The sequence below is a fragment of the Nerophis lumbriciformis genome, linkage group LG31 (genome assembly GCF_033978685.3).
Source record: "Nerophis lumbriciformis linkage group LG31, RoL_Nlum_v2.1, whole genome shotgun sequence".
NCBI lineage: Eukaryota > Metazoa > Chordata > Actinopteri > Syngnathiformes > Syngnathidae > Nerophis > Nerophis lumbriciformis.
Window position 1 is genome coordinate 21,255,975 of NC_084578.2, and position 72,089 is coordinate 21,328,063.

Genomic DNA, 72,089 nt, shown 5'->3' on the forward strand with positions numbered 1-72,089 from the left:
AACCCTCAAACAACAATGAGCACATGTTACGACACACAGAAAACTAGAGACTTGCAACGGGGGCTGGGGGGGAGTCCCTCATGTATCTGGCAGCAAACGTCCCATCAGGACAGGCAGGTTGCCCCGAATCTGTACTTTATGTTGAAAATATTTTGTCAATTAAATTGAGAGATCAGATGATCAATTTCATGTTTAAATTTTCGAAAAGAGTGCAAAAGTGAGGCACTTAGAAAGTTATGGCAAGACATAACGAGAGAAGTAGAGCAGCAGAGATGACAGAGAGGGAGGGAAATGAGACCGTTTTCGTTGAGAGCCAAGGAGGAAAGGTGTCTTCTTTTGTAGTAAGATAGTAAGATTTACAGCACTATATACCAAACAACTTCAGTTTCATTAGTGGCCGTAGATGGAAAGATAGATGGATACATTGAAGAAATATGCCATTTTATGTCATTTTTAACCAATGAATTTTCTAATGACCCACATCATTTTTCCAGGATTCTCATGACTCCTTTGGATCCGATATTCCTTGTCTACTATCCTTGGGCTCAGAAGTATTTTGTGATGAAGTTATAATATGTGAAAAACCCCAAGAATTTCACAGTCTTCCCTCAGTTGTTCTCACCTCAAGCCAGGAACCAAATAGCAGGTGAAGTCACAATTCTTTCTCAATGATCATTTTAAAGAGGACAAATTATTTTGTGAAAAACTAACTTTGGTACTGCACCCTGCATCTTATCTGCAACGACCCAACCTTACATAGATTGCGTGCATTCAGATGCCCTTTAAACATAACACCTTAGCAATCGCACACATAATTGTATCTACAGTATGTGTGCATATTTTAGTGCGTGTGCGAGTACGTGGGTGACCACAGCCTCCTAAGAACCGAGGAAAAAAAGTATTTCCATTAAATCCTCGTAAATGAGACGGCAACTCACAATTCATAATTTTAGAAAAATATTTTTATTTTAGATTTTACAGCAGTGCTGCATAATATTGTATAAAGATGACATTGGGATTTGTACGTGTGTAGGGAAAGTGGGAAGCAGAACAGGTTGTGGGCATGGCTTACTGTACTGACAGGTCTGCTTATCACAATGTCGCTAAAATAATGTTTGCTGATACATTTTTAAACCACAAATTTCTAGTTTATACACTGTAGAATCTACAGCCTGTTAATGTTTTTTAAAGTAAGTGTGACATCATTATTTTTGCTAATCAGACTACAGTAGAAATAGAGAAAAGAGGTGCTATAGGCCAGGGGTCTTCAACTATTTCCTCATGCGAAGATTAGTTATTGTTATTAGTTGTTGTTGATAGAATACAAATCTGCGTTATAAAAGACTGTCCTGCGGTAAAAAAAAAATTCTGAACATTATATTGTGACACAAAACATAAGTAAATTATTGGAATGAAAATTTGTGTTACTTATTCTGAGAAAAAAACACTGTGATGCCACCTTCATAGTTAACCCACTTACAGCAAGTGTATTGATAAGTTATAACAACATGTGTTTTCCTGTACTGTTTTGCAGTGGTCAGGATAGTCATCAGGACGTAAGAAAAAGCCAAGACTCTGGAGTTTACTCTACAGAAGGCAGCTACAGCCAACAGCAGAGTAACCACAGTTATTCCTCCTCAGGGGCCAAATTGTCTTATCTTGTTGACCAAGATCAGGAGAAAATGCAAAATATGAATAGAATAATACCACATGTTCCTTAAATTACTGCTGTGCAGTAGCAGCCTTATCAACTCCGCCCCATACGATATATTCCACTGTCAGAACAATAGTTGGTGTGCTTATTGCTGTTGGGTAAAAACTGAATCTATCAGCCTTTGTTTTTACTGACATATAGTGCTGGGTTGCTCGTGATGTCAGGGCTGGAGTCCATGTGCTCAAGCACATAGAGGGCATACAAAACATATTCCTAGCAAGAAGTCAATTGAAAGCAGAGTGAAAATGCAGAATGCAGGCACTATTGCCTGAGGAAATGGTTCCAATAGCGATTTTGGTAAAACGTGTTTTAGAATTCCTAAGATAATTCATTATAAACGGAAAAAAACTGTTAAAGGGGCCTTAAATGCAAAACCAACTTTTCTAACATGATGGTATTTAGGGTCTCCATAAATTCCGAAAATTTGAACTCAAATCGTGGAGGCATTGCAGAGATATTTACAAAATATCAATCAATCAAAGTCTTGTTTATATAGCCCTTAATCACAGGTGCCTTGAAGGGCTGCACAAACCACATTGACATTACTGGTCTGAACCCACATCCGGGCTAGGAAAACCCAACACTGGAACACATAGAAACCTCGGGAAGGGGCCGCAGATGTGGGGACCCATCCACATGGGTGACTGGCTGCAATGGATTCCAAGTGGGTACAGTTATTGAAAATGATTCATGATAATGTGAGAGTCCAGTCCATCGGGGGGAAGCAGAGGGTCATAGGAGGTCTCCATGCAGGTCATAGAGGAGTGGTCCACCCTGGGTCGTGACTTGGAACAGCTAGCATCTCCTCCAGACTGGTATTTCTCTAGGGATTATCCGTGGCCACCTGGTAACCTCTCCATGCAGGGGGGGGGGGAGTGGCAGGTCAACTGGTCTCCAACAGTCTATTTAAAAACTACAGTATATGGATGAGTTTTAAAGGGGAACATTATCACAATTTCAGAATTGTTAAAACCATTAAAAATCAGTTCCCAGTGGCTTATTATATTTTTCGAAGTTTTTTTCAAAATTTTACCCATCACGCAATATCCCTAAAAAAAGCTTCAAAGTGCCTGATTTTAACCATCGTTATAAACACCCGTCCATTTTCCTGTGACGTCACATAGTGAAGCCAACACAAACAAACATGGCGGAAAGAACAGCAAGCTATAGCGACATTAGCTCGGATTCAGACTCTGATTTCAGCGGCTTAAGCGATTCAACAGATTACGAATGTATTGAAACGGATGGTTGTAGTGTGGAGGCAGGTAGCGAAAACGAAATTGAAGAAGAAACTGAAGCTATTGAGCCATATCGGTTTGAACCATATGCAAGCAAAACCGACGAAAACGACACGACAGCCAGCGACACGGGAGAAAGCGAGGACGAATTCGGCGATCGCCTTCTAACCAACGATTGGTATGTGTTTGTTTGGCATTAAAGGAAACTAACAACTATGAACTAGGTTTACAGCATATGAAATACATTTGGCAACAACATGCACTTTGAGAGTGCAGACAGCCCAATTTTCATCAATTAATATATTCTGTAGACATACCCTCATGTCAGCAGGCCAGGGAAGCTAGGGTCGATATTCTTCTCTTGACGGTGTGAGCCAAGACATCCAGGGGGTTTAGCTCGCTCGTCTGCGGGAACAAACTGCCGCCATTGCTTGCCGTGCTACCAAGGTCCTTTGTCCCTGAATTGCTCATACACTCCGGCAGATTCAATGGGGGTCTGGCGGCAGATTTCTTTGACTTTATCGTTGCAAATACATCTGCTTTGAGTGTCGCAGGATATCCACGCATTCTTGCCATCTCTGTCGTAGCATAGCTTTCGTCAGTAAAGTGTGCGGAACAAACGTCCAATTTCTTGCCACTTTCGCATCTTTGGGCCACTGGTGCAACTTGAATCCGTCCCTGTTCGTGTTGTTACACCCTCCGACAACACACCGACGAGGCATGATGTCTCCAAGGTACGGAAAACAGTCGAAAAAACTGAAAATAACAGAGCTGATTTGACTCGGTGTTTGAGAGCAAATATTAGAAAGGCTTATAATTCGCCAAAATTCACCCATTTAGAGTTCGGAAATCGGTTAAAAAAATATATGGTCTTTTTTTCTGCAACATCAAGGTACCGGTATATATTGACCCTTACATAGGTCTGGTGATAATGTTCCCCTTTAAGGTGGGACTTAAATGCCTTTACCTAAATAAACAAATAGCTTGCCGTCCTTCATATTTCCTCCAAACGAGCTGTTTGGAATTTACTCTGTCCTGTGATGTTTTCTGCCCTATCTCGTCAGCGGATAGCTCCATATATGGTAAAGTTTTACCCAGAAAGCTTAGCGCGAGTCTGCACTGTAGTCAATAAGCTCCTTCTTTTTCGCTATCATCTTGTTGTGGTGCAGACTGGCTCATACATCTACATGCCTCACCCACTGTTGCCATTTCTAATACAAATGAGCCTACAGTTTAAATTTATATCCGTTAGTAGACTCACTATAGAAGCACTAAAAACTACAACAAAGATGGCGGGGAGAAGACGCTGTCGAAGTGGAGGCACATAAATAAAAATGCCCACAAAACAGCACATTGTGAAGAGACGGTCAGAAAGTATCTTAAAGATGGACTGCAAAACATAATCTATGCAACATTTTGACCAAGGAACCAACATTACATGTAGACCACAAGGAAGTGTTTTAAATGGAGAAAAAAATTCATAACATGACTCTTTAAAACAACCAAAAAGACGCAGAGAGAAGTTGCTTTTTTTAAGACGAGTCAACAACATGATGGATTTTGGACTGACCTCTGATGCAACCAGCCACTTCTACACACAGCCACAAAAGTAAAAAACAAAACAAAAAAAACCCTAAAACATATACACTGTGGTGGCCTCTGCGGTGTTCCACGCCATCGTCTGCTGGGGTGGGGGGGAGCATGGCCAGAGACAGGAGCAGACCCAACAAAGCAACTAAGAGCCACCAACGGCCGCCCACTAACTCTCGGCCAGTGTCCAGTCTGCATGGATGAGCGAGGATACGTCCAAAGTACCCGAGGTGTCCGATACCTGTTCATTCAGCCAAGACACTGTGAAGCTTGTCCATCCCGGTGCTCAGTGGTAGCTCCGCAGCCCTGTCTCTTCATCCGCATCTCCTCCAGTCTCTCCAAACGGACTCTGGTGTGGCTGAGACCCAGCAGCTGGTCTCCATGGTCAGGAGGCCGATCCAGAAGTTCACAAAAAGCACCGCAGAAGTCACGAAAGTGCCACTCCTTGTCACACAGTCCCAAAGTATCCCGAACCAAAACTGATGGGCTTGCTTCTCCAAGTTAGGAGTCCTTCCTTTTTTTTGACCTAGGTTCCTCCGGGTACTGCAGACCTGTATAATGATGCTCGCTTGTAATAAAGCAATTTTTGGTTCAGTAAAGCGTCTCCTACGTCTCTTTTGATCCAGCCACACTGTCGTGACATCCTTCTGTCCGGACGAGGATGAAAAGACCAGAAATTCACTTATTTCATGTTAAAAGGGCTCTAATAATGTGAAAAAATATATTTGGAAATGTATAAACTGTTTATGCTTTAACTATGAAAAAACATAATAATAAAAGTACTTTGCAAGAATTTATTTACTGCCCTCATGTCCGGTACCAACTAACCATGATGAATGCGGGAAGACTATATCAAAAAACAAATTTTAGAAAAATTCTATATAAATAATAATAATATATAAATAGTGGTTAGAATGTCCGCCCGGAGATCGATAGGTTGTGAGTTCAAACCCCGGCCGAGTCAAACCAAAGACTATAAAAATGGGACCCATTACCTCCCTGCTTGGCACTCAGCATCAAGGGTTGGAATTGGGGGTTAAATCACCAAAAATGATTCCCGGGCGCGGCACCGCTGCTGCTTACTGTTCCCCTCACCTCCCAGGGGTTGAACAAGGGTGATGGGTCAAATGCAGAGGACAAATTTCACCACACCTGTGTGTGTGACAATCATTGGTACTTTAACTTTAACTTAATAATTACATACAATAGGCTTATACTGTAACTGATTGAGAAAAAAAAAGTGGATGGTTCAAAATAACTAAACAAAAGCACAAATTGCTGCTATTGCTTTCATTCAAATTGTGTAAACATTCGCCAACAGTCAACTACTCAAAGTACCAATTACAGTATTTGAGTAACTTAAATTGTAAAACGAAGATGGGCTAGGAACTTGTACAAGTTAAAAAGTGAATAACCCTCAAAACGCAACACTAAAAACCCATTATATCCACTATATACTGTTTTTTTAAATTAATTCAAAAGATTATTTTATAAAATCGAAATAAAAAGAAACCAATCATTCGGGTTAAGTCAGCTTTCTGACACCTCGACCACTTGACTACTACCATATGTGCAAACAGTTATGAAATATTACTTTTAATCTTTTGACAAATCGGTGACAATTGTGATGTTCGCAAATGAATTCGGGTTTTTGAATGGCTCTTTTAAATGAACGATGAGAACTGAGTCCAAGTTGTGAGCCGTTCGTTTGGGAGCCATTTATTATGCACATCAAATTTAGCGTCGGCATGCGTGCCACTGGACTATAAAAATGAGTTAAAAGAAACTTAGCAGCATTTAGATTATTTTTTTTAAATTAAGAAATATATATAAATACTGGTATATATTTTTTGTAAATATATAATTTTTTGTATCATTATTTTTTACTTTGTATTTTTTTTTTTTGTATTTATTTATTTTTATTTGGATTTACTTTTTGGGATCATTATTCTAAAGAGTAGATTAGGGGTGTCAAACTCATTTTAGCTCAGGGTTCGCATGTAGGAAAATCTGGGTCAGACTATTAAAAATGATGGCATTATAACTAAAAAATAAAGACAACTTCAGATTGTTTTCTTTGTCTTACTTTGGCCAAAAATAGAAATACATTCTAAAAATATTACGATAAAATATTTTTTAAAATACCGGCAGCGGTAAAGTTTAGATCCATGAAGGAAAGAAGAACGTCAACGAATGTTTATAACTAAATACATTTACATATGCATAAAAATGTGTTTTCTTTTTTTTTTTTTTTTTTCTGACAACCTTTTTCTAAAACATAATATAGAATGTGAGATATAACAGGACAATGCATACATTTGTTTTCAAAACGGTTAAAAAAAATTGAGACCCCAAACATTTACTGTGGGACCCCATTTTTATGACTTGATGGGGTCCCGGGGACCCCATCAATTACTAGCGCCAACACTGATTGGTGCATGCAAAATAGCAGCAGGCTAATACCAATCAAATATTATCCCGGGGGCCATAGATAATTAATTTGCGTGCCAGATCCGGCCCGCAGGCCTTGGCTTTGAAACATGGGGGTAGATTAAGCATACACACATCATGTATAGTAGCATAATTTTGCACTTTTTTTTGGTAGTTTTATCTGGACTGTTTGTATCCAATAATGCATTTTATTCTTATTTATAATTTGGGTATTTATTTTCTATATTGTTAAAATGCTACACGTTTTTTGTAGGCGAGGGATTATTTTGAAATTATAGGATAATTCCCACCAATAGAGTAATATTTGTGTAAATAAAATTATTCTAACATATATCATATCGTATAACTGACACTTGATGATAAAACGAAATACTATAATAGTGTTTTGAACGGCTCTTTGAAGAGAATGACCAAAGGCTCTTCAAGATCAGGCCCTCTTCAAAGAGCCATAAATCCCATCTGTAGTGATACTGAGGTAAGGGTTGGCAAAACGTTATCATTACTGCAAATATACGCTTATACTGTATTTGAAGGTGAGAAGATGCATACTATTGGTTTGAAAACCAAATAAATAAATTAGCTTTTGAAGTTGCTTGGCTGTGCTTAGGCATATGTACACACATCATACTTCTTAAAAACAGTTATAGTTGCACCCCTGGATACAGTCTTTCATCTTCACCACATGTTTCAAACGCGAGGCCCAGAGGGCCAGATCTGGCCTGGCAGATCGTTCTATGGCGGCCCACGAAAGGCTGGAAATAATGTACATCAATAAAACACTTTAATTTCTTACTAATCGTGTTTGTTCTTTCAATTTTGACAGAAAAATTGCATGTACTGCATACATCTATCTGACCATGCAAAAAACATTATATTAACACAAGGGTGTCCAAAGTGTGGCCCGCAGCTCCAGTTTTATTGGCCCTCAGGATATTGTTGGATAAAGAAATAACAGTAAAAATGTAAAGGTGCAAAACATTTTGATGTAATGCTAAACAAAAGCTAAAATGTATTACTAATAATTTCCCAGCAGGCACAAGACATTGATACAACGTTGATTATACACATACATGTCTTTTAAAACTGACTTTGAAACAACGTTGCAAAATTGTTGTATTTGTAAACTGAGACAATGTTGATGTCCAACGTTGGACCCACGTTGTTGGTTGGGAAATGACCTCCAAATTAGCGTCACAACCTGACATTGAACAAACGTCAAAAAGCATGTTGTTTCAACGTTGTATTTGTGTTGTGAAATATCAGAAACACTAAAAATGTCAATGGTCAAATCAACGTCAGAACCCAACATTGATTAAACTTAGTCAAAAAGCATGTTGTTTCCAACGTTGTGTTTGAGTTGCTCAACGTCAGGACCTAATTCTCAACGCTGTTTTAATGTCTTGTGCCTGTTGCTTTAGGAGTGTCCTAATTTCTTCCACCAAGGGTCATATGCTAATATATCATTTGTAAAAAAAAAAAATTGAAAACAGACATTACACAGTTTATACAGTATTTAGAGACAAATCTTAGGGCCAGATTTGTGTTACAAGCAACAGTGTAATATTGTAAGTTAGAATCATAACCCAACTATTGGGTTAAAAGCTGAGTTGTGCTCACTACAATGTTGGGGGGTTTCCTAACCCAACTATTGGGTTCTGCAATTATTTAGCGCTCCTTGACCCAATAGTTGGTTAAAAATGATACATTTTACTGCTAGTTTGTCCTACTCCTTCCCAACTACTAATCAAAATTATTTTTATCCTATAAAAATATACTCAAAAGCAAGATATGAGTGCCATTTTTTTTATTTATTTACAAGAATTGCCGTCTATGGTCATAGTAGTTCTATACAGCGTGCTCAAATATTTTGTAATTATTACATAAAATGTGTGATTGTAAATATTGTTAATGAGATTAATCCTTAATAGAATTCCCTTCAAGAAAAAAAGTACATTTTTAAATAAAATTTTTAAAAAGCCTTTTACCCAAAAATGCGTTACTCATTGAAAAACAACCCAAAAAATGGTTCATAGTTTTGAAAACCCAGAAATTCAGTTAAAATAATACCCTTGTAACCCAAAAATTGGATTGCTCTTCATAAAAATAACCCCCAAATGTAACTCCTAACTCATAAATTGGGTTAGCAAAATAACCCAGAATTTTTTTAAATTGTGTACCAGTTCATTTTATCATCTATTATAACACCCAAAATGTGCTTTATTTTACTCTTTCAATGTCCGTCTATTCATGTTTCTCTCCTGCTGCTACCAACTTGCATTATTTGAGTTTTGACTGAGATTCAAAGATACCTCAGTTTTTGTCCAACCATTGCTTTAATGTGTTCGTTTCTTCTATTATTCGTTTTAGCTTCCGTGTTGACGACGAGCCTTCACCGCCCACAGTCGAGGGGAGAGTGACGTCATCAGAGTGGTGAGACAGCACCTCCTGGTGGCAAACACACTAACCAGCAACTGGTCGTCACGTGACCACTGCACTAGTGGTGAAATGTGTCAATAAACACTAGGAAGAAGAACATCTATTTATTACAGAAGTGTCAAACTCAAATACAGAGTGGGCCAAAATTTAAAACTGAACAAAGACGCGGGCCAAGGTTGAACAAATGAACCTTTTAATAGGGACCCAAACAAGTTTTGCATTGAATATTGAACAAGCAAGGCTTATATAACTTATATAGTGACATGCAAAATCGAGTTTCAAATAATAATAATAATAATAATAATAAAAAAATATCAATGGCATATCAAATACAATTTAAATAAAAATTTAATGCCTCTTTTTTGCTATTTGCAGCCTTCTGAGGTAAATCAACATTAACTTTTTCCACAAGCTAATACATTTGAAAATAAAATAACAATGAATAAACCAACCATTCAGGACTTTAAACTGCTCAGTTTGCGACAATATACACCACCCGCTACCCCCCCCCCCCCCCCCCCACACACACACACATTCCTTGTAGCGTCCCGGAAGAGTTAGTGCTGTAAAGGGTTCTGGGTATTTGTTCTGTTGTGTTTATGTTGTGTTACGGTGCGGATGTTCTCCCAAAATGTGTTTGCAATTCTTGTTTGGTGTGGATTCACAGTGTGGCGTATATTTCTAATAGTGTTAAAGTTGTTTATATCGCCACCCTCGGTGTAACCTGTATTGCTATTGATCAAGTATGCATGGATTCACTTGTGTGTGTGTGTGTGCTGAAGCCGCACATATCATGTGACTGGGCCAGCGCTCGTTGGACTGGATGAAGATTTTTTGGGAGGGGCACTGAAAATTTTGAGTCTCCCGGAAGGGTTGTCAAGTATGAGAGTTGTCAATTATGAGAATTAGCGGTGAATGCGGTGTTACCGCGGCACCGCCGATTACTGCGGCGGGCCAGATCTAGGGTTAATTTGATATCGCCTCAAGGGCCAAGTGAAATTACACGGCAGGCCAAATTTGGGCGGTGGGCCAGAGTTTGACACCCATGATTTATTAGTATCAAAACCTCAGCTTTTGCTCATTACATTACAATACATCTTTTTTTAAGTTTACTGTTGCCTTTTTTGTCCCACTGTAGAATTAAATAATACTGCACATTGTTACAATGTAACCTATTTTAAAAAAAGCTGACAATGCCCCCGACATACTGTTGATGACCTTTTAATATGCGGCTCTTGTTGAAACAGTTACACCCCTGCACCCCATATACTCCAAACATTTTTTGCTTAGAATAAAATGCTTGTTCCCCTAAATTATGCTAGTCACATTTAACAATCAAATACATGAGGAATTGTGTAGTAACATAATGAGGCGATATATTACAATTCTTAGAGCACATGCAATGTGGCTCTCAGTGAAAATGAGTTTGTGTTCATTTTCACGTTATTATTTTTTTTCTGTTCTTTTTATTTCTATTTTTCTTTAAAAAACAAAACAACAACATTCAACTACTACAGCAACTTGCAGTGGCGAAAGCTCCGTGGGTAAATAAAGCTTGCCAGTGAAGGAAATGACATGGTGTTTTTTACGCATGCGCGGACTCATAGAGTCTTCCGGTATCGATAGCATAATAGTGACCAGAGGAAACGAAAGTTAAAAAGTCTCGTTAGCTCTCGCCTCCAACGGTCTCCTCGGTAGCCTTGAATAATCGAACTGAAACCCCCCTGACGACTGCATTATTTGGACTTATATCTATGAAATGACACGGTCACAATGGTTCTACTTCTAATGTGTTTTCACTTCGTCGCCCAAGGTAAGTGAGCAAAAGTGCTGTAGTGTTTTACTTTTTGTTTTGACTCCAATATTTCTTCAGAAATTACATAAAACAACCATAAATCTTACTTATAGCTACACCTCACTTGTCAGTATAACGTAAATGAATCCAAAATATCTGCAATGTGCGGTAGCTGTCTTGCTGAAGAAATTGTAATGAATGCTGTCTAGAATGCTCTCAAATATTAACACTGAATTAGTAATCTTACTCTTGGTTTTATTCGTATTCAATAATCATATCTAATATCAATCTTGTCAAATAAGATAAAACCATGTGCTAATCACAAAAAATGGTATTTATTCAACACAAACCTGAGACTTTGTGAGGCGTATTAGAAGAATTAGTACTAACCGAATATATTAAATAGAAACTGATTACAAATAAATGTACTATTACATAGTGCTAAAATAAATGCATTCATCCATCTTCTTCTGCTTATCCGAGGTTGGGTCGTGGGGGCAGCAGCCTAAGTACAATATACACCCCCGCTACTCCCTGCCGCCCCCCCACCTCAACCTCCTTATATTCTCTCAGGGAGAGCATGTCCCAAATTCCAAGCTGCTGTTTTGAGGCATGTTTAAAAAAAAAAAAAGCACTTTGTGACTTCAATAATAAATATGGCAGTGCCATGTTGGCATTTTTTTTCCATAACTTCAGTTGATTTATTTTGAAAAACCTTGTTACATTGTTTAATGCATCCAGCGGGGCATCGCAACAAAATTAGGCATAATAATGTGTTAATTCCACGACTGTATATATCGGTATCCGTTGGAATCGGTAATTAAGAGTTGGACAATATCGGAATATCGGATATCGGCAAAAAAGCCATTATCGGACATCTCTAACTAACATGTGTTTTTTTAATTTATTTTTTTAACATATGTAGCATCATCTGCATACAGTAGATACAAATAATTGCTATTGCGACATCTAGTGGACACATTTAGAACAGCAGTTTCTTTCATTCCCAAATTTTGGCTCATTTTTATACTTCGCAAACTCATCCGTGGGCCGGATAAAACCTGTTCCCGGGCCTGAACCGGCCCGCGGGCCTTATGTTTGATACCCCTGTCGTAAAACATCTTGCAAGAAGCATAAACAAGAGAAACCTACAGCGTAGGACTCGTTAAGTTAAGTTAAAGTTAAAGTACCAATGATTGTCACACACACACTAGGTGTGGTGAAATTTGTCCTCTGCATTTGACCCATCCCCTTGTTCACCCCTGGGAGGTGAGGGGAGCAGTGGGCCGCAGAGGTGCCGCGCCCGGGAATCATTTTGGTGATTTAACCCCCAATTCCAACCCTTGATGCTGAGTGCCAAGCAGGGAGGTAATGGGTCCCATTTCTATAGTCTTTGGTATGACTCGGCCGGGGTTTGAACTCACAACCTACCGATCTCAGGGCGGACACTCTAACCACTAGGTCGATTGCCATTTAAAGTTCCTTGGAGTAGGATTCGGATTCGGCTGTGTATCTGGCAACCTCAGTCGACTGATCATGATCATGGAGAGTGGGAGTGGACTACAGAATTATGAGATTGCAGTATCATTTCTGGCCACATTACTACATATGGCTCCTTTAAGAAACTTCTCTATGACTTTAACTCCCTACTTCTTCTTCGTTTGATATTGACATTACTGCCACAAGTGGTGAAAAAGTGTATTAAGTACCGCTACAGCCCATACAGACCACATCTGAGAAACTGATTTTTTGGCAGCTCTCTAGGGGGCGCTCACGGCCCAACAAAGGCTCTATGGTTAAGAAACACTGTTCTAAAATATCAACAATTACTGTTTATAAACACAAAGACAAATACAAACACAACACATGGCTGCTGCTATTGTTATGAAACCTTTATATATAGAAATGTATATCGCTGCTACTGCTGGGATGTTACTGACGTCACGTCCGGCTCGCCTCCCGCCCAATGAATACTGGTGGTGGTCAAGCTAGCTCTGTTTTCAATGGGTACTAAGCGCCATTTAGCCTTTCTCGAAGAAAAAATGCCATATACTTGTGTGGTTTTCGGATGTACGAGCCATTCAAATTGCGGAAAGGATAAACATTTCTTCAGAGTTTCTCAAGAGGTTCTCAAAAAGGGCAAAGAAGTGCAAGATTTGTGGAAAAACGACTAAGAGAAAAGCAGCACACACTCCAGTCCAAGGGAGCAGAGTAAAAGAATGCACGCATTTGCAGTAGAGGTGGGGGAAATAATCGATTTTTAGATGCATCACAATTCGGACATGGAAGTTTAAAGAATCGATTAGTAAACGTCAATAATCAATAATCGATTTATTGATTGTAAATAAAGTAATGCAGACAGTTGTAACATTTGGCTGACTGCAGCGAGCCACCTCACCGAGAGATCCGACCAGCTCCTTTTATTATAGGGCACTTATGTTCCAGTTTTGCACACATTTTCATTAATTTAATAAAAACTGCTTCTTATTTCAAATTAATAGTTTTTTTTTAAAGTTGCAAATGATAAATGCTTATTTAGTGAAACAAAAAGAAATGTAAGACTGCATCAATATACATAAATTAAAGATGCATCATTGATTTTTAATTGAATCATAGCCCCTGAATTGTAATCGAATCGTAAGATGCGATCGAATCGTGACCTTTACTAAAGATTCCTACCTCTAGTTTGCAGTGGTCACTTTGTTAAAGGTTTGTTTGACATGCTTTTAACGGTTATTATTTCCCATTTAAGTATTACCTTGATATTGTTTGCACATGTATGCTATGAGTGTTTGAAAAAGCACCAACTCGGCCGTCTCTAAATAAAAGAAAGTAAATGTGAGCAAAACCTAAAAGAGTTAGAGGGGATCTGCACTATTTTTGGAATTTTGCCTATCGTTCACAATCATTATGAAAGACATAACGATGGATGGATTATTTTTAATGCATTCTAAAAATAAACGTAAATAAAAGTCCGCAAAGGAGCAAAGGGCCTGAATACATATAAACATGTGATTTTTGAGGGTTTTAAAAAATTAAATAAAATTAAATAACACATAAATACATTTCTGTTTTTTTTCTGTCAAGTTGTGGTGCTGAGTGTACATTAATGAGGGATAAAATGTACTTTTTAGATTTTAGCAAATGGCTGCAATGAAACAAAGAGTGAAAAGTTTAAAGGGGTCTGAATACTTTCCGTACCCACTGTAAATGTGTACCGGTAAGTTGCTGTCTATCAGTATGTCTTACTTTGCTCATTGATTTGTCCCAGTACTGAGTGAGGCACCTCCAGATCTGCCACAGAGTGTCCTGTTTGACAACTGGCAGTTGACATGGACCCCTGCCACAGAAGAGCCCAATGTCACCTACACTGTTAAGTACCAAAGGTGAGGGTCAGTGAGTGTGTGTGCATGCGTGAGCTGGCAAGAGGGTTTGAAGGGGGAAGACAAACCATTGTAGTGCACGGTGGTACCTCGGTGCAGTAGTATAATCTAGGCTTTACTAGTGTGTCAAACCAAGACAATTTCATAGGTGTCTCCATTTCTTGTGTTTATTTTCCATTTGCGAGTGGGCTTAGAATGTAACCCCCTTGAAGAGCAGGGATCTACAGCTCCCATTTCTGAAAATATTTTTTTGTATCTTTTAATGGGAACACCAGAGAAAAGACACTTGTACAGTTGTTGGTTTACAGCTTGCATAAGAGTAAAAATTAGCAATCTTCTCAAAATAACTTGACATATAGCCAATGTTCCCTCTAATTGTTCATGTGTGTGAGCAAACACAAAAACTCCCTGAGCATTCAGTGGAGCACATGTGAGCAACATCACACGCGGCAATACCAGCAGCACACCTGTCTCAAACCAATCTTTTATAATAACACTCAAATGAGAGGAGTCATTTTCATGAGATTATTTTGTAATATTAGTGATTTGGCCCACTTGTAATGAAAATAAAAGAAATCTTGTTTTTCATAAGCTATGGATTAGTATTGTACAATATGCCTGGGTGGGGGTCCTGCTTTGGAAATCATTTGTACCCCTTTCAGAGATCACATTTAGTTCCCCTTAAACATCCTCATGTTGCACAATGACATGTAAGCATAGGATGAAGTGTGCATTCCTGTAACTTTCTCTAGTAACAGCATTCCATGATAATTATCAATAAATTAACATTAATAATAAATGACAGTAGAATAAGCACACATATGACTGAGGAGTCATAGTGTAACTTTGTGTGGTGTTTGAGTTGTCCGACTTTTTGTGTGGCAATAAACGCACCAGTGGCTTAGTGGTATGCGTGTTGGTGTCAGATGACAAGTTGGTTTTGGCCTGGTTTGTACGGCAGAAAATGACTAGTTTTTCGAGATTGAAGTTTTTTACTCATGTTTTTGGTGTTGTTATGGCCGAATATAAACAGTTTTGCTCAATAAAGTGATCGATATAATTCCTGTCCTCGAAGCATCTCGATAGACGTTACAATAATTGAACGGTGTTCAATTGAACGGTGTTGACGAACACCGTTAGGGCCGCTTGTTGTCACTGTCACTCAGAGTTGCATTGCAAAATTACACAGAATAAATGTGTTTATTTCGTTTAGAATTCAGATGGGATTTGATTTGGTGCGCGGCATATATTTGCTGTGCGCAGAGGACGCTTGAGCAGTGCGCAATTGCGCAGGCGCGCACCTTAGAGGGAACGTTGCATATAGCCATTAATTAACACAGAACTGCTAAGTGTTTTTTTTGTATTTCTTTTTCAGCTTGTGCCACTGGAAAACATATAATTTTAATGCTATATGATGTAAAGGACCACTTTTGATAAAGTGGACCATCAAATTTGAATATCTTGTTTACAGCACCAAATGGACATTTGTGGTATTCCTTTTGATGTTACAATACTTAACAGACACTTGATACAGTGGATCATCAAATTTCAATTTACAGTAGTTTACACGTTATAACAATAAGGGGTGCAACCATTAACAAAATATACAATTAATTTATTACCTGAGGAGTGAGGGTTAGCCTGAACTCACCAGCTAAAAGGGGAGCACAAGTCTGTACTGAAAGATATAAACTTCCCATTAGTCGGCATACCAGTGAGAGCAGACATTGTAGTGACTGTTGTGGTATGTTCATATTTTTTGTTAAGCACTTAGCAAGAATGCTAGATGATATATTTATGTTTCACAGCAGCACAATCTGCTTGGCACCTAAATTCTAAAACTTGTAGCTTATCATCCGTATATTAAAGGCCTACTGAAACCCACTACTACCGACCATGCAGTCTGATAATTTATATATCAATGAGGAAATCTTAACATTGCAACACATGCCAATACGGCCTGGTTAGTTTACTAAAGTGCAATTTTAAATTTCGCGCGAAATATCCTGCTGAAAACGTCTCGGTATGATGACGTCAGCGCGTGACGTCGCGGATTGTAGAGGACATTTTGGGACAGCATGGTGGCCAGCTATTAAGTCGTCTGTTTTCATCGCAAAATTCCACAGTATTCTGGACATCTGTGTTGGTGAATCTTTTGCAATTTGTTCAATGAACAATGGAGACAGCAAAGAAGAAAGCTGTAGGTGGGAAGCGTTGTATTGCGGCCGACTTCAGCAACACAAACACGGCCGGTGTTTCATTGTTTACATTCCCGAAAGATGACAGTCAAGCTTTACCATTGGCCTGTGGAGAACTGGGACAACAGAGACTCTTACCAGGAGGACTTTGAGTTGGATACGCAGACATGGTACCGTGAGTACACATGCAGCTGCGGCTTCCAAACATTTGATCGCTTGTCCGTACGTGCGTTCCGCTATGTGCATGACACGTATGTAACTTTGGGGACTTTGGGGAAATATATGTGCTGTATGAACTTTGGGGAGGTGAACGGTACTTTGGGCTGTGGGATTGAGTGTGTTGTGCAGGTGTTTGAGTTGTATTGGCGGGTTATATGGACGGGAGGGGGGAGGTGTTTGTTATGCAGGATTAATTTGTGGCATATTAAATATAAGCCTGGTTGTGTTGTGGCTAATAGAGTATATACTGTATATGTCTTGTGTTTATTTACTGTTTTAGTCATTCCCATCTGAATATCAGGTCCCACCCGCCTCTCACAGCATCTTCCCTATCTGAATCGCTCCCACTGCCCTCTAGTCCTTCACTCTCACTTTCCTCATCCACAAATCTTTCATCCTCGCTCAAATTAATGGGGAAATCGTCGCTTTCTCGCTCAGAATCGCTCTCGCTGCTGGTGGCCATGATTGTAAACAATGTGCGGATGTGAGGAGCTCCACAACCTGTGACGTCACGCTACTCGTCTGCTACTTCCGGTACAGGCAAAGCTTTTTTATCAGCGACCAAAAGTTGCGAACTTTATCGTCGATGTTCTCTACTAAATCCTTTCAGCAAAAATATGGCAATATCGCGAAATGATCAAGTATGACACAGAATGGACCTGCTATCCCCGTTTAAATAAGAAAATCGCATTTCAGTAGGCCTTTAAGGCTATAAAAGATAAGGTTCTGGATCATCATTTCTCCCAAAGTAGTCGTCATTGGATCTCATGAAGTCTGCCACGATTAGTTTTTGTTATAGTTGAAGGTAATATAAAACGTTGCTATCAGCTCTGTGAAATCAATGTGCCCAAGAAAGAAGTTCCGATAATGCTTGAAACGACATACTGTAAATATTCTCAGGAATGTGCCTGCTCGTACATATATTTACAGCATGTATAAAAACTATGTTGTAGATGTTTTTTAGAAGGCTTAATAGGCAAAATAGGTAAATCACAATTAGCTGCATTGGTAGTAGGAGTGTAACGATGTTATAAATACAGCTCAAAATCATCACAAAAATACTGTGACGTGTGACGGTATGAAATGAAAACTTGGTCAGTGTAGTTTTTTGATGGAACTTTTGAATTGGCCGGTCTGGAAGTAAACTACATCTCCCAAAATTCACTGCGGAACGCCAGTGTGCGAGGTTTGTGTGTGGGAGGTCGCAAAGGTGACAGAACGTATTTTTTTCCTGAAGTTTTCCTTAAAATCTATCCATAAGAGTTATGTTGCTAATAGATAAACAAACCCTGGTGAAAACACAACCTCGTTGGTGTGCTTACTGCAAGGCAAAGTGGCCGCTTTCGTCTGGAGTGTTTCCAAGACGACACATAAAGCTGGTCAGAAGTTGTGATGATTTAACCCACATTTTTTTAATACAATTGAATCAACTCATGGTTTAAATGGATTAGTTATCCATGTTTTTAGGAGGAAATGCGCTAGGCGGCAGGCGTGGACAAAAAAAGTTTGGTGACACTGCACTGCGGGGAACACAAGTATTATGAAAAGCTACTTAAAAAAAAAACGCCAAATATATTTGATGCCAACAAGGCCAAACATTCATTTCTGAGGTGTTTACATTATTAAATGTTAAATTGTCAGTTAACTTTTCTGAGAATCAGCATTTTCCAAAGTGATATAAGATGTCCACCACAGAGCACACTGTTTCTCTGCATGAACATTATTATTTTACATTTGTTACACTGGATGTTTATTTTGTCAGTTTAAAGACACCTAACTGAAATTATATTCAAATAGTATATAATATATATATATATATATATATATATATATATACACACTCCACAATAATATCGTACTGTGGCCTTTAAGGCTGAAACGACGCGTCGACGTAGTCGACGTCATCGGTTACGTAAATACGTCGACGTCGTTTTTATGCGTCGACGCGTCGCATATCTACGTCACACTGACGTCGTGGCGGAGCGCAAAGCAGACGATGCTAGCGGTGCGAGCGAGGGGAAAAAAGCACGCCAAAAGTCGTCAAAAGTGTGGGAGTATTTCAATAAACGGCCTTATAATGTTGTAGCGGCGAACAGCTGTCTCGTCAGCTGACGCGCGAGCTCGCAACCGTGGCTGTTTAGCAACCAGCCAAACCCCACTTAATAAAATTATATTTTATCTTAGAGCACATCCGCATCCCTATTCACATAGGCAACCCCAGGAAATGTATATAATTCGGCATTATTTCGGCCAGTCGGCTTATATGATCAGAGCCGATCAGTTTACGTTCACGCGCAGGTATAATGCGGGGCGCTCCCGTCTCATCTGTTGGGGCACGAGCCCCGTAATTAGACCGCTGTGTCAAATCAAGGAGTACAAAAGACGCCAGCGCAGAGTGGAAAAAGGTTTAGTTCATTACAGATAACCAAGAGTTGTGCCAAAAGTATGTAAGATTTAATATTTCTCTTCGTGGGTGTGGCGCACTTGTTGCGCTGGTGAGATGGGGGGGGGGGGGTTGTGTGCATGTAGCGTGCTTAGTCTGGAGGCTAAATACACACAGTGTGTTATGTAACTGTTGTTTAGTGTTGATATTCTTTGCTTAGTTTGATAAATGTTGGAGCAGTTTGCTTCATCAGGAGGGTGAAGTCGCTCAACTTCAAGTGTTGGATTTAACTGTGTTTGATCATTGGCTGCTGGTGAGGCAATAGAAAAAGGGGCATTTTTCTACCAGTAGACGGCGTTTAAGATTGAGTGTTTCACTGCTAAATTAATAATATATTTATATTGAATATGGATTTTAAATATGTATCTAAATAGGTGGTTAATTGGTTAGGTATTTATGTATTTGCATATTGGGGTTTCTGCTGCATTTATCTATTGTGTTTCTGGGTTTAAATGTATTTTATATGTATCTTGGTGCATTTATGTTGAGACAATTTATTTAAAATCTGTTTTAACTTAAAGGGAAAAGATGTGTCCATTTTCTTGCACTTGTTTAATGGTTAAGAGTTTGATAGCCTAATTAATAATTGTAAATTATGGTATTGATAATTGATTGATTTTTTACAGCATGTTTATCTTGTGGTGTTTTGTCCTTAAAGGTTTTTCACCTATTAAAGAAGCTAAAGGCTACTAAAGGCTACTAAAGACAGCTAATGACAGCTAAAGAAACTAAAGTCTACTAACACTGCTAAAGACTGCTAAAAAGACTAAAGAAGAAAAAAGAAGCTGTTTCTTCATTGGAAAAACTGTTGCAAACTAAAGGAAAATAAAAGGAAAAAGTAACTACGGTCTGGTCTTTTGAGTGAAATCCAGAAGCCACATTCAGCATTGGTACATCCCTTCAAGTGTGGGATAAGCACAGCGAAAAAAGCAAAACACTTGACAGTTGTTGTATGCACACTGTGTCGAGCGGAAATGGCCTATCATAGCAGCACAACGGCTATGAACGAACATTTGAAAAGAAAACACCCGACAGCGTTCTTGCCATCACCATCAACTAGTCAATCGTCCGCGTGAGTATATGTTGTCATCATTACACAAAAACATGAATGTGTCATTTGTATCTGCGTTGTAAATTCATAAACTAAAACACTGTTTCGCTCTGAGAGGCGCGTTTGGCGTGCCTGTTCAGTGTTTACAAAGACGCGCTCCTCTTTAACGCTAACGTTAATTAGTTGTGCAAATACCTTTTACAACATTAACAGTTACATATACTATGTACAAACCAACAATTAACTTTCACTTTAAACATACTATCATTGTTGCGTTATTAAGCAAAATAAGCAATACTTTTACTTTTGTTGAAATGTTTACACTGTTACAGAATATTTCCTTTTGCACTTTTTTGTATTGGAGGTTTATCTTTATTTTTGCACATTTTAAAGCAAAATAAGCAATACTTTTACTTTTGAAATGCTTATACTATTGCAGAATATTAAGATTTGCACTGGATGTTTACTTTTATATTTGCACATTAAAAAGCAAATAAGCTACTTTTAATTTTGTTAAATGTTAAAAGTTTTAAATGTTTACATTGTTACAAAATATTTTGTCATGTTGTTGTCAATGTTGACTGAGTGGCCATACTTTTTTTTTTGTAAATAAAAGTCATGCCTTTTGAAAAAACTGGCCAACATTTATTTTTTCATCTTCATTTTAAATTAAAAAAATAATCGGTAAAAGGAAAAATAATCTATAGATTAATCGAAAAAAATAATCTATAGATTAACCGATTAATCGAAAAAAATAATCTATAGATTAATCGATAGAAAAATAATCGTTAGCTGCAGCCTTAGTGGCCTTATTACCGTGATAATATCGTACCGTTAGATTTTGATACAGTTGCATCCCTAATTGGTAGCCGTTTCTTAAAGATAGGGTGAGAAGCTGTAGAAGTGTGTATATATATATATATATATATATATTAGAGATGCGCGGATAGGCAATTATTTCATCCGCAACCGCATCACAAAAGTCGTCAACCATCCGCCATCCACCCGAACTAACATTTAATCAAACCGCATCCGCCCGCACCCGCCCGCACCCGCCCTTTGTTATATATCTAATATAGACGATGCAAGGCATTAGTGAGGTTATAAAGCTTTTGCCTGTTAAAGAAAGGAGACTGATCCAATGCAGCACAGACATTCAATGCGTGCCACGCTGTCACGGCCCAGACGCACACTAGTTCGCAATCATCTGGGAGCCGCACTGAGCGCACCTCCAAGCGCGTGGAGGTGCGATGTCCCTCGCACCCGCGGCGGCTCCACCCAGGCTCGCGCCCGAGGCTTCAGCGCGCACCGCGGCGGCCATCCTACTCGTTGCGGCAGGTAAGCTGCGCGGGCGGAGCGCGCGGAGTGACCCCAGTTACGAGCCCCCGGCCACGGGGGTGGCGGGCAGGTAAGCTGCTTACCTGCTGCGCGTGACGCCGGCCGCGGCGAAGGCGGACGAGGTGGGGTGTCGGTGCGGTGGGCGCGGTGGTGACCCTGGACGTGCGTCGGGCCCTTCTCGCGGATCACCTCAGCTACGGCTCCCGGTGGGGCCCTCTCGGGGGAAGGGGCCTCGGTCCCGGACCCCGGCGAGGCGTCCCTTCTCCGCTCCGTAAAAGTGTCCATCTCTTTTTTTTTTCTTCTTCTGTTGTGGCATATGCTGCAGGTGCCTGCTCGTTTTTCGTATGTGGGTAACAACATTTAACTATGTATATATATTTCCGAATTGGTTTAACTGCCACCCGCCTGAATCTATTTAAAATCTAATTTTTTTTTATTTCAACTGCCCGACCCGCGGATAAAATCTTTTTTTTTTTTTTCAACCGCCCGAACCGCGGATAATCCGCGGACTCCGCGGTTGTGTCCGCAAACCGCGCATCTCTAATATATATATATATATATATATATGTATGTGTGGGAAAAAAATCACAAGACTACTTCATCTCTACAGGCCTGTTTCATGAGGGGGTTCCCTCAATCATCAGGAGATTTTAATGGGAGCATTCACATACCATGGTTTATATAGGGCACAGAGTGGGTGGGTACAGGCTGGTGTGGGGGCGTGATGATTGGCTCATGTGTTACCTAGGAGGTGTTTCCGTCTGTGGCGGCATGCTGATACAATTTCGCTGCGCTTGTTGAGGGATGACAGGTCTGGACGGTATATGATAAACAGTTTCTCTTTCAAGCATAGGTTGCATCTTTTATTACCACTATTGTAAGGTGTGCTGGATGCAAGAATTTGCCATGTTATTGAATATTCAACATTATTGTCTTTGAGGTCCCAAATGTGTTTGCTGAGTTCTGTGGTATTCCGCAGGTTTTGGTTCCTGAAAGAAGCCTTGTGATTGTTCCATCTGGTTTTAAACTCTCCCTCGGTTAATCCTACATATGTGCCGGATGTGTTAATGTCCTTGCGTGTTACCTTAGATTGGTAGACAACTGATGTTTGTAAGCACCCCCCGTTGAGAGGGCAATCAGGTTTCTTGCGGCAGTTACAGCCTTTGTTGGTTTTGGGGTTGCTCTGTCTGGGGGCCGACGGCTCATTTGCAATTGTTTTGTTGTGGTTTGAGATAATTTGTCGTATATTGTTCATACAGCTATAGCTCAATTTAATGTTGTTCTTGTTGAATACTTTTCTTAGGCTGTTGCCTTTGGGAAAGTGTTTGTCAATCAGAGTGAGGAATTTGTGGTCAATGTTAGTTGAGACGTTTTTGCTGTATGGGGGGTTGTACCAGATGATGTTGTTTCGTCTTCTGTTCTTTTTTGGTTGGTTTCCTGGCGTGGGTTCATAGGTGAGGGTGAAATTGTATCCGCTTTCATCAAGGGCTTTTTGGTACGGGGGGGTTGCTTGGTCAAATTCAGCTTTGCTAGATGACAGCATCGATAGCCTTTTATTAATTCCGGTAGGTATTCTTTTCGTGGTGGTGGGTGGGTGGTTGCTGTCATGGTGCACGTATTGGAGTGTTGTGTTGGATTTCGTGAATGGTTGGTAGCTGTTATTTCTCAGGTTGAAAGTGACGTCTAGGAAGTTGACGGTTTGCTTGTTGGCTTCAATCATGATCCGTAGGCCGTTCTCTTTGAAAATTTGGCATATGCGCTTCTTGGTATTCTCGCTGCTCCTTGGCGAGGCGCGACACACTGTCAGTCCGTCATCACGGTAAATACCAAGGTTCAGGTTGAGGCTAGCGAGCTGGGAGAGGAGGAAACTCCCAACGAGTTCACACGTTTCTGCTCCGTCAAAACTTCCCATAGTGACGTCAAATGTTGCATTGTTCTTTTTTTGCCATGGTGTACTGTTGTGGATGAGAATGGAGTTTTTTGCGTGGATGATGATGTTTCTTTCGTTGCCTGTGATTGAGTCGTAGTCTGAGGCGAAGTCTAGTGCTTGAGTCAGTAGGTCTTGCGTGATGGAAGGGTAAAATTCTTCGATATCGAAGGAGATAAAGTTGTGCTGTTGTTTGTCTTGGATGTTGTTGAACCATTTGATTACTGCTGCTGTATTTCTCCATTGGTTGAGTGGTGTTTTGTCCTTGATTTTTGTGTTGACTCTGTCCAGGATTATTTTGCTGATTTTTCCTATTTCAGATTTAGTTGGGTTTATTAGTCGGCATGTTGGGTTATTTGCGAAGTTGGGTTTGTGGTCCTTCAATGTGATGAAGGCTTCCTTGTTGGCTGTGGCGTCCACCCTGTCCTCAATGTCCAGTTCAGCCGCGATCCTTTTATTTTCCAGGTGGATGTTCTGTAAGGTGTTGGGTTGTGCTTTTTTGTATGATTTGGTGATGCTTCTGTCCAGTAAGGTGTTATGTTCTGGTATGTCCATTTTGTAGAAGTTTGTGGTTTTATCGGCAGCTATGATGAGGTTGTTTACTTTCTTGATGCGCTCCTTGTCATTTTTCAGCTTGGTGACGAGTGGGTTGCGGACTGGCTTGAATTTGACTGATTGTATCATTTTGAGCATGTCGTTCTCAAAATCCTTTAGTTCCTCAACTGTGGGTGGGTTCTTGGTAGATTTGAATCCGTAAGTTTTCTTTTGCGTTCCTTTTGTTTCAGGGTGGAGGAAAAAATGTGCTTTCCACCGCATCCTTCTTAGGAAGTGTTCCGTCTTTTCTATGAGCCTTAGCCTGTAGTCATTCTGCGCGGGTATGGGAATGTTCTTCGTGGAGTAGTCGATGTTGAATTTTTCCATTTCTGATCGTCGTACAGTGCTCAACAAATGTCAATTTGGAGCGGAGTATATGTCTTAATAAGGTTATCCAAAAAATAGTGCTCGATACCGTAGTAGAGCGCAATATATGTATGTGTGGGAAAAAAACAACAACAGCACAACTTTATCTCCTTCGATATCGAAGAATTTTACCCTTCCATCACGCAAGACCTACTGACTCAAGCAAAAGACTTCGCCTCAGACTACGACTCAATCACAGGCAACGAAAGAAACATCATCATCCACGCAAAAAACTCCATTCTCATCCACAACAGTACACCATGGCAAAAAAAGAACAATGCAACATTTGACGTCACTATGGGAAGTTTTGACGGAGCAGAAACGTGTGAACTCGTTGGGAGTTTCCTCCTCTCCCAGCTCGCTAGCCTCAACCTGAACCTTGGTATTTACCATGATGACGGACTGGCAGTGTGTCGCGCCTCGCCAAGGAGCAGCGAGAATACCAAGAAGCGCATATGCCAAATTTTCAAAGAGAACGGCCTACGGATCACGATTGAAGCCAACAAGCAAACCGTCAACTTCCTAGACGTCACTTTCAACCTGAGAAATAACAGCTACCAACCATTCACGAAATCCAACACAACACTCCAATACGTGCACCATGACAGCAACCACCCACCCACCACCACGAAAAGAATACCTACCGGAATTAATAAAAGGCTATCGATGCTGTCATCTAGCAAAGCTGAATTTGACCAAGCAACCCCCCCGTACCAAAAAGCCCTTGATGAAAGCGGATACAATTTCACCCTCACCTATGAACCCACGCCAGGAAACCAACCAAAAAAGAACAGAAGACGAAACAGCATCATCTGGTACAACCCCCCATACAGCAAAAACGTCTCAACTAACATTGGCCACAAATTCCTCACTCTGATTGACAAACACTTTCCCAAAGGCAACAGCCTAAGAAAAGTATTCAACAAGAACAACATTAAATTGAGCTATAGCTGTATGAACAATATACGACAAATTATCTCAAACCACAACAAAACAATTGCAAATGAGCCGTCGGCCCCCAGACAGAGCGACCCCAAAACCAACAAAGGCTGTAACTGCCGCAAGAAACCTGATTGCCCTCTCAACGGGGGGTGCTTACAAACATCAGTTGTCTACCAATCTAAGGTAACACGCAAGGACATTAACACATCCGACACATATGTAGGATTAACCGAGGGAGAGTTTAAAACCAGATGGAACAATCACAAGGCTTCTTTCAGGAACCAAAACCTGCGGAATACCACAGAACTCAGCAAACACATTTGGGACCTCAAAGACAATAATGTTGAATATTCAATAACATGGCAAATTCTTGCATCCAGCACACCTTACAGTAGTGGTAATAAAAGATGCAACCTATGCTTGAAAGAGAAACTGTTTATCATATACCGTCCAGACCTGTCATCCCTCAACAAGCGCAGCGAAATTGTATCAGCATGCCGTCACAGACGGAAACACCTCCTAGGTAACACATGAGCCAATCACCACGCCCCCACACCAGCCTGTACCCATCCACTCTGTGCCCTATATAAACCATGGTATGTGAATGCTCCCATTAAAATCTCCTGATGATTGAGGGAACCCCCTCATGAAACAGGCCTGTAGAGATGAAGTAGTCTTGTGATTTTTTTCCCACACATACATATATTGCGCTCTACTACGGTATCGAGCACTATTTTTTGGATAACTTTATTAAGACATATATATATATATATATATATATATATATACACACTCCACAATAATATCGTACTGTGGCCTTATTACCGTGATAATATCGTACCGTTAGATTTTGATACAGTTGCATCCCTAATTGGTAGCCGTTTCTTAGAGATAGGGTGAGAAGCTCTGTCATTCTGGAGTAACTCAGAGTAAAGCCGCTGTTGCTGCTCCACATTGAGAGGAGCCAGATGAGGTGGGTCGGGCATCTTGAACAGATGCCCCCCAAACTCTTCCCTGGAGAGACAAGAGTTTGGGGCACATCCGACCGGTAGGAGGCCACGGGGAAGGGACCAAGACGCGTTTGGGACCAACTGGCTTGGGAATGCCTTGGGATTCTCCGAAAGGAGCTGAACGGAGTGGCTGCGGAGAGGGAAGTCTGTGCTTCTCTGCTTAGGCTGCTGCCCCTACGACCCGACCTCTGATTAGCGGAAGAAGATGAATGAACATATATAATAATAATAATAATATAAATTATATCTATATATATATACATATGTTTTGGCTGCATTTGCACAGGGTTTTTAAAATACATTGCATTTTTTATCGTGTTCTCTTTTGTCCTTTGAATGTACAAGTAACGTTTTTGTGTGAGGTTTAACTGCTGTGGTTACGGTATTTTGTGTTTTTTCATGACCGGTTGCATTGGTTCCGTTATTCCCCTGATAACGTTCTGACGTCTTCGTTTTTTATTATAGATTTTGCTGTGGGTTTTTTCTTTGTTCCCTTTTCCTTGTTTTTTACTTGTTGTTCCCCTTTTTTAATGGCCTCGATTGCTTTAATGCGTTTCTCCAACTTTCATATGTGTTCTTCTTGGCCTGTTCATCGAGTGTCCTCATGACTGATAGTTTGTGTGCTGTGGGATGTTTGGCTTGTCCAGAGTAGATATTTGTCGGCGTGTGTCTGTTTTCTGTTCACAGGGATGTTTTGGCTGCCATCATCTTTGTGGTGAATTTTCATGTCAAAAATGTTGTGATCTGGTTTGTCTCCTCTTCATATGTGAATTTGATGTTTCCAGTCTTGTCAATGCTATTAAGGTGGTCTGTAACACCCTTTGTGTGTCCCCTTCTTTATTTTTACCGGTATGTCATCCAACGTTCCCTCTAAGGTGCGCAATTGCGCACTGCTCACGAGTCCTCTGCCCAGAGCAAATCTATGCCGCGCACAAAATCAAATCCCACTCTAAACAAAATAAACAAATAATTTGTTTTGTATGATATTGCAATGCAACTGTGAGTAACAGGTGACGAAAGGCGGCCACAACAGATAAAACAATGTTTGTCAACACAGTTAAATTATTGTAACGTCTGTGGAGACACTTAAAGGAGGACAGGAATTCCATCGGTCCCTTTATTTAGCGAAATTGTTTGTTGGCCATAACCACACCAAAACAATGTGTAAAATACTTTTATCTAGCAAAACTGGTCGTTGTCTACCGTTCAAACCAAGCCAAAAGCGACTCTTTGTCATCTGTTATATGAACAGCAGCCGCTTGCTCTCTCTCTCACCTGCACCAACACATACACTATGGCAATTAGTCACTGGTGCGTTTATGGCCACACAAAAAGTTGGACAACTCCAACACTACACGTAAAGTGTAAATTTCAGGTCGTTTTACTATGACTCCTCAATCAGTGTGCTTATTCTACTGTCATTTGTTAAGAATGTTATTTTTTGAATATTAATCATGAAATGATGTTACAGCACTACAGAATTGCTAATAAAAATATTTATTTTACGGACAGAAAGTTAATAAACACTTCATCTCATGCAACATGTGAATGTTTTAAGGGGAACTAAATGTGATCTCTGAAAGTGGTACACAATATTTCCAAAGCAGGACCCCCACCCAGGCATAAAATACTATAGTGCATAGCTGATTAAAAAAAACAATATCTAAGTGGGCCAAATCACATATATTAGAAAATAATATCTTGAAAAAGACTACTGTCACTTGATTATAATAATAAGACATTTCAATTGTTATGTCAGGTTTGAGACAAATGTGCTGGTGGTATGGCCACAGTGTGCACGTCTGTATTCCACTGAATGCTCAGAGTGTTTGTGTGTTTTCTCATACACATGAAAAATTATAGGGAACATTGCCAACACACATACCTTGGTAAAATGTCTCCTCTTTAGTTTTGGGTGTACATTAGGCTGCTAAGCATGATCTACTTATTTTCACCAGTATAACCATTGCTAGCGTTGGTTGTAGTTCATTTTAGTCTTTGTTTTCTGATACAACTGACAATAACTGTTGGACAATTTGCTCACGCATTTGTTCACAAAGTGGTGATCCTCGCCCCATCCTTGTTTGTGAATGACTGAGCATTTCATGGAAGCTGCTTTTATACCTAATCATGGCACCCACCTGTTTTCAATTAGCATGTTCACCTGTGGGATGTTCCAAATAAGTGTTTGATGAGCATTCCTCAACTTTCTCAGTCTTTTTTGCCACTTTTTTTTAAACATGTTGCAAGCATCAAATTCCAAATGAGCTCATATTTGCAAAAAATAACGTTTTCCAGTTCGCACATTAAGTATCTTGTCTTTGCAATCTATTCAATTGAATATAGGTTGAAAAAGATTTGCAAATCATTGTATTCTGTTTTCATTTACCATTTACACAACGTGCAAACTTCACATGTTTTGGGTTTTGTATTAATAATGTTAATTTAAGCATAGTAATCATGAAATGCAGTTACCAGATTAGATAAATGCTGATAAAAAGTATGTAATTATATATTTTACAGACGCAACGTTATCCACTATATCCCATGTTTGTGCTACAGCCCACATTTCATTGTGCTAAATGTGAACATTTCAAGGGGAACAAATCGTGATCTCTGAAGGGGTACATGTCTTAAATTATTTTACAGCAACCCCCAAGACATACAACATACAGCTAGCTCCTGAAGACTTTTTTTTAAAAATTTCCATTTAGATTAATTAATCATTTAGATTAGAAAATAGTATAATGGAAATAACTGCTGTTATTTGATTAATAAAACATTGAACTTGTTATGATGTCAGCTTTGGGACAGGTGTGATGCTGGGGTGGCGACAGCGTGCATGTCTGATGTTGCTCACATGTAGTCCAAGGAATGCTCAGGGAGTTTGAGCGTTTGTTCAGACACATGAAAAATTAGAGGGAACATTGATGTCATCTATGTATCTTCTCCACAAGGTGGGTCTGCATTGTTTGTGTGATGTGTCCAAGTCCTCCATGAAGAAACTGCTCTTTATAGGTGATAAGGGGTCCCCCATTGCCAGTCCCTCCTTTTTGTTTGTATATAATTCCTTTGAATTTAAAGTAGAGTACAGTCTATGTGAAGGGTCACATCCACTGAGGTTTTGGTAAAAAGTGAAATGACATAATGTGAAATAAATTTTGTCGGGTTCCAGTTTTATTGTGTGGAGGTACAGTTGAGATTTGTTTAGAATTTTTGCAGTGGTATTCTTTGAAGCCAAGGAGTGTTTTTATTATTTCATCGAGGGATTTTGATAAATTGTGATTAATCATATACTATGTACTACTGATGGGCGACACGTATCAGTGGTCAGGTAACCCTTTTGAGGAAGATTGCAGAGGACAGTTAAAACATCCATCCATTTTCTACCGCTTGTCCCTTTCGGGGTCGCGGGGGTGCTGGAGCCTATCTCAGCTGCGTTCGGGTGGTAGGCGGGGTAGACCCTGGACAAGTCGCCAGCTCATCACAGGGCCAACACAGATAGACAGACAACATTCACACTCACATTCGCACAAGTCAAGGTAAAAATATTCCATCTATTACACCTAAAAGCTTGTCTGGCTGGAAGAAATTGAAAAGTGCATTGTGTGTGCTTGTACAAACCCTGTTTCCATATGAGTTGGGAAATTGTGTTAGATGTAAATATAAACGGAATGCAATGATTTGCAAATCCTTTTCAACCCATATTCAATTGAATGCACTACAAAGACAACATATTTGATGTTCAAACTCATAAACTTTGTTTTTTTTTTGCAAATAATAATTAACTTAGAATTTCATGGCTGCAACACGTGCCAAAGTAGTTGGAAACGTGCATGTTCACCACTGTGTTACATGGCCTTTCCTTTTAACAACACTCAGTAAACGATTGGGAACTGAGGAAACTAATTGTTGAAGCTTTGAAAGTGGAATTCTTTCCCATTCTTGTTTTATGTAGAGCTTCAGTCGTTCAACAGTCCGGGGTCTGCGCTGTCGTATTTTACGCTTCATAACGCGCCACACATTTTTGATGAGAGACAGGTCTGGACTGCAGGCGGGCCAGGAAAGTACCCGCACTCTTTTTTTACGAAGCCACGCTGTTGTAACACGTGCTGAATGTGGCTTGGCATTGTCTTGCTGAAATAAGCAGAGGCGTCCATGAAAAAGACAGTGCTTAGATTGCAGCATATGTTGTTCCAAAACCTGTATGTACCTTTCAGCATTAATGGCGCCTTCACAGATGTGTAAGTTACCCATGCCTTGGGCACTAATGCACCCCCATACCATCACAGATGCTGGCTTTTCAACTTTGCGTCAATAACAGTCTGGATGGTTCGCTTCCCCTTTGGTCCGGATGACACGATGTCGAATATTTCCAAAAACAATTTGAAATGTGGACTCGTCAGACCACAGAACACTTTTCCACTTTGCATCAGTCCATTTTAGATGATCTCGGGCCCAGAGAAGCCGGCGACGTTTCTGGGTGTTGTTGATGAATGGCTTTCGCTTTGCATAGTAGAGTTTTAACTTGCACTTACAGATGTAGCCACCAACTGTATTTAGTGACAGTGGTTTTCTGAAGTGTTCCTGAGCCCATGTGGTGATGTCCTTTAGAGATTGATGTCGGTTTTTGATACAGTGCCGTCTGAGGGATCGAAGGTCACGGTCATTCAATGTTGGTTTCCGGCCATGCCGCTTACGTGGAGTGATTTCTCTAGATACTCTGAACTTTTTGATGATATTATGGACCGTAGATGTTGAAATCCCTAAATTTCTTGCAATTGCACTTTGAGAAACGTTGTTCTTAAACTGTTTGACTATTTGCTCACGCAGTTGTGGACAAAGGGGTGTACCTCGCCCCATCCTTTCTTGTGAAAGACTGAGCATTTTTTGGGAAGCTGTTTTTATACCCAATCATGGCACCCACCTGTTCCCAATTAGCCTGTTCACCTGTGGGATGTTCCAAATAAGTGTTTGATGAGCATTCCTCAACTTTATCAGTATTTATTGCCACCTTTCCCAACTTCTTTGTCACGTGTTGCTGGCATCAAATTCTAAAGTTAATGATTATTTGCAAAAAAAAAAAAAGGTTTATCAGTTTGAACATCAAATATGTTGTCTTTGTAGCATATTCAACTGAATATGGGTTGAAAATGATTTGCAAATCATTGTATTCCGTTTATATTTATATCTAACACAATTTCCCAACTCAGATGGAAACGGGGTTTGTATCAAAGAAGGTGGTTATTTTTTAAATACAGACTGACTCCCCTGTCATTTTCTTTTTTTTGAATTCAGATTGTTTGCTGATATTTGGACAGATGTCCCAACCTGCAAGCGGATATCTTTCACTTCCTGTAATGTCACTTTCATGAAAGCAGAGGCAGACCATGGGTGCGTTATGATGGGTGTGCTGGCAGAGAGGCATGGACTGACTTCAGAACTAGCTAGAGCCTGTAGCAAACAAGGTAAGCATGTTATAAGAGAAACAACCTGTTCTCATTTTTTTACCTCAAAGTTATTCCAAAACTATTAAGTAAGTAAGTCTAATAGTAACAGTAAATGTATTTTCTTTTTAAGATATATTAGCGATGTAGCATTGTTGCTTTCTATTGCTGGGTTGCACATGGCGTAAAATCCGGTTGCTGTTGCCTGGATACAAGCACTTGTTGGTCAAAAACATTGTAATACTAGAAGTAAGTCAATTGAAAGCGGAGTGAAAATTATGACGTGCACTGTTCTCGGCTTTAAAGGGGAACTGCACATTTTTTGTAATTTTTCCTATTGTTCACAATCCTTATGAGAGACAAATAGACAAAAGTTTTTTTTTTTTTTTTGTCTAACATGTAAAAATGTTCTAGCTGGTTACCAATGCAGCTAATAGGCGCAATCAATTCTATCTCTAAATCACTTTAAAAAAGCATTCAAAATCGGCAACAACACTTAATTTGCATTCTGTAACCTGTATAATAACCAAGCTGTAGTGCATTGTTATTGTAAGCGCAAACACGGAGGAACACTTTTTCCAGCCGAGTAACACATCGGCATGCTTCGGTATTAGCCGTAAAAGCTTGCTACGGCAAGAGATAATTTAGCTTCTTTGTCAGCACGCGAATCGCGTTTGAGCTTGTAATGTACAACACAAAGTGATAGGACATCAACCTGTACTGACTGAAAAACATGAATATTCATATTACAATATCTGTTATGTATTAGCCCACATTTCATGTTTTGTTTGTACACTGCTAGCTCGCCAGCGTATGTCGTTGTAATAACACGCACTACGTGCTGCGTGTATCATGATCAATATTAAAGTTGACTCACTCGATGGACAGTTGTGTGTTTGGTCCAGATGGCCGGGGACGTTTTTGCCGCTTTAGTTTACATAAGTACTCCATTTATGTCGAAATAGCTTGGCTCCAAACTCCACGTTTACAGCGTTAAAGTCATGTTGACCCCACTCTCTCATCTTCTGTCTGCTCCTACGTTTCACTCTTTCTTCGTGCTCGCTTACATAAGCACTAGTTCATCCTCTGTATATTCAGCTTCAAAAAGATAAGGTTGTGAGTCCTCGTTTGAGGGGGTGTCATACATATATGCACTTTTCCTGCTAATGTTTTCTGTGTGAGCAAACGCAAAACTCTGTGAGCATTCAGTGGAGCACATGTGAGTAAAATCAGATGTGCACACTGTGGACATACCATCAGAACACCTGTCCCAAACCTGATCTCATAACAATCTAAAGATTATTGTTATTATTATTTTAAAATCAAAATAAGGAGATTATTTTATTATATAGGTGATCTGGCCCACTTACAATAAAATAAAAATAAAAAAATATTGTTTTTAATGAGCTACTGTATGTACTTGTGTTGTATGTGTTGGTGGGGGTCCTGCTTTGGAAATAATTTGTACCCCTTTCAGAGATCACATTTAGTTCCCCTTAAAACACTCTCAATGTTGCAGAATCAGATGTAAGCATCACTTTCTGTTTGTAAAATATATTTCTCTTTAGCGGTTTTGTAAGCTAGTAACATTACATGATTAATATCCATAAATTAATATTCTTAATACATGACAGTAGAATAAGTACAAATCTGATTAGGGAGTCATAGTATAAAGACCTGAAGTTTACACTTTATGTGTGGTGTTTAGAGTTGTCTGACTTTTTGTTTGGCCATAAACGCATCATGTGGCATGAGTGTGTGTGTTGGTGCAGGTGAGAAAGAGCGAGCGGTTACTGTTGATATGACAGATGACAAAAAGTTGGTTTAAGCCTATTTTGTATGGCAGACAATGACCAGTTTTTCGAGATATACGTTGTTGTTGTTTTTTTTTTTACAATTTATTAATTGTTATCTGTTGTGGCCGCTTGTTGTCACCTGTCACCAGAGGTGGGTAGTAACGCGCTACATTTACTCCGTTACATCTACTTGAGTAACTTTTGGGATAAATTGTACTTCTAAGAGTAGTTTTAATGCAACATACTTTTACTTTTACTTAAGTATATTTATAGAGAAGGAACGCTACTTTTACTCCGCTACTTTTATCTACATTCAGCTCGCTACTCGCTACTAATTTTTATCGATCTGTTAATGCACGCTTTGTTTGTTTTGGTCTGTCAGACAGACCTTCAAAGTGCCTGCCTTACTGGTGACGTTTCACTTCGTTCCACCAATCAGATGCAGTCACTGGAGACGTTGGACCAATCAAACAGAGCCAGGTGGTCACATGACCTGACTTAAACAAGTTGAAAAACTTATTGGGGTGTTACCATTTAGTGGTCAATTGTACGGAATATGTACTGTACTGTGCAATCTAATAATAAAAGTTCAAATCAATCAATCAAAAGTGTGAAGGAAAAAAGATACTTGTTTTATTTCAACCGTACCGTCAAAAGCCTCAAGACTGACCGCACATGAGGACGTTCCTGTCTTCACAATAAAAGTGCCGTGCCATCGCGCCTGCGCTTTCAAAACAAGAGTCTCCGAAAGCCATCGTAAACAAGATAGCAAGCTACGGAGTTTGACACCAATATATTTCTTGTAAAGTGTATAAAAACGAATATGGAAGCTGGACTAATAGGATGCCAAAAACCCACCACTTTCATGTGTTATTAGACACAAAGGAGGAACTTTTCTTCTCCTCCATTTGAAAACGTGGACGTTATCATCACGACTGTCTGATTACAATCAACGCAAGTCATCAGAATCAGGGAATACACCAACTTATATTCTAGTCTTCATTAAAGAAAGGAATCTATATGTTAAACATGCATGTATATTCATTAAAACACCTTTAACATGTAAACAAAAACAGCAAAATAAATACTTATAAATTATATACTGTATATATCAATGTATATGTATGTATGTATGTATGTATGTATATATATATATATATATATATCAATGTATATGTATGTATGTATGTGTATATATATATATATATATATATATATATATATATATACTGCGATGAGGTGGCGACTTGTCCAGGGTGTACCCCGCCTTCCGCCCGATTGTAGCTGAGATAGGCTCCATCGCCCCCCGCGACCCCAAAGGGAATAAGCGGTAGAAAATGGATGGATGGATGGATATATATATATATATATATATATATATATATATATATATATATATATATATATATATATATATATATATGATATGAGTGTGTATGTTACTCATCAGTTACTCAGTACTTGAGTAGTTTTTTCACAACATACTTTTTACTTTTACTCAAGTAAATATTTGGGTGACTACTCCTTACTTTTACTTGAGTAATAAATCTCTAAAGTAACAGTACTCTTACTTGAGTACAATTTCTGGCTACTCTACCCACCTCTGCCTGTCACTCACTGAGTTCCATTGCAAAACCAAGCAGAATAAATTGTTGTTTACTTTGTTCACAGTTCAAAAAGGATTTAATTTTGTGCGCAGCATAGATTTAAGGTCCACGGAGGACGCATGAACCGTGCGAAATTGAGCAGGTGCACACCTTAGAGCATGGGTGTCAAACTCTGGCCCGCGGGCCAAATTTGGCCTGCCGTGTAATTTCATTTGGCCCTTGAGGCAATATCAAATTAACATTAGAGCTGGCCCGCCGGTATTATACAGCGGCTGTAACACTGCATTCACCGCTAATACTCATACTTGCCAACCCTGCCGATTTTCAGTGGCCCTCTCGAAAGTATCCCGGGGCAACCATTCTCCCGAGTTTCTCCCGATTTCCACCCGGACAACAATATTGGGGGCGTGCCTTAAAGGCACTGTCTTTAGCGTCCTCTACAACCTGTCGTCACGTCTGCTTTTCCTCCATATAAACAGCGTGACGGCCCCTGTCAAATGATATATGCGGCTTCTACACACACATAAGTGAATGCAAGGCATACTTGATCAACAGCCATACAGGTCACACTGAGGGTGGCCGCATAAACAACTTTAACACTGTAACAAATATGCGCCACACTGTGAAACCACACCAAACAAGAATGACAAATAATAAATAAATGATAAATGGGTTATACTTGTATAGCGCTTTTCTACCTTCAAGGTACGCAAAGCGCTTTGACAGTATTTCCACATTCACCCATTCACACACACTGATGGCGGGAGCTGCCATGCAAGGCGCTAACCAGCAGCCATCAGGAGCAAAGGGTGAAGTGTCTTGCCCAAGGACACAACGGACGTGACTAGGATGGTAGAAGGTGGGGATTGAACCCCAGTAACCAGCAACCCTCCGATTGCTGGCACGGCCACTCTACCAACTTCGCCACGCCGCCCACACATTTCGGGAGAACATCCGCACCGTAACACAACATAAACACAACAGAACAAATACCCAGAACCCCTTGCAGCCCTAACTCTTCCGGGACGCTACAATATACACCCCCTGCTACCACCAAACCCCGCCCACCTGAGCCCCGACATTAATGAACTAGCATCCCAGAAAAGATGGCAGGTATCTGGCTTGGGCACATCAGATTTGATCAGTGTGTCGCAAACTGAGCAGTAAAAAGGCCTGAATGGTTGATTTATTCATTGTTATTTTATTTTCAAATTTACTAGCTTGTGGAAAAAGTTAATGTTGATATTTACCTCAGAAGGCTGCAAATAGAAAAGAGGCATTACATTTTTTATTTACATTTTATTTAATATACCATTGATGTTTTTTCGGGGTTTTTTTTTAAGTTGATTTTGCACTATTAAGTTATATAATCATTGCTTGTTCCATATTCAGTGTTAAAGCAAAACAGTGTAGCAAACAGCAATAATTAATGCTTTATTCATGCACTTTCTCTTGCTACTTCAAGGCTTGAATGTTTGATTCATTCATTATTGTTATTTTATTTTCAAATGTATTACTAGCCTGTGGAAAAGTTTATTTTCATATTTACCTCAGAAGGCTGCAAATAAAAAAGAGGCATTAAATTTTTATTAAAATTTTATTTGATATGCCATTGATATTTTTGAATTATTATTATTATTATTTGAAACTCGATTTTGCATGTCACTATAAAGCTATATAATGCAAAACTTGTTTGGGTCCCTATTAAAAGGTTAATTTGTTCAACCTTGGCTCGCGGCTTTGTTCAGTTTTAAATTTTGGCCCACTCTTTATTTGAGTTTGACACCCTTGCCTTAGAGGAAACGTTGCAGCAATATAGTTGTCCGGGTGGAAATCGGGAGAAATTCAGGAGAATGTTGGCTCTGGGAGATTATTGGGAGGAGCACTAAAATTTGGGACTTTCCCGGGAAAATCGAGAGGGTTGGCATGTATGGTCATGATTAAAAAAACACTTGCCGTTGTTTCCGGAAGTCTGAAACAGAAATAAATGCTCTCAGGAAATCAGTTCCGACAATGCTTAAAATGACCAAAATAAGGTAAATATTGAACATATTACATATTGTTATGAACGTGTTTGTTAGTACTTTATATATATATATACTTGCATTGTGTATAAAAACGTTGATGGAGGGTTTTGAAGTTGTTTTACAGGGCTTTGAAAGTTACAATGGTGACTCCCATTAGCCGCATCTTCCAAGCGTTTTTATCAATTTTAAAATCCTAATAAAAAAAGAAAGGTCATGTGTATTTGTCTCTCATAATGATTGTGAAGGATTTCCCCCCCAAAAAAGAGCAGTTACCCTTTAACATTATTTCAGAGTTCCTAAGAGTCCATCATAAAAGGAAAAAAGTTGTTAAAACAAACAAAAACCACAGAGAAAAGTTGATGTGTGTTTAAACTGGTCACTCTCGCCGAGTAAACACATAGCGTATGATTGACCACTTTGTCTGTGCCTGTAAGAACTTAATGTAGTATTACCTTGATGTCCCCTGTAACATTACAAATCTCATTGGACAATTTTGCCTGGTATTTCAGGTCGAAGCATAATAATGTTGGTATATAAAAGAAAGAAGCACACAAGGATGCATCAGTTATTTGGGGGGCGAACTTTAGTATTACAAGCTGTCAAGTTATCATTAATGTAGCAAATAAGATGTTTAAGATTCTACAATCGTTGGCATCAGTTGTCACGCCAACAACAGCTCGCTAGCAGTAGCACAGTTTTTTTTTTCCAGGTTTTTTTTTTTATAAAAGATTATATCACCTGACACGTTGAAGTCATTTGGAAACTGTTGGGGTCTTATTATTATTTTCTAAGAGCTTATTGTTTATATACCGTCGTTAGTATCTCCACTGTACTGTATATACCAATCAAAAATGCTGTTAAGTTATGTGCCTTTAAAAAGAATAACACTGCAGGATCGGTATTGCATAACTTAAGCAGAATATTTATTGCACAGTTTGAGCATGGTGTTTTTAGATGCTTTTGTTCAGCAAAGTACATGATTACACATTTACTGCATTGTACATAGTCCTTATAATCCCTTGTATTTATTTGGATTCTTGTAAAAATAAAATAGCCATTTATTTTTTGGTGTGTATTTATTGTTTGAATAAAAGGGACATTTTGTTTTGAACAAAAGCATTTAATGGCCTGTGGCTATACTGATTCCTGATTATAAAAAGTTGACTTTAAGATTTGTATTTGAGTGCCCATGATCCTACCCCCGTAGTTACCGGTCTTGTTATAATGTCTCAGTCAACAGATGATTAATCTTGATTTTGTTTTGTTTCTTTTCCTCCAACAGGTTTCTCATGTAGCCCCGAAGTTGTGTTGAGTGCACGCCCTGACTTCTTGACTGTTCACTTAAGTAGAAACAGTGGGGTTCCTCAGGAAGGTTACCATGTGAAACACAGGATTTACTTTGGAAAGAAGGGAGAACCCTTTGAGGTAAGACATCTCGTGCATTAGGTTGAATGATGATAGATAATAGGGACGCAATTCCATCACTAATAAAATAAGTTATCTTAAGGCACTCCCTGATTTCTTAAATAGCATACATAATTGCAAAAACAGTGGTTATCTGCAAACAAATTACCGTATTTTCCAGACCGTAGGGCGCACCGGATTATAAGTCGCACTGCTGATGAGCTGGTCTAATCAGGTCTATTTTCATACAAAAGCCACACCGGATTTTAAGGCGCATTAAAGGGATAATTTTATGAATTATTTGTTCTACACTTAAAACACTTCCTTGTGGTCTACATATCAGAGAATAGTGTTTTCTTTGGTCAAAATGTTGCATAGATAATGTTTTAAAGGGAAACTGCACCTTGTTTGTGAATGACTGAGCATTTCATGGAAGCTGCTTTTATACCCAATCATGGCACCCACCTGTTCCCAAGTAGCCTGTTCACCTGTGGGATGTTCCAAATAAGTGTTTGATGAGCATTCTTCAACTTTCTAAGTCTTTTTTGCCACTTGTGCCAGCTTTTTTGAAACATGTTACAGGCATCAAATTCCAAATGAGCTAATATTTTGCAAAAAATAACTAGGTTTTCCAGTTCGAACGTTAAGTATCTAGTCTTTGCAGTCTATTCAATTGAATATAGGTTGAAAAGGATTAGCAAATCATTGTATTCTGTTTTTATTCACGATTTACACAATGTGCCAACTTCACTGGTTTTGGGGTTTGTATAAAAAAAGTCTTATCATATGATCTGATTCTCTATTGTTTATACCGTATTTTTAACGTCTGGGTTGCGGCGAATGTAACTGTGTACAGCTCTGGTAATGGGTACATTCGCACCCACCTGCACAAATGTACTTCAAAATGTAACAATCAAAATAAATATTACTTTTTTTTTGTTACTAGGGCATGCATATATAATATGCATTAGTTTGACCATTTAAAATCAACGATAATAAAAAGGAGATGCTTGGAAATAGCATAAAAATGCCCCAAAAACCTGGAAAAACGCGATTCATAGCGTTACTCTTTTGGTGTAACCATCATGAGCGTTCTGTTCAGGTATATTTATTTTATATTTTGACAAATCATATTTATGTATTACTAAATTTAAATAGGTATTGATCAATCTTTAAGCTGTCTGTATTTGATTTCAGTTTGCTTTTGACATCTTATTTAGAATTGTAGTTGAAACTTTTACAACCTTGTGTTGCGCTCATGATGGCATAACCAAACTAGATTTAATTTAATGATCTTATTTTGAATATTTATTCCCTTATTTACATTTAGTATATTTAAATATTCATTTATAAACATTGAATACATTTCAAATATCAATAAAATGCAATTACCTTCATCTTATAGGGTAATGTTTAGTTACACCAAGTCATGAGCGTAACACTACGCTTCATCACTTTGACTTGTAATATCTCTAATTCTGGTGGTGTTTTATGCTTTTTTCTTTTTGGAACATGTACTATAAATATAATACAATAAAGTCCCATATAAAATTATGTTTCTAGCAATACTTAAATGTTGCCTTTGAAAGTAACACTCCAATGTCCATTAGTGGAGCTGTACACAACTGCAACCTAACATTTTACGTCTCTTGAAAGAAATTCATGACGAGAGCCAACAGAGTATGGATGTCACCAACATAGCAGTCTGCAAGTAGCATGGAGGGAGAGCACAAAGAAAGCTAAACCAACTAACGCCAAAGAGGAATTGGTGACAAAAAGAGGGTAGACAAACACGTGTCTGGTTTGGATCAAAAAAGTCACACCGACTAAACTATTGATAACAGTATATGTATTAATTTGTGCTGTCAAATGATTTTCTTTTTCAGATTAATCACTCTTTTAAATTTAAATTAATAATGATTTTTTTGTGATTATGTGTTTTATGAAAAACTTGAATATAAAATATTTGCAGAAGTGTTCTACTCTTGTGTTGTACTGTACATTGACAGCATATACAGTACTTGTGGAAAAATACTGATTGAGAGACGTAAAAGTTTTGGTGACTCATGGGTGCTCCTTGATACCTGTATCAGGTGTGATTATAGGCTCTTATCAAAAAGAAGGTTTTATATCTCCTTTCAAACATTGTGTTACAAACACAGTCATTCACTATTAATCATTAGTTGAGCCTTTGCGGATTTTGTACGTTTATCCCCTGACAAAGACATGAACAGTCAATCATTTTTGTAGGTCTATTTTAACAGAGATAGAGAGAGAATCTCAACAAATATTTCCTGAAAAGAAAACTAAATAAAGATTTAAATGTATTTGTAATTATTGTTAAATAAGAATTTCATCCCCTACTAACCTGCACACATTTCCCTCACTGGTTATGTGCCAATGGAGCACTGAAGTGCACATTTTAGTCATGTTCCTTCAGGAAGGAACATTGTTTAGAGGATGCCATAGTGGGTGCCATTATTTGTAAATGAAATAAATTACTAACAGCAAATAATCGTCGCTCTTGTATATGATTAGTAACGCTATAATTTGGATGCAACAACTAAAAGCAACATGTAGATTTGTGTATCATAGATGCGGTGTCAAAGACCAATGCATTTTATACTATTTTATATTATCTTTCAACAGACTTATGATGCTGTGTCATCAGTGTCTTTTCATGAGGTAAAGGAGGGAGAGCATTACTGTGCAAGTGTGCAGTACCTTTATTTCGATGATCTTGTCGGAGTGGCAAGCTGCACCCAGTGCCAAGTCATCCCTCAGTCAAGTAAGACTTTATTTTTGGTGAATTACCCATGTCTAATTGTCTGTGAAGTTTGCATGTTCTCCCCGTGACTGCGTGGGTTCCCTCCGGGTACTCCGGCTTCCTCCCACCTCCAAAGACATGCACCTGGGGATAGGTTGATTGGCAACACTAAATTGACCCTAGTGTGTGAATGTGAGTGTGAATGTTGTCTGTCTATCTGTGTTGGCCCTGCAATGAGGTGGCGACTTGTCCAGGGTGTACCTCGCCTTCCGCCCGATTGTAGCTGAGATAGGCTCCAGCGCCCCCCGCGACCTCGAAGGGAATAAGCAGTAGCAAATGGATGGATGGATGGATAATTGTCTTTTATTCAATTTTTGTTTTAAATCTATTTGAGATGTCATTGCTGGAGAGGTAACCCTTTAAAATCACATATTTGTTCTGCGTTGCAATCACTAGGCTTCAGTAATGTAGTGGTTCCCAAGCTTCTTTTTTTTTTGCATTCCCCCCTCCAAATTTATATCATTTATATCGTTTATAATCTATATCACACAACCCTAATGACTACTCTCTGCATCTGAAGTAAACACGCTACAGCAACACCTTAATTACATAAATCACATTAGAGAAAAAAATTATAACTGCCAATTGTAACTGCTTGAGTTTATATTCTAAAATCATAAGGGTTCAATTCACTGTGCTACGCCAATTGATAATATTAGTACTAATGATTTTGATAATAAGACTACAAGTGGTCTGCTAATAACCAACATCAGTGATCATCTGCCAGTTTTCACAATCTATGACGGAAACTTCAAGAAGAGGTCATGGAAGACAAAAAGACATTTCAAAGACTACGCACAGAACAAAGTATGAATGACTTTAAAAATGATATAAGAGAACAATGTTGGGACAAAGTGTACAGATGAAGCATATGACAATTTCTTTAATACTTTCCTGATGCTGTATGATAAACATTCTCCATAAACATAACTTATAAAAAAGCAAAAAAGAACAATCAACCAACGATGATAAAGGGATTATGCAATGCTTGTAACAAAAAACATTCATAACACAAAGATCTATAGAGGCTGAAAATAGGTACAAAAAATTGTAGCAACAAACTAACCACCAAACATGTGTAAGAAATAATATTACAGTCATGTTTTAGACAGAACCAAAACAACATGAAGGAAACATTGGTCATACTAGTGAGTAACATTTAAAATGTTATTAAGAAAGATTGCCCACAATACTTTTTAGATAGAAATATAGAAAAGCACAATATTAACAAAGTAGTTGACCACTTTAATAATTAATTCGTAAATATATTGGAACCAATCTGAAACAAAGGATACCAAATACTGGGTCAGTTGAGGGCTTGAATGACATCATGGATAGAAATCCCAACTCGATGTTCCTCAAAAACGTGACAAAAGAAGAAATAATCCAAACTGTAATGAAATGTAAATCCAAGACCTTAACTGACTGTCCCGGAATTGATATGAAAGCAATAAAAGGAGTTGAAGAAATTTCAGAACCCTTAGTATATTTGCAATCTATCATTTCAAACTGGCAAATTCTTAAACAACATGAACATAGCAAAAGTTGTACTGATTTATAAGACTGGAGACAAACACGAGTTTACAAATGTTAGACCAGTTTCCCTTTTTCCACAATTCTCGAAAATCATTGACAAATTATTTAGTAACCGATAGGAAAAATTCATGAACAAAAGTGGAAGACTCTCGGACAATGAATACGGATACAGAGCTAATATTTCAACATCGATGGCATTAATCAAAATAACAGAGGAAATCACTAATGCAATGGATGATAAACAGTGTGCAGCAGCAGTATTTATGGATCACACAAAAGCATTTGACACAATCATAACATCTTAATCAACAGATTAGAACTGTTTGGAATAAGAGGATACGTCTTGAACTGGATAAAGAGCTACTTAGCTATCAGGAAGCAATACATGAGGATAGGTGAAAATATTTCAACAGCGCTAGGGATGTCTTGCAGCGTAGCTCAGGGATCAATACTGGGACCAAAATTGTTCAATCTTTATCTAAGCGACATTTGTAAAGTTATAAAAGATTTAAAGTTAGTAATATTTGTTGACGACACAACTATGTTCACACAGAAGCTAATACAAATGATAACAGAATAAATGAATAATTTAATAAGATGGTTTAACAAAAACTGACTATCTTTGAATCTCAGTACAACTAAAATAATGCTATTCGGTAACAGTACAAGAGAAAGTCAAACACAAATACAAATAAACGGAGTAGATATTGAAATGTTGAAAGAAATCAAATTTGTGGGAGTATTAATAGATGAGAAAATGAGCTGGAAATCTCATTTAGAACATATTATACAAATATTTCTATAATGAATAAAGCAAAAATATTTTCTCGACCAAAATTCACTTCATATTCTCTACTGTTACAATATCTAAGTTATTGTGTATAAATATGGGGAAATAACTACAAATGTACACTTCATTCACAAACCATGTTACAAAATAGGTCAGTTAGAATCATACATAATTGGATATAGAGAACATACAAAACCTTTATTTATTAAATCAAAAATTATGAAATTCAATGATTTGATACATTTGCAAACAGCTAAATTTATGCACAAAGCAAATTATAACCTGCTACCTAAGAATGTACAACAATTCTCAAAAAAAAGAGAAGTATCATTTTAGTGAAAAATGTAATTCAAAATATTAGCATGCACGTCCAACACCTAAGACCTTTAGTAGATCAGTATGTGGAATTAAATTATGCGATGGGTTAAGCAAATAAGTCAATGTACTAATATGATGCAGTTTAAGAGGCTATTCATTATAGATTTATTTTCCCATGGCACAAAATAACACGGTTCAAAGTCTTATTGACTGCCTGCACGACATCAAAGTCTGGCTTTCAGCTAACTTCCTGAGCCTAAATGAAGACAAAACAGAAGTTATGTTGTTCGGTCCAAGTCGCTCTCCCTCCCCCAACGTTGACCTCGGCACTCTGACCCCGTATCTCAGCGACTCTGTCACAAACCTGGGGGTAAAGTTTGACTCAGATTTTAAAAACAAATCAGCAGCGTCGTTCAAAAAAGCTTTTATCAATTACGCCAAATAGCGAAAGTGAAACCGCTTCTATCAAGACATGATCTTGAGAAATTAATCCACGCTTTTATCTCGACTCGTCTTGATTACCGTAATGCCCTGTATGTTGGCATTAGCCAGGCCTCCCTCGCCCGCCTGCAGCTCGTGCAGAACTCTGCTGCTCGTCTGCTAACACAGACCCGCAGACGTGAGCACATCACCCCTATTTTAGCGTCCCTTCACTGGCTCCCTGTGCGTTACCGAATACATTTTAAACTCCTTTTATTTGTTTTTAAATGTCTAAACAACCTTGCGCCAACCTATCTCTCCGACCTCCTTCAGCCTTACTGCCCCACCCGATCCTTAAGATCAGCCGATCAGCTGCTGTTGACGGTCCCTGACACAAGGCTGAAGCTTAGAGGTGACAGAGCTTTCGCCGTTGCTGCTCCCAAGCTCTGGAACGACCTACCCCTGAGTGTTAGACAAGCCTCCTCTCTTCCTGTTTTTAAATCTCTCTTAAAAACATACTTTTATTCCATGGCTTTTAACACTGAGTGATATCCATCCTGAAATGGCGCCCCATATTACACCTGCTGTGATCCTGTTTTTATGTTTTTATGTTTTTATTAATTCTATTTTAATTATTTATTTTTTATCGTGTTCTGTTTGTGTTGTGTTGTGTTTGCTCGGTACTCGTTTTATCTTTTAACCTGCTCATTGTACAGCACTTTGGCTACCCCTGTGGTAAATTTTAAATGTGCTTTATAAATAAAGTTGATTTGATTTGATTTGATTTGATTCAAACTACAAGTCTTTACAAAATACAAGGAGGAAGAATTGTTACAAATGTATTGAACTTATTGAAAATAAGATATTATTATTACTATCATCCCATTAAGTGAATCATAACTGTCTTAACTGTCGTATTTAGAAATCCTGAATTGTGTTACAAATTGAGAACAAGAAGTAAGTGTATGTGTTAGTATTTGCTATGAATATACTATACTAGCGTCCCTTCACTGGCTCCCTGTGCGTTACCGAATACATTTTAAACTTCTACTATTTGTTTTTAAATGTCTAAACAACCTCGCTCCAACTTATCTCTCCGACCTCCTTCAGCCTTACTGCCCCCCCGATCCCTAAGATCAGGCGATCAGCTGCTATTGACGGTCCCTGACACAAGGCTGAAGCTTAGAGGTGACAGAGCTTTCGCCGCTGCTGCTCCCAAGCTCTGGAACGACTTACCTCTGAGTGTTAGCCAGGCCTCCTCTCTTCCTGTTTTTAACTCACTCTTAAAAACATACTTTTATTCCATGGCTTTTAACACTGAGTGATCTCCATCCTGCTATGGCGTCCCACAATGCACCTCCTGTGAACCTGTTTTTTATGTTTTATTTATTTATTTTTTATCGTGCTCTGTTTGTGTTGTGCTTGCTCGTTTCTCTTGTGTTAACCTGCCCATTGTACTGCACTTTGGCTACCCCTGTGGAAATTTTAAATGTGCTTTATAAATAAAGTTGATTAGATTTGATGAAGTTAAAAACGGGCAAGATTAAAAAAGCTTTGCTTTTTCCTACTCATTTTCGGGCATGTTGTAAAGAGAAATGGAAAATATGTGATGTATCATATTGAAACTGTATACATGTTTGAAATAAACCTCTACCGACCAACCAAAAAGGACAGAACTTAAAGGGTGCGCTGGTCTGTTACTCAACTGAATGAGGCAACAGCAAAGCCTTCTGAGTACCGAGAAAGTACAGTAAATGGTGCATGCAGCACACTGCACTAAATCTGTAGGTAGCATAGCACAATTTTATCATTTCTATTTCAACAAATGAAAAATAGTAGGTCTAGACGTTTAAAAACACATAAGAATGATAATGCATGTCTTTCTGATGTATGTTTTTCAGGTGCAGCAACAAAACATTTGGAAGCAATAGTCGCCGTGGTAATCATCCTGGTTATTTTGATACCACTCTTTGCCTACATTTTCCTCTTTCAGAAGAAGAGAATCAAAGAATTGCTGCAACCTTCATACAAGATTCCAAATCATGTGAGTAATAGTAATACATATTTTTTTATTAATGTAATCAAAAAAAAGATCTTGCATAGGTGCCACATCTATGCACAGATAATAAGACTGGGGACACATTTTCTGGGAGCACATAACTATTCTGAAATAATGTATCCCCTTCTAACTTTATGTGTGATTCATGAAATGAGTCCAAACCCACACGTTTTGTTGTAGATGATGCTACATGTGTACAAAATAAACTGCATGATTGGAGTACATCAGTTGAGAAAAATGACTAAATTGTATTAAATACATCCTGTAATTTGATTACGATATTATTGTAAATTGCATCATCAGACTCTGTTTAGAATCTGTCGCGCCATGTCCGTGACAACAAGCGAGCTCACTTCACAGTTGCTTCGCGCTTCTGGGAGCCTTTCTTTCATTAAAAGCCGCCTGTGTCATCTTAAATTGTGAAGATCGCTGTCCGTGGGTATATCTCGAATATATTACAGTACCTTCCACAGCGCGGACACGCTGCCTTCGCTCCAGACAACCCCGTGCGTGTGGCTGGTGTTAATGTGTATGTTAGTGTGTTATGTTGGTCATTTTTCCCATGGTCTGTGAACACACCATGTAGGAGGAGAATGAACAAGTGGAGTGAAGCACGGAGGCAGATGTGTGCATGGAGGAAATACTTGTCGGAAATGGGCCTGTTGTTAGCATAAAATATTATTTTAAATGTGATTGACATTTATATTTGACAGTCCTAATTATAGCGTAATGATATTATATTAATAATAATTATAATATTAATAATATTATATTAATTCTTAATGTGTTTATTTTTTCCCCATCTTATTTTCTGTTAAAAAATTAAAAAAGACATTTGAGCAGATTAACATTTTTTTGACAAAGCTTTTCTTGTGTAATGAATACCTGATGCAGCCCAGCCTCACCCAGACTCTGCCTCCAGTGGCCCCCAGGGAAATTGAGTTTGAGACCCCTGGTATAAATGAAATAAATAACAAAATATAACAAATGTGCTACATTAAAATAATAGTCATTTGGTCCAATAATATTTACATAATAATTACTCCATGACATAAATTCCTTTCCATACTTAAAAAGGAATAACAGACCAAATTAAATGTTACGCAGCCATAACTTCCTGGCACTAATCCTGCAAAAAAAAATTCCTTTTAGGTTTCTCTATGCTTACATTTTCACACTTTTCGCTATTTTATTACGCTTCATTGAGTATTTCCTTCATATTCCTTATTTTTGCACCTTCATTTTAAAGGGGAACTGAATATTTTTTTATTTTGCCTATCGTTCACAATCATTATGAGAGACGTAACGACATTCTAAATATTAAACAAATGCGATCAAAAGTCCGCTTACAATGGAGCCAATGGTAGCCGCGCAAGTCTGCCTATAAATCCCTTAAAAAAAACATCCAAACACCTCCATTATGGTTTTATATAAATGATGTGAGTATATATGTAATGTCGGAATGGGCACATTTATAATAACATTTAATATTTACATATTTTGATCATTTTAAACATACATTAATTCAAAAAACGCATCACATTTTTTTCCTTCATCACTGATTATTACTCGCTGCAGACTTCATGAGAGCCAAAAAACATAATAAAACATCACTTACTGTACAAGGTCTGCTGTTATTAGGATACCGACTGCTAGGATGTTCATATATTCCCTTTTAGATGAAGAACGACTCCTAATCCTCGTGAAGAAAAGGGGTGGGAGGTGGGCCAAGCGTATTTTTGTGTCGTCCTCGCCAGTTTCGCGCCCTAAATGGCTGTCAAAGTGTACCAACTTGTCAGAATACCTACTCAGACTTCTTCTATGCAGGTGAGAGGCATGATTTGTGATCTACAATAAACTTAAAGGGAGCAAGGATGCAAGGAAACAGCAGACCACTCGATGATGTTAACAGAGGCCCACACAGAAATGATCACGGCGCCGCTATAAATAGTTTTTCTGCGTTAGCACTTATAACAACAATATCACTAATACTTGGTTATTATTCAAAACATGGAATGTAAATGGAGTATTGTTGGCGGTTTTTGAATGGTTATTTATTGGATTTTATGGTTGAAATAGAGGAGCTCCCATTGGCGCCGCTGTAAGCAGACTTTTATTTACTTTTTTTTTACAAGTTAGAATGCCTTTTTAAAAATCCATTCGTCGTCATGTCTTTCATAATAATTGTGAACGATAGGTACATTTCCCAAAAAGTACAGATCCTTTTTAAGAAGTTATTGTTAAGTGTTTAATGTGATTTTATTTGTTTTTCTGGTTGTGTTGACATTTCTTTCCCTTTCTGCCTGCAGAGGAAGGTTACTTTTGAAATAAAAATGTCTACATTCCTGGTCCTTATTTTTTTATAGGTCATTAAAAAATATCAATAATTTTAGATAACAACTGATATAAAACACTTACATCATGGTACAGTTTTCAGTCATATCGCCAAACCCTAATCAGAAAGGATTCCCTCAACATTGTACAGTGGAACCGTATGTATCCTGCTAGCAAAACTACCGGTAAACATTTTCCTTTTGTCCTGTCCAGCATGTCCATTATTTTTGGCGCAGTGCTTGACCTAATTGTCCGGGCACTGTTCAAGATCAGCCATTTGGAGACACAAGTGTCCCATGTCTTTCTTTATATTCTCCCTCAGCTCTGCTACACAAAGGGATTTCTGTTAGAATAATTGTATCTAAGTTATCACAAAACTTTGTGTTTCAATGAGTTCCCGTCGAGAAGACAAAAGCTGTCTTTGAACCTAACCAAGAAGAAGGCTTGTAAAACTCCACTGTGTAGGATGGGAAGCAACATAAAGGTGTTCTGTTTCTTTCATGTATTGTAATCAACAGAAAGATATTGTTTTGACCCGAGAACTACAAAGCGAAGAGGAAGCAGGACCTGACTCTCTTCTTTGAACTGTTTTACGACCTTTTCTCTGAACTGTTTACGACCTTTTCTTTTAACTGTTCTGTAACCAAAGGCGATGGCTGTTTACGACCCCCGTCCCTTAGAAATAGCTGTTGCCATGTGATCAGGGAAAGTCCAAATAAAAGAGGAGGCGTACAATCTTTCGCCAGAGCGTGATGGAGACTGTACAAGAGTACAGCCCAGACGCGCTCTCCTCAATTGAGCCAAATTTAATTCTGTCTCTGTTTAATTCCTTGCTTCTTGTCTTGTTTAATAGATGGTATCAGTGTTTGAACCTGACAATTTCCTTCTTTTCAGTTGTTTAGGCCTTATAAGTATGGTCATGCTGTACCCATGCTACTCTCCAGTGGTCGATCTATTCAAACATTCCTTAAAAGAAACTCAAAAATGTATTTCTTTTCTTTTATCTTTTTTCAGTTCTTCCTTGATGTACGTCATCCGTATCGCATCCCCATTTCCAGCAACAGCCCAACTGAGGTCTGCGACGATATTTCTAGCGTGGACTTCATCAAACAATGAAATAAGAGGGCCTCACTCCAGTAACCTGATCAGGGGTCTCCAACCCGTCGCCCGCGAGCTACCAGTAGCTCTTTTCTTAGCTTCTTTTCTCCGGACTGCAAACTGGACGAGCGAGCATGAGCCTTTCTCACTGGGTCTTATGCAGTGACCTCTCCGGTCCGTTACTCAAAAAGACCTGTGTGCTCCATAACGATTTCCAAGGTGCTTTTTGTTACACGACAGAGACAGCGTTGACAGATGTCACAAGAGAAACCAGCAACCATCTCTGAAAACAAGCCCAAAGTCGCTTATAATAAGCAGACTTTGCAACACTGGATGGAGAATCAGCGCATTAGTCCGGTCCCCAAGGTAAATGCTGTCCATTATTCTTAATTATTTCAGAAAACGAGTTGTTTGTAGTACATGCTGTTGTATTGATTTTCCAACAGTATTTCTTATCTAAAAGTTAGTTTTTCTGTTTGAATACATGTTAAAATTGTGGTGTTTTTTTTGGTGGGTGGCTTAAATGAAATTGATTTCAATAAGTTTGAAATTTGAGATACAAGTGTTTTAAGTTACGAGCTGGGTGACGGAACAAACTATTCTCATGTTGAGGAACTGCTGTAATTGGAAATAGGTTCTCAGGGTTCTCTTATAGCCGTTTTACAAGGGGCGTTCGTTCGTGAACCACACAAATCAATTGAAGGTAACAATGGCGGCAAGTTACAGCTGGCGTTTTCAGAATGTACTGCACTGACTTCAACGTCATTGATGTAAAAGAACATGTCAGGTGTAAAATGATGTTGCTATCCCAATTATTTATTAAAGTACAATGTCCACACTACGTGCGTGTGCGTGTCACAATGTGTTTGTGTGTGTTTGCATGGGAGCCTTCTGGGGGTTCCTTTAAAGATGAAGCTTTTTTGCCGCTTACCAATAATATCCATCCATCCATCCATTCATCCATTCATCCATCCATCTTCTTCCGCTTTTCCGAGGTCGGGTCGCGCGGGCAGCAGCCTAAGCAGGGAAGCCCAGACTTACCTCTCCCAAGCCACTTCGTCCAGCTCTTCCCGGGGAATCCCGAGGCGTTCCCAGGCCAGCCGGGAGACATAGTGGCCAAGTTGGGAGAGTGGCCGTGCCAGCAATCTGAGGGTTCCTGGTTCAATCCCCACCTTCTACCATCCTAGTCACGTCCGTTGTGTCCTTGACCAAGGCACTTCACCCTTGCTCCTGATGGGCCTGGTGCATGGCAGCTCCCGCCATCAGTGTGTGAATGTGTGTGTGAAAGGGTGAATGTGGAAATAGTGTCAAAGCGCTTTGAGTTCCTTAAAAAAAAAAAGGTAGAAAAGCGCTATACAAGTACAACCTATTTACCATTAACCATTCCCAACGTGTCCTGGGTCTTCCCCGTGGCCTCCTACCGGTCGGACATGCCCTAAACACCTCCCTATGGAGGCGTTCGGATGACATCCTGACCAGATGCCCGAACCACCTCATCTGGCTCCTCTCGATGTGGAGGAGCAGCGGCTTTACTTTGAGCTCCTCCCGGACGACAGAGCTTCTCACCCTATCTCTAAGGGAGAGCCCCGCCACCCGGCGGAGGAAACTCTTCACACCCGTGATCTTGTCCTTTCGGTCATAACCCAAAGCTCATGACCATTGGTGAGGATGGGAACGTAGATCGGCCAGTAAATTGAGAGTTTTGCCTTCCGGCTCAGCTCCTTCTTCACCAGAGCCTCTCACCCTATCTCTAAGGGAGAGCCCCGCCACCCGGCGGAGGAAACTCAGTTCGGCCGCTTGTACCCGTGATCTTGTCCTTTCGGTCATAACCGAAAGCTCATGACCATAGGTGAGGATGGGAACGTAGATCGACCGGTAAATTGAGAGCTTTGCCTTCCGGCTCAGCTCCTTCTTCACCACAACGGATCGATACAGCGTCCGCATTACTGAAGACGCTGCACCGATCCGCCTGTCGATCTCACGATCCACTCTTCCCTCACTCGTGAACAAGACTTCGAGGTACTTGAACTCCTCCACTTGGGGCAGGGTCTCCTCCCCAACCCGGAGATGGCACTCCACCTTTTTCCGGGCGAGAACCATGGACTCGGACTTGGAGGTGCTGATTCTCATCCCAGTCGCTTCACACTCAGCCGCGAACCGATCCAGTGAGAGCTGAAGATCCTGGCCAGATGAAGCCATCAGGACCACATCATCTGCAAAAAGCAGAGACCTAATCCTGCAGCCACCAAACCAGATCCCCTCAACGCCCTGACTGCGCCTAGAAATTCTGTCCATAAAAGTTATGAACAGAATCGGTGACAAAGGGCAGCCTTGGCGGAGTCCAACCCTCACTGGAAATGTGTCCGTCTTACTGCCGGCAATGCGGACCAAGCTCTGACATTGATCATACAGGGAGCGGGCCGCCACAATCAGACAGTCCGATACCCCATACTCTCTGAGCACTCCCCACAGGACTTCCCGAGGGACACGGTCGAATGCCTTCTCCAAGTCCACAAAGCACATGTAGACTGGTTGGGCAAACTCCCATGCACCCTCAAGGACCCTGCCGAGAGAATAGAGCTGGTCCACAGTTCCACGACCAGGACGAAAACCACACTGTTCCTCCTGAATCCGAGGTTCAACTATCCGGCGTAGCCTCCTCTCCAGTACACCTGAATAGACCTTACCGGGAAGGCTGAGGAGTGTGATCCCACGATAGTTAGAACACACCCTCCGGTTCCCCTTCTTAAAGAGAGGAACCACCACCCCGGTCTGCCAATCTAGAGGTACCGCCCCCGATGTCCACGCGATGCTGCAGTCTGGTCAACCAAGACAGCCCCACAAGATCCAGAGCCTTAAGGAACTCCGGGCGGATCTCATCCACACCCGGGGCCTTGCCACCGAGGAGATTTTTAACTACCTCAGCAACCTCAACCCCAGAAATAGGAGAGCCCACCACAGATTCCTCAGGCACTGCTTCCTCATAGCAAGACGTGTTGGTGGGATTGAGGAGGTCTTCGAAGTATTCCCTCCACCGATCCACAACATCCGCAGTCGAGGTCAGCAGAACACCATCCTCACCATACACGGTGTTGATAGTGCACTGCTTCCCCTTCCTGAGGCGGCAGATGGTGGTCCAGAATCGCTTCGAAGCTGTCCGGAAGTCGTTGGAAAAACATGTTATTTCATATTGAAATAACATGTTTCAGTATTTCATATTGAAACATGTTTCAATATTTACGGTAAATGTTGAAACATGTTATTTCATATTACAGTAGATACTACAATAGTTGTTAAAGCTTTCAACTACTTTTTTTTTTACAGTTCCTTCTGAAAAAGTATTGATGCCCCATGATGCTCTCATGTTGTTTTTGCTCCTTTCTAATAATTGACTGTTATATATTATTTCCTACATGCTTGTAAGATGCTGGTTAGCTTGTACCTATTTTGTCCCCCTAGATAGATATTCGTGTTGTAAATGATATATGCAGTGTATTTCCTTGTTGCAAGCATTTTTCAGTCCCTGTGTCATCCATGGCTGATTGTTTTTAAGTTTCACTAGTGTGTATTCTCATGTCGTTCTCATTTTGAGCACTAGCATGCAGTGTTGAATAACAATTGTCTGTTGTACCTGATGAGAATAAAAAAAAGTGCCTGTTCCTGTTAAGTGAACATATGCTTCAGAGTTTGTTTATCCTGTATAAACTGCCCAAAAAACAAAGAGAAGACTAAAATAACACATCCTCGATCTGAATGAGTGAAATATTCTTATTAAATACTTTGTTCTTTACATAGTTGAATGTGTTGACAACAAAATCACACACAAATGATCAATGGAATACAAATGTATGAACCCATGGACGTCTGGATTTTGGAGTCACTCAAAATTAAATTGATAAACAGCTTTATTTGGCATTTTATTTTCCTCTATATCTTCTTGTGAGTATTTTAAAATGTGAGTTGACTACGATCCTATTATCTAACCACCAGGTACAAACAAAACGATCAAAAACCACAGCAAGGACATGACACAGACAACACCTTTCCCCCCACATTTTTATTGCATTTAAATAGAAGCATATTAACAAAATTGTATGTGATGTTTAAAGGTCAACATGGTCGAAGTTTTTATAATTTTTCAAGTCCCACAGTTTTACTTACTGCTGCTGTTCTCGCCAGCACACTTGTGATTGTCAAGCTGGTACTTATAAGAGAATCTTTCATCACACACACTGCAACCCAACACTTTCTCACCAGTGTGTGTTCTCATGTGTCTTACGAGTGGTGTTCGGTCACAAAAGCTTTTGTTGCAGATTGAACAGGTGAAGGATTTTTCCCCTGTGTGTCTTCTAATGTGTATCTTCAAATCTTGGTTTTGTACAAAACTTTTACCACACACTGAACAAGAGAACGGTTTTTCACCAGTGTGTATTCTCATGTGTATTTTCAAATATTGTTTTTGTGCAAATCCTATATCACACACTGAACATGAAAACGGTTTCTCTCCGGTGTGTATTCTTGTGTGAATTTTCAAATACTGTTTTTGTGCAAAACCTACGCCGCACACTAAACAGGAAAACGGTTTCTCTCCGGTGTGGACTCTGGTGTGTATTGTTAAATGTGATTTCCGAGAAAATGTTTTACCGCAAATTGAGCACATGAACGGTTTCTCTCCAGTGTGCGTTCTCATGTGTCTTTTCAGATTACTGCTGTCATAAAAGGTTTTGTCACACTGAGAACATTTCCAGTGTGTGTTGTCAGAATGACACGTCTTATCAGCCGGAGAATCTCCATCAGAGTGTGACGCCGTGTCGTCACTATCTGATAGTGGCGCTAAGAGAGAACCGCTGCTTGGAGGCTCCGCCCCTTTCTTCTCCTCATTTTGACCCTCGTCTTCACTCTTCACAGGGAAAAAGTGAGTCACCAGGAACTTTTCCCGTCCTCCAAGTTGCTCTCCCTCTTGATTGATACAAGGTTTCTCATCCTCCTCTTTAATGTGGGGGGACTGTGGCTCCTCTTCTTTAATGTGGGGGGGCTGCTCCACCCTGGAGGTCCAGTCCTGGTCCTCAGGGGGAATATGTTCTTCACTGATGTCTACAAGACAAAAGACAAACACAGGCTTCAGACAGAAAAAAAGTAATAATAGTGGCTTGTTTTAAATGTTTCTCTTTTTCCTCCTCAACCCACAAACGTAAATAAATATTTTAGGACTTTGTGTTGTGTGAAAGACCAACATAAAGTGGGTAAAACTATGGATATAATCCTGTGCTTCTCAAATAGCAGGGTCGCGGTGAGGTGGAAGGGGAGATTTTCATTATTGTGTCTACTCTAGTATTCATGTTAGGACAATACTACGTGGCAGCAGTGCTCAATTGATGGAGAAGTGTGTGAAAGGAATGAAAAGAAAAAAGGAGGCTTTGTCAGCTGCAAGGAAAACAAGTGGCAATAACCAGAATAATAATGGAATAAGTTATTTTTTCAAAGATTTTGCTATAAAGGAAGGTAACATTTTACTTTCCCAGGTGATTTGTGCTCCCATCTCCTGCCAATCGTGTTCCGCAAACTATTGACTGCGTTATTTGTTTTAATATTAAAGTTTGAGGTCTAAACACCAGGCTTCCATAGCTAATAAGCACACAAAGTACCAGGCAGCAGACCCGCCTACAAGTACAAAGTTAACGGTACATGTGTAATCATTCAATTCGATATTTGTGTTTGCCAATACGATTCAGAGATGACATTATTGATACGATTCAGTGAGTTGAGATCAATTGAACATTTTAGCAAAAAAATAAAAAATAAAAATAAAAAATCAACTCGTAAAATAATAACAATAATCGAACTTAACGCAGGCTGTGAAGATTGTGTATTCGATGTGAGAGTTGTCACTCTGGAAGTTTTCTATATTCCTGTTATTTCTTGTAAGGGAATAATTATTACGTTCCCACCCCAACACTGCTTTACCTAACAATCAGTAATCATGATTTCAATATTGATAACAATAATCTTAATTATTACTTTGGCCATAATTGGCAGCCCTAGATCTCATACATGAACACTATTTTTTATCTATTATATATATATAGAGTTTCCTCCTCTCCCAGCTCGCTAGCCTCAATCTGAACCTTGGTATTTACCGTGATGACGGACTGGCAGTGTGTCGCGCCTCGCCAAGGAGCAGCGAGAATACCAAGAAGCGCATATGCCAAATTTTCAAAGAGAACGGCCTACGGATCACGATTGAAGCCAACAAGCAAACCGTCAACTTCCTTGACGTCACTTTCAACCTGAGAAATAACAGCTACCAACCATTCACGAAACCCAACACAACACTCCAATACGTGCACCATGACAGCAACCACCCACCCACCACCACGAAAAGAATACCTACCGGAATTAATAAAAGGCTATCGATGCTGTCATCTAGCAAAGCTGAATTTGACCAAGCAACCCCCCCGTACCAAAAAGCCCTTGATGAAAGCGGATACAATTTCACCCTCACCTATGAACCCACGCCAGGAAACCAGCCAAAAAAGAACAGAAAACGAAACGACATCTGGTACAACCCCCCATACAGCAAAAACGTCTCAACTAACATTGGACACAAATTCCTCAATCTGATTGACAAACACTTTCCCAAAGACAACACCCTAAGAAAAGTATTCAACAAGAACAACATTAAATTGAGCTACAGCTGTATGAACAATATACGACAAATCATCTCAAACCACAACAAAACAATTGCAAATGAGCCGTCGGCCCCCGGACAGAGCGACTCCAAAACCAACAAAGGCTGTAACTGTCGAAAGAAACCTGATTGCCCTCTCAACGGGGGGTACTTACAAACATCAGTTGTCTACCAATCTAAGGTAACACGCAAGGACATTAACACATCCGACACATATGTAGGATTAACCGAGGGAGAATTCAAAACCAGATGGAACAATCACAAGGCTTCTTTCAGGAACCAAAACCTGCGGAATACCACAGAACTCAGCAAACACATTTGGGATCTCAAAGACAATAATGTTGAATATTCAATAACATGGCAAATTCTTGCATCCAGCACACCTTACAATAGTGGTAATAAAAGATGCAACCTATGCTTGAAAGAAAAACTGTTTATTATTTACCGTCCAGACCTGTCATCCCTCAACAAGCGCAGCAAAATTGTAACAGCATGCCGCCACAGACGGAAACACCTCCTAGGTAACACATGAGCCAATCACCACGCCCCTACGCCAGCCTGTACCCACCCACTCTGTGCCCTATACAAACCATGGTATGTGAATGCTCCCATTAAAATCTCCTGATGATTGAGGGAACCCCCCCTCATGAAACAGGCCTGTAGAGATGAAATAGTCTTGTGATTTTTTTCCCCACACATACATATATATATATATATATATCTCCTGCCTCGAAAGAAAATAACGTTTGCCTTGGTGCCCTTCTAACTTGCCCTAAAATATGAGCCCTCCTTTAAGGCAACACTTGCCTTGACCTTAAAAAGTTAACATTCGAGGCCTGCAATGCTACTGTAGTATTTATATTTTTTAGTTAATTTAGCCATTTTTATGGTTGAAAATGCCCAATTTAGGCCAAATTACATAGAAATTATTCCTTACCGATAAGTCAAAGGTAAGATATGGATGTTGTGTTCAGATAGTTTAGAATATTTGGATTGACCTACATTGTACTGGTTCTAGTATCAAAGTGGCCCCTGCAGCTATCAATTTGATTGTATGTGGCCCACGCTGGGAAAAGTTTGGACACCGCTGGTGTTAAATGATTCAAAAAGAAAGCCAGTAGCTGTTAGCTTTAGCCAAGTATCGCTCATTAATGAACGAGCTCAGACATGAGAAGACGCTAATGTTGGATGCCTCTTATTTGACAGTTGTTTTATTGGCTACACAGCCTGTGTAACCCTTGCTACTGGTCCAGAAACCCCTAGGTCTGGGGCTAGTCCGAGATCCTCAAGTGTACTGCCTGGTAGAGTGATGTCGAAGCAAAACGTAGGACCAAAAGCTTCAGGGAAGGCTGCAGTCCAGTGCGTCATTGCATGATGTCACTCATGGAACATCATGTCCATTCCACGACGGACATTGATTTTTAAGATCCTAAAGATTCTTCCAAAACTAAGTGCAAGTCAGTTACTGGCAGTTGCAAGTTCGATTAAGGACGGCGACTCGACTCACAACCTGAGTGATCTGAGTGAACCAGAATGGTATGATTTGATAGTTGACGATGTAAGTACTAAGACGGGGGTCAGCAACCAGCGGCTCTCGAGCTTATGTGGCTCTTTAACGCCGCCCCAGTGGTTCCCTGGAAATCTTTCAGAGATGTGTGAAAATGGAAAAAGATTAAGAATTTTGTTTTTGTTTTGTTTTAATATATTTTCAAACATGACACAAGCCTTCCTAATTGTTAGAAATCCCGCTGTTTATGTTATACATGCTTCACTGATGAGAGTATTTGGCATGCAACGTTTTGTCCTACTAATTTCAGCGATCCTTGAACTCATCGTAGTTTGTTTACAAGTACAACTTTCTCAGATGCTGCCACAGAAAGATGTGAGCTTTGTTGATTTTATTGATTTGCTGGAGTGCTTATCAGGCATACACTGCAAGCTAATCGATGCTAACATGCTATTTAGGCTAACTGCATGTACATATTGCATCATTATGCTTCGTTTGTAGGTATATTTGAGCTCATTTAATTACCTTCACTTATGTCCTCTGTGTATTTAATTTATATTTGCATGTCTCATGACACATTATCTGTATGTAATACTGGCTACATTTCTCACAGTTGTTTGTGCGCCATGTTGTTCCAGACCACAGCAAACGTTACCGAGCTTACAAAGATTGTAATAGATCCATTACAAGAAGACAGCCTGCTGTTTCCTTAAATTTGGACACACACATCTATATCTTTGGCCATTCTAAGACTGTCATTTCCAGGAGTTGTCTCACCTTCTGAGAAGCCTCCATTTTACTAATGATTTCCAATGTTGCAAAAATGTGTAGAATAAAAATTCAAATACAACATTTCTGTCAACGAAGATTTGCATCAGCCTTTGATAGTAGGCTAATATAGACACTTACTTACATCACGTGTTGCCTTCATTATAACACTTATATTAGACTTTTAAAGTCATTTTGACAGTAGGCTAATATAACTAATATAGACACTTACATCATGTGTTGCCTTCATTATAACACTTACAGAAGGCTTTTAATTTTTAGCGGCTCCAGACAGATTTATTTTTTGTATTTTTGGTCCAATATGGCTCTTTCAACACTTTGGGTTGCCGACCCCTGCCCTAACCCACACACAGCACAGTATGTGTAATCTCGCCTCATTGAAAGATTAAAATTCAATGAAAAAATTGTAATGGTTGTCTTGAGCTTTTTTTAATGTTATCGGAGTATCGTGGGAGGTCAGAATTCCTAATATTGCCTCGATAATTATTGTGCACTGCTAATATTTTATGCAAGATTGTTTATCACATTCGGAGAATATGATTTTTGCATAATTTTAGTAATTTATTCTAAGGCTGCAGCTAACGATTATTTTTCTATCGATTAATCTATAGATTATTTTTTCGATTAATCGGTTAATCTATAGATTATTTTTTTTCGATTAATCTATATATTATTTGTCCTTTTACCGATTATTTTTTTATTTAAAATGAAGATGAAAAAATAAATGTAGGCCAGTTTTTTCAAAAGGCATGACTTTTATTTACAAAAAAAAAAGTATGGCCACTCAGTCAACATTGACAACAACATGACAAAATATTCTGTAACAATGTAAACATTTAAAACTTTTAACATTTAACAAAATTAAAAGTAGCTTATTTGCTTTTTAATGTGCAAATATAAAAGTAAACATCCAGTGCAAATCTTAATATTCTGCAATAGTATAAGCATTTCTAAAGTAAAAGTATTGCTTATTTTGCTTTAAAATGTGCAAAAATAAAGATAAACATCCAATACAAAAAAGCGCAAAACGAAATATTCTGTAACAGTGTAAACATTTCAACAAAAGTAAAAGTATTGCTTATTTTGCTTAATAACACAACAATGATAGTATGATTAAAGTGAAAGTTAATTGTTCGTTTGTACATAGTATATGTAACTGTTAATGTTGTAAAAGGTATTTGCACAACTAATTAACGTTAGCGTTAAAGAGGAGCGCATCTTTGTAAACACTGAACAGGCACGCCAAACGCGCCTCTCAGAGCGAAACAGTGTTTTAGTTTATGAATTTACAACGCAGATACAAATGACACATTCATGATTTTGTGTAATGATGACAACGTGTACTCACGCGGACGATTGACTAGTTGATGGTGATGGCAAGAACGCTGTCAGGTGTTTTCTTTTCAAATGTTCGTTCATAGCCGTTGTGCTGCTATGATAGGCCATTTCCGCTCGACACAGTGTGCATACAACAACTGTCAAGTGTTTTGCTTTTTTTTGCTGTGCTTATCCCACACTTGAAGGGATGTACCAATGCTGAATGTGGCTTCTGGATTTCACTCAAAAGACCAGACCGTAGTTACTTTTTCCTTTTTATTTTCCTTTAGTTTGCAACAGTTTTTCCAACGAAGAAACAGCTTCTTTTTTCTTCTTTAGTCTTTTTAGCAGTCTTTAGCAGTGTTAGTAGACTTTAGTTTCTTTAGCTGTCATTAGCTGTCTTTAGTAGCCTTTAGCTTCTTTAGTAGGTGAAAAACCTTTAAGGACAAACACCACAAGATTAACATGCTGTAAAAAATCAATCAATTATCAATCCCATGATTTACAACTATTAATTAGGCTATCAAACTCTTAACCATTAAACAAGTGCAAGAAAATGGACACATCTTTTCCCTTTAAGTTAAAACAGATTTTAAATAAATTGTCTCAACATAAATGCACCAAGATACATATAAAATACATTTAAACCCAGAAACACAATAGATAAATGCAACAGAAAAGCCAATATGCAAATACATAAATACCTAACCAATTAACCACCTATTTAGATACATATTTAAAATCCATATTAAATATAAATATATTATTAATTTAGCAGTGAAACACTCAATCTTAAACGCTGTCTACTGGTAGAAAAATGCCCCTTTTTCTATGCCCTCACCAGCAGCCAATGATCCAACACAGTTAAATCCAACACTTTAAATTGAGCGACTTCACCCTCCTGATGAAGCAAACTGCTCCAACATTTATCAAACTAAGCAAAGGATATCAACACTAAACAACAGTTACATAACACACTGTGTGTATTTAGCCTCCAGACTAAGCACGCTACATGCACACAATATACACCCCTGCTACCTCCAAACCCCGCCGCCCCCACCCCCTCTCACACACACACACACACGCACACGCACACACACACACACACACACACACACACACACACACACACACACACACACACACACACACACACACACACCTTGTAGCTTCCCGGAAGAGTTAGTGCAGCAAAGGGTTCTGGGTATTTGTTCTGTTGTGTTTATGTTGTGTTACTGTGCGGATGTTCTCCCAAAATGTGTTTGTCATTCTTGTTTGGTGTGGATTCACAGTGTGGCGTATATTTCTAACAATGTTAAAGTGTTTTTATACTGGCACCCTCAGTGTAACCTGTATCGCTGAAGATCAAGTATGCGTTGCATTCACTTCTGTGTGCGTGCTAAAGCCGCACATATTATGTAACTGAACCAGCTCTTGTTGGACTGGACAAAAAGGGGACGTTTTCGGGAGGGGCACTGAAATTTGGGAATCTCCCGGGAAGGTTGGCAAGTATGAGAATTAGCGGTGTACCGCGTCACCGGCGCTGTATATGATCGGCGGGCCAGCTCTAGTGTTGATTTGATATCGCCTCACGAGCCAAGTGAAATTACACGGCGGGCCAAATTTGGCCCGTGGGCCAGAGTTTGACACCAATGGACTAGAGAATCACATTGTCTGAGTCTTCCAGCTGCATTTTGGCAAACTTTTTACTAGGAAATGGCTTCCGTCAGGCCACTATATTATACAGGCCTGATTGGTGGTTTGCTGCAGAGATGGTTGTCCTTCTGGAAGGTTCCTCTTTCTTCACAGAGGAATGCTGTAGCTCTGACAGAGTGACCATCAGGTTATTGCTCAGCTCCCTGACTAGACTAAGAAGAATGCAGCAATGTACAGAGACATCCTGGATGAAAACCAACGCTTCCTATCCAACCTGATGGAGATTGAGAGGTGCTGCAAAGAGAAAAGGGCGAAACTGCCTAGAGATAAGTGTGCCAAGCTTGTGGCATTGTATTCAGAAAGACTTGAGGCTATAATTTCTGCCAAAGGTGCATCAACAAAGTATTGAGCAAATGATGGGAATGCTTATGTACCGTATTTTTCGGACTGTAAGTCACAGTTTTTTTCATAGTCAGGAGCGACTTATGTGTGAAATTATAAGATTTCATGGGATTTAGCGATTAGGAGTGACAGATTGTTTGGTAAACGAATAGTATATATTTGAATGACTCTTACCATAATATGTTACGTTAACATACCAGGCACGTTCTCAGTTGGTTATTTATGCCTCATATAATGTACACTTATTCAGCCTGTTGTTCACTATTCTTTATTTATTTTAAATTGCCTTTCAAATTTCTATTCTTGGTGTTGGGTTTTATCAAATAAATTTCCCCAAAAAATGCAACTTATACTCCAGCACGATTTTTTTTCCTTCTTTATTATGCATTTTCGGGAGATGCGACTTATACTCCGGTGCGACTTATACTCCGAAAAATACGGTACATGTGATTTCTTATTTTTAATACATTTGCAAAACAAATAATACAAATTCATATTGTCAGTAGAATTTGATGAAAAAATATTATTTATTAAATTTTTAAATAAGGTTGTAAAATAACAAAACATGGAAAAAGTAAAGCGCTGTGAATACTTCTCGGATGCACTGACTGCATATTGTATTAGTCACTCCCTTGTAGTGCTACAGTACAAACCAATAATTAAAAAAAAAGTTTTGCCATTAAAAAGAAGACTAAAACACTATCAGTGAAGCATAAGAAACACAAAACAAGCAAATCAGTGGGTTTTCTAAAAGTGTATCAATTTATTTTAGTTCTTTTTTAAATAACTGTGTTATTGGATTTCACGGTGTATATAAGTGATTTTTCAGCACAATTTTCCCATAACTATTATTCTTATTCTGTATATTCTGGAGTATATTCTACAGTAGACATTTGATTCTGGTCAATCTATTTTGTCAGACATACAGGAGCTCTCAAGTTTTTTTAACTGAACTCGTGGGCCGGAAGTAGAATAGCCCAAATGATAAAAGAGAGAGGTCATAAAATGGAATCTATTAGAATAACTAAAGAAGTTGAACAAACGACTACTGATTGCATTTGAAGAAAACAAGCTACAGAAACACCTTAGTTACACAAATGAAATGACGAAAAACAGTTTCGAACTGGGGATGCACGGTGGAGCAGGGGATAGTAAGTCTGCCTCACACTAACAAAGGTTAGGGTTCGATTCCCAGGTCGTCCTGTGTGGAGTTTGCATGTTCTCCCAATGACTGTGTGGGTTCCCTTCGGGTACTCCGGCTTCCTCCCACCTCCAAAGACATGCATGGGGATAGGTTGATTGGCAACACTAAATTGGTCCTAGAGTGTGAATAATGTCTGTCTATCTGGGTTGGCCCTGCGATGAGGTGGTGACTTGTCCAGGATGTACCCCGTCTTCCGCCCAAATACAGCGGGGATAGGTTCCAGCACCCCCGCGACCCCAAGAGGGACAAACAGTAGAAAATGGATGGGTGGAATTTCTAACTCTCAAAAAACTGTTTTTTTTTCTACATTTAAATGCAACCTATTTTGCAAAATCAAGTTTTCTTACCTATTGGTACCTGCTGTTGTGTATTTGGAATCTTCAGAGGTCCTTTAAATTTGTAATCAAACGTCACCAATGGCAAAAATGTCAGCAATGAAACAAATTCCAAACAGCTCGTTTCCTGGAGGTATGAAGGAAGGCAAGATTGTTTTATAAGTATCTACGCAATGCCTCCACAGTTTGATTTAAAATTTACAGTACGTATGCAGATCCCAAATACACAACAGCAAATACCAATAAGTAAGAAAATTAGGTTTTGTGTTATAGGGCTCCTCTAAAGCAGGGATGTCAAACTAATTTTACCTCAGGGGCCACAAAGAGGAAAATCTGTTCCCAAGTGGGCCGGACTGGTCAAATCAAGGCATGATAACTTTAAAATAAAAACAACTTCAGATTGTTTTCTCTTTTAAAAAATAAAGCAAATGTACAAATTATAATGTTTTTTTCTTTTTCTTTCTGTTTTACACTTACATGTTGCGGTTAAAAGTATCTTCATTTGTGATTATTTATACTTTCTGAATAAATGATGTGATAATGTTCTTCTGTCAAAAGGTGGAATTGAGTCTGGCAGAGTTTTAAAATTGGAGTTAATTTTTAATCCATCAGAAGATGAATTGAATAATAACAAAATCAAATATTATTGTTACTCATTTTCCTCAACTGATGTACTAACATTATGATGTTTATTCTGTACATATGTAGCATCATCTACAACAAAACTTGTCAATTTGAACTCATTTCATGAATCACACATGAAGGGGATACATATTATTTCAGCGCCCAGAAAATGTGTCCCCAGTCATAAGTACAACAGGAAATGTACAGATTATCAAAACCATTTGTTTGTGTAGAAATTTCACTGGTTACATTACCTACACCATATTTGACAATCAAGACATGAATGCAACAATCTACATTTTGTATACTATCACTAATAAGCAGCGTAAATACGTAGTGTCCAAACATGCAAGTGTTGCCTCTATCTTGACACGACACATAGCTCCGCCTCCTCTGAAGTCATGTGTTCTTTCGCGGCAGGCGATACAAAGAATCGCTATTGCGACATCTAGTGGACACATTTAAAACAGCAGTTTATTTCAATCAAAAATATCAGCTCATTTTTATACTTCACAAACTCATCCCGCGGGCCGTATAAAACCTGTTCGGCCCGCGGGCCGTACATTTGACACCCCTGCTCTAAAGGAACCTACACACACTCTGGTCTCATGAAACATTACAACTGCATATGCCATATTTGAAGTTTTTGTTTAAAGTAACACAATATTTCCTTTCGTTGGTGGTAATTAATTACATCTATTAAAGAGTAATTCTGTAAGTAAATTATTTACTTTTTTTCTGCAAAGTAACGAGTAACTATAAGAAATTACTTTTTAAAGGTAATTTTCCAAACACTCTTTGAATGTATTTTGAAGGGTTTGGCAGAAAAAGATCGGAAAGAAAAGGGTGGACAGGCAATTTCAAATTAGCAGAGAGGCAGCAATAATAATTTTGATTGCAATGTAAAACATATTTGGTGACTTAATAGTGAGCTTTGTGTAAACTTGTTGATACACATTATTATTACACACTGAGATGAACAATAACTTCTCTTAAATATTAAATGTTTAATATAGATTATACCAGGGTTGTTAAACGTACAGGTTTTATCCGGCCCGCGGGATGAGTTTGCTAATTACCGTATTTTTCGGACTATAAGTCGCAGTTTTTTTCATAGTTTGGCCGGGGGTGCGACTTATACTCAGGAGCAACTTATGTGTGAAATTATTAACACATTACTGTAAAATATCAAATAATATTATTTAGCTCATTCACGTATAAGATTTCATGGGAATAAGCGATTAGGAGTGACAGATTGTTTGGTAAACGTATAGCATGTTCTATATGTTATAGTCATTTAAATGACTCTTACCATAGTATGTTACGTTAACATACCAGGCACGTTCTCAGTTGGTTATTTATGCGTCATATATCCACCCAGCCATCCATTTTCTACCGCTTATTTCCCTTCGGGGTCGCGGGGTGTGCTGGAGCCTATCTCAGCTACAATCGGGCGGAAGGCGGGGTACACCATGGACAAGTCGCCATCTCATTGCAGGGCCAACACAGATAGACAGACAACATTCACACTCACATCCACACACTAGAGCCAATTTAGTGTTGCCAATCAACTTATCCTCAGATGCATGTCTTTGGAGGTGGGAGGAAGCCGGAGTACCCGGAGGGAACCCACGCAGTCACGGGGAGAACATGCAAACTCCACACAGAAAGATCCCGAGGCCGGGATTGAACTCACAACTACTCAGGACCTTCGTATTGTGAGGCAGACGCACTAACCCCTCTTCCACCGTGCTGCCCGTCATATAACGTACACTTATTCAGCCTGTTGTTCACTGTTCTTTATTTATTTTAAATTGCCTTTCAAATGTCTATTCTTGGTGTTGGGTTTTATCAAATACATTTCCCCAAAAAATGTGACTTATACTCCAGTGCGACTTATGTTTTTTTCCTTCTTTATTATGCATTTTTGGCCGGTGCGACTTGTACTCCGGAGCGACTTATACTCCGAAAAATACGGTATAAAAATTTACCTGACATTTTTGAATGAAAGAAACTGCTGTTCTAAATGTGTCCACTAGATGTCCCAATAGCAATTATTTGTATTTTTGTAGATGTGTACAAAATAAACTACATGATGTTAGTGCACCAGTCGAGAAAAATGATCAAACTACATAAATAACATCCAGTAATTTGATTTTAATATAATTTTTTTTCTTTATCTTGATAGATTGAAAATTAACACCAACGAGTTTACTTTAAAATTGTTTTTAATCATATTTATTTTTATATTGGTTTTATATTTATTTATTTTTTGTTTTTATTCAGTCATTGGTGGAGCTAAGGATACTATTTGAATTATGTTTTTAATATTGTTGTGCAGCAATTTGGAAACATTTTTGTTGTTTAAATGTGCTATATAAATAAAGTGGATTGGATTGGACTGATGAACATTATCACATAATTTATTCAGAAAATATAAATAACGACAAATATAGAGAGAATATTATTAAACGCAACATGTAAGTGTAAAAAAACAACCCAACAACATTATGATTTGTACATTTTCAGAATGTGCTTGTGTAACCGGTGGTCTCTTCCTCTGCGTTGTGTAGAATTGAATACAACCGACACCATGTGTTGCTGCTCAGCTGCACTTTACTGACTGATAATACAGAGATTACAATTGTTGTCAATATTGTTCTGCCATCATCAAGCCCCTCTTCCGTTATCGTGGACGAAAGGGAAGCAGGAAGGCGTGTCCAACGCAGATATAGAGACAGGTGTCACAGCAATTATTGCAGTCGGAGGGACAACGAGACAATTCAACATTGACAAAACATCAAACAACCTTCAGGTATTTACATGTAACTTACACATTTTGTGTAACTATTACAATAATAAAACATTATAAAATACATTATTTAAATTACATACTTGACCCTGTTACACGCGTTCTATTTTTAAAGGGGAACATTATCACAATTTCAGAAGGGTTAAAACCATTAAAAATCAGTTCCCAGTGGCTAATTTTATTTTTCGAAGTTTTTTTCAAAATTTTACCCATCACGCAATACCCCTAAAAAAACCTTCAAAGTGCCTGATTTTAACTATCGTTATATACACCCGTCCATTTTCCTGTGACGTCACATAGTGATGCCGATACAAACAAACATGGCGGATAGAACAGCAAGGTATAGCGACATTAGCTCGGATTCAGACTCGGATTTCAGCGGCTTAAGCAATTCAACAGATTACACATGTATTGAAACGGATGGTTGTAGTGTGGAGGCAGGTAGCGAAAACGAAATTGAAGAAGAAACTGAAGCTATTGAGCCATATCGGTTTGAACCGTATGCAAGCAAAACCGACGAAAACGACACGACAGCCAGCGACACGGGAGAAAGCGAGGACGAATTTGTCGATCGCCTTCTAACCAACGATTGGTATGTGTTTGTTTGGCATTAAAGGAAACTAACAACTATGAACTAGGTTTACAGCATATGAAATACATTTGGCAACAACATGCACTTTGAGAGTGCAGACAGCCCAGTTTTCATAAATTAATATATTCTGTAGACATACCCTCATCCACTCTCTTTTCCTGGGGGTATGGCGGCAGATTTCTTTGACTTTATCGCTGGAAATGCATCTGCTTTGAGTGTCGCAGGATATCCACACATTCTTGCCATCTCTGTCGTAGCATAGCTTTCGTCGGTAAAGTGTGCGGAACAAACGTCCAATTTCTTGCCACTTTTGCATCTTTGGGCCACTGGTGCAACTTGAATCCGTCCCTGTTCGTGTTGTTACACCCTCCGACAACACACCGACGAGGCATGATGTCTCCAAGGTACGGAAAACAGTCGAAAAAACGGAAAATAACAGAGCTGATTTGACTCGGTGTTTGTAATGTGTTTGAGAAAATGGCGGATTGCTTCCCGATGTGACGTCACGTTGTGACGTCATCGCTCCGAGAGCGAATAATAGAAAGGCGTTTAATTCGCCAAAATTCACCCATTTAGAGTTCGGAAATCGGTTAAAAAAATATATGGCCTTTTTTCTGCAACATCAAGGTATATATTGACGCTTACATAGGTCTGGTGATAATGTTCTCCTTTAAACAAAGAAAACAATCTGATGTTGTCTTTATTTTTAAGTTATCGTGCCGTGATTTTACCGGCCCACTTGGGAGTAGATTTTTCTCCATGTGGCCCCCGATCTAAAAAGGATTACAATGTTTGTTCCAAACGGTCTCGATGCCATGCAGTAACCAAGCATCAATTAACAGCAACACTAAAACAATGCAGCTTTATACAATCTCTTCAGTACGGAGCCCCTAAAGGGGCATGGAGGGAAAAAAATGTTTTGCGAGATCTCGCAATACTTTTTGCGAGATCTCGCAATACTTTTTGCGAGATCCCGCAATACTTTTGTTGAGATCTCGCAATACTTTTTGCGAGATCTTGCAATACTTTTTGCGAGATCCCGCAATACTTTTGTGAGATCACGCAAACCTTTTTGCGAGATCTCGCAATATTATTTTCGAGATCCCGCAATACTTTTTTCCGAGATCTCACAATACTTTTTTCGAGATCTCGCAATACTTTTTGCAAGATCCCGCAATACTTTTTGCGAGATTTCGCAAAAGGTTTTTTTTCCTATGTCAGTGAACCGGAAGTAAAACAGACACAGCGATGGTGAACCAGAAGTGAACCAGACAAAGCGATGAAGAAGCCTACGCATCATCTGTGGGAGAAGTTTATTGATTTCTATTTTAGTATTGACCTAACATATAAAGACATCAAGTCTGTTCTTGAAGGTAGATATGGCTTTGACATAAGTGAGAGACATCTGAAAAGAATACTCTGGGCGAGGAGGCTTTCTCGTCGTAGCACAGATGACGAGTAGGCTACCGCTCTTCCATCGCTGTGTCTGTTTCACTTCCGGTTCACCATCGCTGTCTTTTGCGAGATCTCGCAAAATGTATTGCGAGATCTCCATGTCCATTTAGGGCAGACCTGGGCAAAATAAGGCTCAGGGGCCGCATGCGGCCCGTTAAGCTTTTCAATCTGGCCCGCCGGACATTCCCTAATCATTTTTTTAGATCTTTAAGATGGAAACTGTAGCTGCCATTATGATGTGCAGTGATGTTTTCAAATGACCTTAAGTCTTGAACTATACAAAGTATTTCAATGGTTGGAATCTGCGCTTTTGCATGATATACTAGTTACTATGGTAATCTATTTAGTTACTATGGTAATCTAATTAGTTACTATGGTAATCTAAGTCACAGCAGCTCAGATGAGGCATCAAGCAGTGTGGGTTTGGAGAGTTTCCACAGAGTGTTTCCAGAGGGCCAGCCTGAATTGCGAAAGACGCCAGAGGAGATTTTCACAGCAAAGTTCTAAAGCTTAGTGATGTATCAGATATATCAGATTGTAGGTGGGTTTATTTTTTACCCTTCACGTTCATATTTTGCTGTTTTTGTTGCGTTTCGCTTGATTGTAAAATATGTCGACGGAGAGGGGGTGTGACGTTCATATGTTGTCAATATTCAGTGTTTTATCGTTCATAGTTAATATTGTAAATCCCACATTCTTTATTTTCATGTACATTCTGGGTGTCTCATTCAGTAAAGAAATTTAAAATTCCATTCCGTTTTTTAAGGTGGTCTGTCATAACGTTTTTAGCTTTCAATCAGACATTATTGTGAGGTTTTGTATTAGTGTCCCTAAAAATAGATGTACCGGCCATACTTGCCAACCCTCCCGAATTTTCCGGGAGACTCCCGAATTTCAGTGCCTCTCCCGAAAATCTCCAGGGACAACCATTCTCCCAAATTTCCAGCTGGACCTGAGTGAGGACAACCTGTCGTCACGTCCGCTTTTCCTCCGGCCCAGTCACGTTATAACATCTACGCCTTTTGGAGCTCAGTGCGCAACTGCACACACAACGAGAAGGAGACTATCATATATGTCTCCGTTATCCATAGGTTTATCTAGAACTCATTAAGTAGGCAGTAGAGATGCGCGGATAGGCAATTATTTCATCCGCAACCGCATCACAAAAGTCGTCAACCATCCGCCATCCACCCGAACTAACATTTAATCAAAACCGCACCCGCCCGCCATCCGCCACCCGCCCGTTGTTATATATCTAATATAGACGATACAAGGCATTAGTGAGGTTATAAAGCTTTTGCCTGTTAAAGAAAGGAGACTGATCCAATGCAGCAAGGACATTCAATGCGTGCCACGCTGTCACGGCCCAGACAGCGCTCATCTGGGAGCCGCGCTGAGCGCACCTCCAAGCGCGCTCGCGCCACTCAAACTGCTGCAGGCAGCTGCGTTCTATCTTGTTTTAACATCCTGTGGCACTCTTCTTGGATCACGGCGGACGAAACTGCTCATGCTCAGGGTGTTTGTGGAGATTCGGGGTTTTGCACAAATGTGATGCACCATGTTAGATGTCCCGGTTTTGTGACTGTCGTAGACATAAACAGCGTCGCAGCTCTTGCAAATCACGTAGCCAGCATTACTATCATCCTGATTTACAACCTCATAAAAACGAGTCCACGCTGAACTTTTCTGGCCTTTTTTTCCCCTGGTCTTTAGTATTCCCTTTTTAGTTTGTCGCGTACCACGTTTGCTGCCGGCGTTGCCATCTCTTTTTTTCTTCTTCTTCTGTTGTGGCATGCTGCAGGTGCCTGCTCGTTTTTCATATGTGGGTAACAACATGTAACTATGTATATATATTTCCGAATTGGTTTAACTGCCACCCACCTGAATCTATTTAAAATCTAATTTTTTTTTATTTCAACCACCCGACCCGACCCGCGGATAAAATCTAATTTTTTTTTATTTCAACCGCCCGACCCGCGGATAATCCGCGGTTGTGTCCGCAAACCGCGCATCTCTAGTAGGCAGGCACGAAGCTATTTCGCAGCGTGTGTTTATTCCAGCCGGCACGTTAATACACTGACACACAACATCCGGATTCCCATCATGCATTGCTTCAAAACTATGGCAAGTAGTACTGTCCAAAAACATAACAGAGACGAAGCAGAAGAACGAAGAAGAGACAATCATGGCGACAACGAGTAAGAAGAAGAAGTACGCTTGCAAGTTCCAAAATGATTGGAAACAAGAATTTAAGTTTATCCAGGACAGCTCGAAGGGGAATGCTAGGGAGAGATGGAAGATTCCAGACTCTGGTGCATTTGATGAAGGCACTTTTGTGCGCGCCACACAG

At 39.3% G+C, this 72,089-nt stretch overlaps 3 protein-coding genes across 3 annotated transcripts in view; 2 read left to right on the top strand and 1 right to left on the bottom strand.

Moving 5' to 3' along the window:
• il10rb (interleukin 10 receptor, beta) overlaps positions 1–5,141 on the top strand; it is a 29,525-nt gene extending 24,384 nt beyond the window's left edge. Inside the window, exons 7-8 of the mRNA XM_061926474.1 lie at positions 495–646; positions 1,535–5,141. Coding sequence (XP_061782458.1) covers positions 495–646; positions 1,535–1,721 — 339 coding nt within the window. The 3' untranslated portion in view covers positions 1,722–5,141. The remainder of the gene's footprint in view (positions 1–494; positions 647–1,534) is intronic.
• A 5,894-nt stretch (positions 5,142–11,035) lies between these two features.
• Positions 11,036–51,199, top strand: LOC133574322 (uncharacterized). Its single transcript, XM_061926473.1, has 7 exons — positions 11,036–11,242; positions 14,496–14,610; positions 31,994–32,163; positions 38,855–38,997; positions 41,626–41,764; positions 46,769–46,911; positions 50,275–51,199. Exons 1-7 carry the CDS (start codon positions 11,203–11,205, stop codon positions 50,374–50,376), a joined length of 852 nt encoding a protein of 283 aa, XP_061782457.1. The 5' UTR covers positions 11,036–11,202; the 3' UTR covers positions 50,377–51,199.
• Positions 51,200–54,271: 3,072 nt separating this feature from the next.
• LOC133574175 (uncharacterized) overlaps positions 54,272–72,089 on the bottom strand; it is an 18,772-nt gene continuing 954 nt past the window's right edge. The window contains exon 2 of the mRNA XM_061926257.2: positions 54,272–55,452. Within this exon, the coding sequence (XP_061782241.1) occupies positions 54,512–55,452 (941 nt within the window). The 3' untranslated portion in view covers positions 54,272–54,511. The remainder of the gene's footprint in view (positions 55,453–72,089) is intronic.

Excerpts from the sequence above, each read along its gene's own strand:
- LOC133574322 (XM_061926473.1), top strand. The coding sequence starts at position 11,203 with ATGGTTCTACTTCTAATGTGTTTTCACTTCGTCGCCCAAG. Across the intron at positions 11,243-14,495 it reads TTTTCACTTCGTCGCCCAAG|TACTGAGTGAGGCACCTCCA; the intron begins GTAAGTGAGCAA and ends GATTTGTCCCAG. Across the intron at positions 38,998-41,625 it reads AGAAGGGAGAACCCTTTGAG|ACTTATGATGCTGTGTCATC; the intron begins GTAAGACATCTC and ends ATCTTTCAACAG.